The sequence below is a fragment of the Eubalaena glacialis genome, unplaced genomic scaffold, assembly GCF_028564815.1.
Source record: "Eubalaena glacialis isolate mEubGla1 unplaced genomic scaffold, mEubGla1.1.hap2.+ XY H_2, whole genome shotgun sequence".
Taxonomy (NCBI): domain Eukaryota; kingdom Metazoa; phylum Chordata; class Mammalia; order Artiodactyla; family Balaenidae; genus Eubalaena; species Eubalaena glacialis.
Window position 1 is genome coordinate 891,189 of NW_026871156.1, and position 72,089 is coordinate 963,277.

Here is a 72,089-nt window from a genome sequence, read left to right on the forward strand (position 1 = left end):
TGCTGCAAAGTCACGACGGGCTATACCGCTACAGGTTGGCCCCACATCAGTACCCCTCCCTCCCCCGGCCTGAGTGGGACAGAGCCCCCTAATGAGCTTCTCCTTTAACCCTGTCCTGTCTGAAGAAAGAACAGAGGCCCTCAGGCGACCTACACGAAGAGGCGGATCCAAGTCCAAAGCTGAAGCCCGGGAGCTGTGGGAACAAAGAAGAGAAAGGGAAAAGTCTCTCAGCAGCCTCAGGAAGAGCGGATTAAAACTCCACATTCAACGTGAAGTACCCTGCATCTGTGGAACACCTGTATACAAAATGAATCATGCTAATATTGAGGAGGTGGACTTTGGGAGCAAAGACATATTATTTTTTCCACTTTTTCTCTTTTTTGGAGTGTCTATGTGTATGTTTCTCTTTGCGATTTTGTCCGTATAGCTTAGCTTTAACCTATTGTATCAGAGTTTTGTTCATCTATTTTGTTATTTTTACGTTTAAAATTTTTTCTTAATAATTATTTTTTATTTTAATAACTTTATTTTATTTTACATTATTTTGTTTTATTATATCCTCTTTCTTTGTTTCTTTCTCTTTTTTCTCCCTCTTATTCTGAACCATGTAGATGAAAGACTCTTGGTGCTCCAGCCAGGAGTCAGTGCTGTGCCTCTGAGGTGGGAGTGCCAACTTCAGGACACTGGTACACAGGAGACCTTACAGCTCCATGTAATATCAAACGGAGAAAATCTCCCAGGGATTTCCATTTCAATGCCAAGACCCACCTTCCCTCAATGACCAGCAAGCTACAGTGCTGGAAAACGTATGCCAAACAACGAGTAACACAGGAACACAGCACCATCCATTATCAGAGAGGATGCCTAAAATCATAATAAGGCCACAGACACCCAACAACAGACGACCAGACGTGGGACTGCCCAGCAGAAAGGCAAGACCCAGCCTCATCCACCAGAACACATGCACAACTCCCCTCCACCAGGAAGCCTACACAACCCACTGAACAAACCTAGCCACCCGGGACAGACACCAAAAACAATGATAACTATGAACCTGCAGCCTGTGAAAAGGAGACCCCAAGCCGTGAATTAAGCAAAAAGAGGAGACAGAAAAACACACAGCAGATGAAGGAGCAAGTTAAACCCGTCCAGACCGAACAAATGAAGAGGAAATAGGCAGTCTACCTGAAAATGTATTCAGAATAATGATAGTAAAGATGATCCAAAATGTTGGAAATAGGATAGAGAAAATATAAGAAACGATTCACAAGGACCTAGAAGAACTAAAGAGAAAACAAACAATGATGAAGAAAACAGTAAATGAAATAAAAAATTCTCTAGAAGGGATCACTAGCAGAAAAGCTGAGGCAGAAGAACAGATAAGTGACCTAGAAGATTACATAGTTCAAATAACTACTGCAGAGCAGTATGAAGAAATAAGAATGAAAAGAATGAAGACAGTCTCAGAGACCTATGGGACAACATTGAATACACCAACATTCGAATCATACAGGTCCCAGAAGAAGAAGAGAAAAAGAAAGGGACTGAGAAAATATTCAAAAAGATTATAGTTGAAAACTTCTCTAACATGGGAAAGGAAATAGTTAATCAAGTCCAGGAAGCACAGAGAGTCCCATACAGGATAAATCCAAGGAGAAACACGCCAAGACACATATTAATCAAACTATCAAAAAGTCAATATAAAGAAAAGGTATTAAAAGCAGCAAGGGAAAAGCAACAAATACCATACAAGGGAAGCCCCATAAAGTGAACAGCCGATCTTTCAGCAGAAATTCTGCAAGACAGTAGGGAGTGGCAGGACATATTTCAAGTGATTAAAGGAAAAAACCTACCACCAATGAGACTGTACTCAGCAAGAATCTCATTGAGATTGGACGGAGAAACTAAAAACTTTACAGACAAACCAAAGGTAAGAGAATTCAGCACCACGAAACCATCTTTATAACAAATGCTAAAGGAACTTCTCTACGCAGGAAAAACAAAGAAATAAAAGACCTCCGATAACAAACCAAAAAAAATTAGGAAAGTGGTAACAGGAACATACATATTGATAATTCCCTTAAATGTAAATGGATTCAATGCTCCAACCAACACACATAGACTGGCTGAAGGGATACAAAAACAAGACCATTACATATGATGTCTAGGAGAGACCCTCTTTAGACCTAGGGACACATACAAACTGAAAGTGTGGGGATAGAGAAAGACATTCCAAGCAAATGGAAATCAAAGGAAACCTGGAGTACCAATTCTCATATCAGAAGAAATAGACTTTAAGATAAAGACTATTGCAAGAAACAAAGAAGAAAACCACAGACTGATGAAGGGATCTAACAAAGAAGATGATATAGCAAAAGCAAATCGTTATGAAGCCAACGTAGGGGCACTTCAATACATAAAGTATACCCTAACAGCCATAAAGGGGAAAGCGACAGTAACACAATAATAGTAGGGGACATTAACACCCCGCTTTCACCAATGGACGGATCATCCAAAATGAAAATAAATAAGGAAACATGAGCTTTAAATGACACATTGAACAAGAGAGACTTAATTGATATGTATATGACTTTCCATTGCAAAACAACAGAAGACAGTTTCTTCTCAAGTGCTCATGGAACGTTCTCCAGGATATATCATATATTGGGTCACACATAAAGCCTTCGTAAATTTAAGAAAACTGAAATAGTATCAAGTATATTTTCCGACCACAGTGCCATGAAACTAGATATCAATGGAAGGAAAAAAGAACTGTAAAAAATAGAAACACATGGAAGCTAAACAAAACGCTGTTAAATAATCAAGGAACCACTGAAGAAAACAAAGATGAAATTAAAAAATACCTGGAAAAAAATGACCATGAAAATACGACCACCCCAACCTATGGGATGCAGCAAAAGCAGTTCTAACGGGGAAGCTTATAGCAATAAAATCCTACATCAAGAAACAAGAAATCCCCCAAATAAACAACCTAGCCTTACACCTAAAGCCATTAGAGAAAAAAGGACAGACACCAAACAAACAAAAAAAGATTAGCAGGAGGAAAGAAATAATAAAGTTCAGATCAGAAATAAATGAAAAAGAATGCAGAAAACAAGAGCAAAGATCGGTAAACCTAAAAGCTAGATATTTAAGAGGATGAATATAATTGATCAACCATTAGCCAGATTTATTGAGAAAAAAAATGGAGAAGATCCAAACCAACAAAATTAAAAATGAAAAAGGAGAAGTAACAACTGACACTGCAGAAACACAAAGGATCATGAGAGATTACTACAAACATCTTTTGCCAATTAAATGGACAACCTGGAAGAAACGGACAAATTCTTCGAAAAGCACAACCTGCCGAGACTGAACCAGGATAAAACAGAAGCTATAAAGAGACTAATCGTAAGCACTGAAATTGAAATTGTGATTAAAATTTTCCAACAAACAAAAGCCCAAGACCAGATGGCTTCACAGGCGATTTCTATCAAACCTTTGGACAAGAGCTAACACCTATCCTTCTCAGACTCTTCCAAAATATAACAGAGTGAGGAACACTCCCAAAATCATTAAACGAGGCCACAATCACTCTGATACCAAAAGCAGACAAAGAGTCAAAGAAAAGAAAACTACAGGCCAATATCACTGATGAACTTAAATGTCAAAGTCTCAAACAAAATACTAGAAAATAGAATCCAACAGCACATTAAAGGGATAATACAGCATGATCAAGTGGGCTTTATCCCAGGAAGACAGGATTTTTCGATATATGCAAATCAATCCAGATGATAAACCATACTAACAATTTGAAGGAGAAAAATCATATAATTATCTCAATAAATGCAGAAAAATCTTTAGGAAACATTCCAGAATCCTTTAGGTTAACACTGTCCAGAAAATAGGCATGGAGTGAATGTACCTCAACATAATAAAGGCCATATATGACAGACCCACAGCCAACTTTGTTCTCAAAGGTGAAATACTGAAACCATTTCCTTTAAGATCAGGGAAAAGACAAGTTTGCGCACTGTTACCAATATTATTTAACGAGGTTTTGGAAGTTTTAGCCACAGCAATCAGAGAAGAAAAAGAAATTAAAGGCATCCAAATTGGAAAAGAAGAAGTAAATCTGTCACTGTTTACAGATGACATGACAGTATACATAGAGAATCCTAAAGATGCTACCAGAAATCTACCAGAACTAATCAATGAATCTGGTACAGTGACAGGATACAAAGTTAATGCACAAAAATCTCTTGCATTACTATGCACTAAAGATGAAAAATCCGAAAGAGAAATTAAGGAAACACTCTCATTTACCATTGCTACAAAAAGAATAACATACTTGGGAGTAAACTTACCAAAGAGACAAAATACATGTGTGAAGAAAACCATGACACACTGACGAAAGAAATTAAAGGTGATACAAAGAGATGGAGAGATATACCACGTTTTTGGACTGGAAGAAACAACATTGCAAAAATGACTATGCTACACAAAGCAATCTACAGTTAATTGCAATCCCTATCAAACTACCAATGGCATTTTTCACAGAACTAGAACAAAATATTTCACCATTTCTATGGAAACACAAAAGAACCTGAAGAGCCAAAGCAATCTTGAGAAAGAAAAACAGAGCTGGAGGAATCAGGTTCCCTAACTGCAGACTAATAAAAATCTATAGTAATAAAGATGGTATGGTACTTGCACACAAACAGAAGTGTAGATCAATGAAACAAGACAGTAAGCCAGAGATAAACCCACACTACTTTATATTTGATAAAGGAAGCAAGAGTATACAATGGAGACAAGATAGTCTCCTCAATAAGTGGTTCTGGGAAAACGGCACAGCTACATGTAAAAGAATGAAATTACAACACTTCTTAACTCCATACACAAAAATAAACTCCAAATCAATTAAGAACCTAAATGTAAGGCCTGACACGTTAAAACTCTTAGAAGAAAACAAAGGCAGAACGCTCTGTGACGTAATTCACACAAAGATCCTTTTGGACCCACCTCCTAGAGAACTGGAAATAAAAATAAACAAACGGGATATAGTGAAACTTAGAAGTTTTGCGCAACAAAGGAAACGAAAATCAGGATGAAAAGACAACCCTCAGAATGGGAGAAAATATTTGCAAATGAAGCAACTGACAAAGGATTAATCTCCATTGAGTTCATGCAACTCAATATCAGAAACACACAAAAAAAAACCAAGCCAAAAATGGACAGAAGACCGAAAAAGACATTTCTCCAAAGCAGATATACAGTTTTCCAACAAACACATGAAACAATGCTCAACATCACTGATCATTAGAGAAATGTAAGTCAAAACTACAATGAGTGAGGAGATTCAAGATGATGGAAGAGTAAGATGCAGAGATCACCTTCCTCCCAAAGATACATCAGAAATAAATTTGCAAGAGGAACCGCTCCTATAGAACACCCACTGAATGCTGGCAGAAGACCTCAGACCTCCCAAAAGGCAAGAAACTCCCCCACGTACCTGGGTAGGGTGAAAGAAAAAAAAAAATAACAGAAACAAAAGAATAGGGACGGGACTTGAAACAGTGGGAAGGAGCTGTGAAGGAAGAAAGGTTTCCAAACACTAGGAAGCCCCTTCGCAGGAGGAGACTGTGTGTAAAGGAGGGGGGAAGCTTCGGAGCCACGGAGGAGAGCCCAGCAACTGGGGTGCGGAGGGCAAAGTGGAGAGATTCCCACACAGAGGAGCGCTGCCGACCAGAGCTCACCAGCCTGAGAAGCTTGTCTGCTCACCCACCGGGGAAGGTGGGGGTTGTAGGCTGAGGCTCTGGGTTCAGTCGGATCCCACAGTGAGGACTGGGGCTGGAAGCATGAAAACAGCCTGAAGGGAGCTAGTGCGCATCAGCTAGCTCACAGGGACTCCTGGAAAAGTCCTGGAATTGTGTAAAGGCAAGAGAATTTTTCTTCCCGATTTGTTTACTGGTGTGTGAGGAGAGGGTATTAAGAGCGCCGCTTAATGGAGCTCCAGAGATGGGCGTGAGGTGCGGCTATCAGCGCGGACCCCAGAGACTGGCATGAGATGCTAAGGCTGCTGCTGCCACCAGAAAGAAGCCTGTGAGCAAAGACAGGCCACTATCCACACTGAGCCTCCCGGGGGCCTCTGCAGCCTGCCACTGATAGGGTCCAGCCATCCAGGGACAAATTCCCTGGGAGGACACACGGTGCGGCTCAGGCTGCTGCAAAGTCACGACGGGCTATACCGCTACAGGTTGGCCCCACATCAGTACCCCTCCCTCCCCCGGCCTGAGTGGGACAGAGCCCCCTAATGAGCTTCTCCTTTAACCCTGTCCTGTCTGAAGAAAGAACAGAGGCCCTCAGGCGACCTACACGAAGAGGCGGATCCAAGTCCAAAGCTGAAGCCCGGGAGCTGTGGGAACAAAGAAGAGAAAGGGAAAAGTCTCTCAGCAGCCTCAGGAAGAGCGGATTAAAACTCCACATTCAACGTGAAGTACCCTGCATCTGTGGAACACCTGTATACAAAATGAATCATGCTAATATTGAGGAGGTGGACTTTGGGAGCAAAGATATATTATTTTTTCCACTTTTTCTCTTTTTTGGAGTGTCTATGTGTATGTTTCTCTTTGCGATTTTGTCCGTATAGCTTAGCTTTAACCTATTGTATCAGAGTTTTGTTCATCTATTTTGTTATTTTTACGTTTAAAATTTTTTCTTAATAATTATTTTTTATTTTAATAACTTTATTTTATTTTACATTATTTTGTTTTATTATATCCTCTTTCTTTGTTTCTTTCTCTTTTTTCTCCCTCTTATTCTGAACCATGTGGATGAAAGACTCTTGGTGCTCCAGCCAGGAGTCAGTGCTGTGCCTCTGAGGTGGGAGTGCCAACTTCAGGACACTGGTACACAGGAGACCTTACAGCTCCATGTAATATCAAACGGAGAAAATCTCCCAGGGATTTCCATTTCAATGCCAAGACCCACCTTCCCTCAATGACCAGCAAGCTACAGTGCTGGAAAACGTATGCCAAACAACGAGTAACACAGGAACACAGCACCATCCATTATCAGAGAGGATGCCTAAAATCATAATAAGGCCACAGACACCCAACAACAGACGACCAGACGTGGGACTGCCCAGCAGAAAGGCAAGACCCAGCCTCATCCACCAGAACACATGCACAACTCCCCTCCACCAGGAAGCCTACACAACCCACTGAACAAACCTAGCCACCCGGGACAGACACCAAAAACAATGATAACTATGAACCTGCAGCCTGTGAAAAGGAGACCCCAAGCCGTGAATTAAGCAAAAAGAGGAGACAGAAAAACACACAGCAGATGAAGGAGCAAGTTAAACCCGTCCAGACCGAACAAATGAAGAGGAAATAGGCAGTCTACCTGAAAATGTATTCAGAATAATGATAGTAAAGATGATCCAAAATGTTGGAAATAGGATAGAGAAAATATAAGAAACGATTCACAAGGACCTAGAAGAACTAAAGAGAAAACAAACAATGATGAAGAAAACAGTAAATGAAATAAAAAATTCTCTAGAAGGGATCACTAGCAGAAAAGCTGAGGCAGAAGAACAGATAAGTGACCTAGAAGATTACATAGTTCAAATAACTACTGCAGAGCAGTATGAAGAAATAAGAATGAAAAGAATGAAGACAGTCTCAGAGACCTATGGGACAACATTGAATACACCAACATTCGAATCATACAGGTCCCAGAAGAAGAAGAGAAAAAGAAAGGGACTGAGAAAATATTCAAAAAGATTATAGTTGAAAACTTCTCTAACATGGGAAAGGAAATAGTTAATCAAGTCCAGGAAGCACAGAGAGTCCCATACAGGATAAATCCAAGGAGAAACACGCCAAGACACATATTAATCAAACTATCAAAAAGTCAATATAAAGAAAAGGTATTAAAAGCAGCAAGGGAAAAGCAACAAATACCATACAAGGGAAGCCCCATAAAGTGAACAGCCGATCTTTCAGCAGAAATTCTGCAAGACAGTAGGGAGTGGCAGGACATATTTCAAGTGATTAAAGGAAAAAACCTACCACCAATGAGACTGTACTCAGCAAGAATCTCATTGAGATTGGACGGAGAAACTAAAAACTTTACAGACAAACCAAAGGTAAGAGAATTCAGCACCACGAAACCATCTTTATAACAAATGCTAAAGGAACTTCTCTACGCAGGAAAAACAAAGAAATAAAAGACCTCCGATAACAAACCAAAAAAAATTAGGAAAATGGTAACAGGAACATACATATTGATAATTCCCTTAAATGTAAATGGATTCAATGCTCCAACCAACACACATAGACTGGCTGAAGGGATACAAAAACAAGACCATTACATATGATGTCTAGGAGAGACCCTCTTTAGACCTAGGGACACATACAAACTGAAAGTGTGGGGATAGAGAAAGACATTCCAAGCAAATGGAAATCAAAGGAAACCTGGAGTACCAATTCTCATATCAGAAGAAATAGACTTTAAGATAAAGACTATTGCAAGAAACAAAGAAGAAAACCACAGACTGATGAAGGGATCTAACAAAGAAGATGATATAGCAAAAGCAAATCGTTATGAAGCCAACGTAGGGGCACTTCAATACATAAAGTATACCCTAACAGCCATAAAGGGGAAAGCGACAGTAACACAATAATAGTAGGGGACATTAACACCCCGCTTTCACCAATGGACGGATCATCCAAAATGAAAATAAATAAGGAAACATGAGCTTTAAATGACACATTGAACAAGAGAGACTTAATTGATATGTATATGACTTTCCATTGCAAAACAACAGAAGACAGTTTCTTCTCAAGTGCTCATGGAACGTTCTCCAGGATATATCATATATTGGGTCACACATAAAGCCTTCGTAAATTTAAGAAAACTGAAATAGTATCAAGTATATTTTCCGACCACAGTGCCATGAAACTAGATATCAATGAAAGGAAAAAAGAACTGTAAAAAATAGAAACACATGGAAGCTAAACAAAACGCTGTTAAATAATCAAGGAACCACTGAAGAAAACAAAGATGAAATTAAAAAATACCTGGAAAAAAATGACCATGAAAATACGACCACCCCAACCTATGGGATGCAGCAAAAGCAGTTCTAACGGGGAAGCTTATAGCAATAAAATCCTACATCAAGAAACAAGAAATCCCCCAAATAAACAACCTAGCCTTACACCTAAAGCCATTAGAGAAAAAAGGACAGACACCAAACAAACAAAAAAAGATTAGCAGGAGGAAAGAAATAATAAAGTTCAGATCAGAAATAAATGAAAAAGAATGCAGAAAACAAGAGCAAAGATCGGTAAACCTAAAAGCTAGATATTTAAGAGGATGAATATAATTGATCAACCCTTAGCCAGATTTATTGAGAAAAAAAATGGAGAAGATCCAAACCAACAAAATTAAAAATGAAAAAGGAGAAGTAACAACTGACACTGCAGAAACACAAAGGATCATGAGAGATTACTACAAACATCTTTTGCCAATTAAATGGACAACCTGGAAGAAACGGACAAATTCTTCGAAAAGCACAACCTTCCGAGACTGAACCAGGATAAAACAGAAGCTATAAAGAGACTAATCGTAAGCACTGAAATTGAAATTGTGATTAAAATTTTCCAACAAACAAAAGCCCAAGACCAGATGGCTTCACAGGCGATTTCTATCAAACCTTTGGACAAGAGCTAACACCTATCCTTCTCAGACTCTTCCAAAATATAACAGAGTGAGGAACACTCCCAAAATCATTAAACGAGGCCACAATCACTCTGATACCAAAAGCAGACAAAGAGTCAAAGAAAAGAAAACTACAGGCCAATATCACTGATGAACTTAAATGTCAAAGTCTCAAACAAAATACTAGAAAATAGAATCCAACAGCACATTAAAGGGATAATACAGCATGATCAAGTGGGCTTTATCCCAGGAAGACAGGATTTTTCGATATATGCAAATCAATCCAGATGATAAACCATACTAACAATTTGAAGGAGAAAAATCATATAATTATCTCAATAAATGCAGAAAAATCTTTAGGAAACATTCCAGAATCCTTTAGGTTAACACTGTCCAGAAAATAGGCATGGAGTGAATGTACCTCAACATAATAAAGGCCATATATGACAGACCCACAGCCAACTTTGTTCTCAAAGGTGAAATACTGAAACCATTTCCTTTAAGATCAGGGAAAAGACAAGTTTGCGCACTGTTACCAATATTATTTAACGAGGTTTTGGAAGTTTTAGCCACAGCAATCAGAGAAGAAAAAGAAATTAAAGGCATCCAAATTGGAAAAGAAGAAGTAAATCTGTCACTGTTTACAGATGACATGACAGTATACATAGAGAATCCTAAAGATGCTACCAGAAATCTACCAGAACTAATCAATGAATCTGGTACAGTGACAGGATACAAAGTTAATGCACAAAAATCTCTTGCATTACTATGCACTAAAGATGAAAAATCCGAAAGAGAAATTAAGGAAACACTCTCATTTACCATTGCTACAAAAAGAATAACATACTTGGGAGTAAACTTACCAAAGAGACAAAATACATGTGTGAAGAAAACCATGACACACTGACGAAAGAAATTAAAGGTGATACAAAGAGATGGAGAGATATACCACGTTTTTGGACTGGAAGAAACAACATTGCAAAAATGACTATGCTACACAAAGCAATCTACAGTTAATTGCAATCCCTATCAAACTACCAATGGCATTTTTCACAGAACTAGAACAAAATATTTCACCATTTCTATGGAAACACAAAAGAACCTGAAGAGCCAAAGCAATCTTGAGAAAGAAAAACAGAGCTGGAGGAATCAGGTTCCCTAACTGCAGACTAATAAAAATCTATAGTAATAAAGATGGTATGGTACTTGCACACAAACAGAAGTGTAGATCAATGAAACAAGACAGTAAGCCAGAGATAAACCCACACTACTTTATATTTGATAAAGGAAGCAAGAGTATACAATGGAGACAAGATAGTCTCCTCAATAAGTGGTTCTGGGAAAACGGCACAGCTACATGTAAAAGAATGAAATTACAACACTTCTTAACTCCATACACAAAAATAAACTCCAAATCAATTAAGAACCTAAATGTAAGGCCTGACACGTTAAAACTCTTAGAAGAAAACAAAGGCAGAACGCTCTGTGACGTAATTCACACAAAGATCCTTTTGGACCCACCTCCTAGAGAACTGGAAATAAAAATAAACAAACGGGATATAGTGAAACTTAGAAGTTTTGCGCAACAAAGGAAACGAAAATCAGGATGAAAAGACAACCCTCAGAATGGGAGAAAATATTTGCAAATGAAGCAACTGACAAAGGATTAATCTCCATTGAGTTCATGCAACTCAATATCAGAAACACACAAAAAAAAACCAAGCCAAAAATGGACAGAAGACCGAAAAAGACATTTCTCCAAAGCAGATATACAGTTTTCCAACAAACACATGAAACAATGCTCAACATCACTGATCATTAGAGAAATGTAAGTCAAAACTACAATGAGTGAGGAGATTCAAGATGATGGAAGAGTAAGATGCAGAGATCACCTTCCTCCCAAAGATACATCAGAAATAAATTTGCAAGAGGAACCGCTCCTATAGAACACCCACTGAATGCTGGCAGAAGACCTCAGACCTCCCAAAAGGCAAGAAACTCCCCCACGTACCTGGGTAGGGTGAAAGAAAAAAAAAAAATAACAGAAACAAAAGAATAGGGACGGGACTTGAAACAGTGGGAAGGAGCTGTGAAGGAAGAAAGGTTTCCAAACACTAGGAAGCCCCTTCGCAGGAGGAGACTGTGTGTAAAGGAGGGGGGAAGCTTCGGAGCCACGGAGGAGAGCCCAGCAACTGGGGTGCGGAGGGCAAAGTGGAGAGATTCCCACACAGAGGAGCGCTGCCGACCAGAGCTCACCAGCCTGAGAAGCTTGTCTGCTCACCCACCGGGGAAGGTGGGGGTTGTAGGCTGAGGCTCTGGGTTCAGTCGGATCCCACAGTGAGGACTGGGGCTGGAAGCATGAAAACAGCCTGAAGGGAGCTAGTGCGCATCAGCTAGCTCACAGGGACTCCTGGAAAAGTCCTGGAATTGTGTAAAGGCAAGAGAATTTTTCTTCCCGATTTGTTTACTGGTGTGTGAGGAGAGGGTATTAAGAGCGCCGCTTAATGGAGCTCCAGAGATGGGCGTGAGGTGCGGCTATCAGCGCGGACCCCAGAGACTGGCATGAGATGCTAAGGCTGCTGCTGCCACCAGAAAGAAGCCTGTGAGCAAAGACAGGCCACTATCCACACTGAGCCTCCCGGGGGCCTCTGCAGCCTGCCACTGATAGGGTCCAGCCATCCAGGGACAAATTCCCTGGGAGGACACACAGTGCGGCTCAGGCTGCTGCAAAGTCACGACGGGCTATACCGCTACAGGTTGGCCCCACATCAGTACCCCTCCCTCCCCCGGCCTGAGTGGGACAGAGCCCCCTAATGAGCTTCTCCTTTAACCCTGTCCTGTCTGAAGAAAGAACAGAGGCCCTCAGGCGACCTACACGAAGAGGCGGATCCAAGTCCAAAGCTGAAGCCCGGGAGCTGTGGGAACAAAGAAGAGAAAGGGAAAAGTCTCTCAGCAGCCTCAGGAAGAGCGGATTAAATCTCCACATTCAACGTGAAGTACCCTGCATCTGTGGAACACCTGTATACAAAATGAATCATGCTAATATTGAGGAGGTGGACTTTGGGAGCAAAGATATATTATTTTTTCCACTTTTTCTCTTTTTTGGAGTGTCTATGTGTATGTTTCTCTTTGCGATTTTGTCCGTATAGCTTAGCTTTAACCTATTGTATCAGAGTTTTGTTCATCTATTTTGTTATTTTTACGTTTAAAATTTTTTCTTAATAATTATTTTTTATTTTAATAACTTTATTTTATTTTACATTATTTTGTTTTATTATATCCTCTTTCTTTGTTTCTTTCTCTTTTTTCTCCCTCTTATTCTGAACCATGTGGATGAAAGACTCTTGGTGCTCCAGCCAGGAGTCAGTGCTGTGCCTCTGAGGTGGGAGTGCCAACTTCAGGACACTGGTACACAGGAGACCTTACAGCTCCATGTAATATCAAACGGAGAAAATCTCCCAGGGATTTCCATTTCAATGCCAAGACCCACCTTCCCTCAATGACCAGCAAACTACAGTGCTGGAAAACGTATGCCAAACAACGAGTAACACAGGAACACAGCACCATCCATTATCAGAGAGGATGCCTAAAATCATAATAAGGCCACAGACACCCAACAACAGACGACCAGACGTGGGACTGCCCAGCAGAAAGGCAAGACCCAGCCTCATCCACCAGAACACATGCACAACTCCCCTCCACCAGGAAGCCTACACAACCCACTGAACAAACCTAGCCACCCGGGACAGACACCAAAAACAATGATAACTATGAACCTGCAGCCTGTGAAAAGGAGACCCCAAGCCGTGAATTAAGCAAAAAGAGGAGACAGAAAAACACACAGCAGATGAAGGAGCAAGTTAAACCCGTCCAGACCGAACAAATGAAGAGGAAATAGGCAGTCTACCTGAAAATGTATTCAGAATAATGATAGTAAAGATGATCCAAAATGTTGGAAATAGGATAGAGAAAATATAAGAAACGATTCACAAGGACCTAGAAGAACTAAAGAGAAAACAAACAATGATGAAGAAAACAGTAAATGAAATAAAAAATTCTCTAGAAGGGATCACTAGCAGAAAAGCTGAGGCAGAAGAACAGATAAGTGACCTAGAAGATTACATAGTTCAAATAACTACTGCAGAGCAGTATGAAGAAATAAGAATGAAAAGAATGAAGACAGTCTCAGAGACCTATGGGACAACATTAAATACACCAACATTCGAATCATACAGGTCCCAGAAGAAGAAGAGAAAAAGAAAGGGACTGAGAAAATATTCAAAAAGATTATAGTTGAAAACTTCTCTAACATGGGAAAGGAAATAGTTAATCAAGTCCAGGAAGCACAGAGAGTCCCATACAGGATAAATCCAAGGAGAAACACGCCAAGACACATATTAATCAAACTATCAAAAAGTCAATATAAAGAAAAGGTATTAAAAGCAGCAAGGGAAAAGCAACAAATACCATACAAGGGAAGCCCCATAAAGTGAACAGCCGATCTTTCAGCAGAAATTCTGCAAGACAGTAGGGAGTGGCAGGACATATTTCAAGTGATTAAAGGAAAAAACCTACCACCAATGAGACTGTACTCAGCAAGAATCTCATTGAGATTGGACGGAGAAACTAAAAACTTTACAGACAAACCAAAGGTAAGAGAATTCAGCACCACGAAACCATCTTTATAACAAATGCTAAAGGAACTTCTCTACGCAGGAAAAACAAAGAAATAAAAGACCTCCGATAACAAACCAAAAAAAATTAGGAAAGTGGTAACAGGAACATACATATTGATAATTCCCTTAAATGTAAATGGATTCAATGCTCCAACCAACACACATAGACTGGCTGAAGGGATACAAAAACAAGACCATTACATATGATGTCTAGGAGAGACCCTCTTTAGACCTAGGGACACATACAAACTGAAAGTGTGGGGATAGAGAAAGACATTCCAAGCAAATGGAAATCAAAGGAAACCTGGAGTACCAATTCTCATATCAGAAGAAATAGACTTTAAGATAAAGACTATTGCAAGAAACAAAGAAGAAAACCACAGACTGATGAAGGGATCTAACAAAGAAGATGATATAGCAAAAGCAAATCGTTATGAAGCCAACGTAGGGGCACTTCAATACGTAAAGTATACCCTAACAGCCATAAAGGGGAAAGCGACAGTAACACAATAATAGTAGGGGACATTAACACCCCGCTTTCACCAATGGACGGATCATCCAAAATGAAAATAAATAAGGAAACATGAGCTTTAAATGACACATTGAACAAGAGAGACTTAATTGATATGTATATGACTTTCCATTGCAAAACAACAGAAGACAGTTTCTTCTCAAGTGCTCATGGAACGTTCTCCAGGATATATCATATATTGGGTCACACATAAAGCCTTCGTAAATTTAAGAAAACTGAAATAGTATCAAGTATATTTTCCGACCACAGTGCCATGAAACTAGATATCAATGAAAGGAAAAAAGAACTGTAAAAAATAGAAACACATGGAAGCTAAACAAAACGCTGTTAAATAATCAAGGAACCACTGAAGAAAACAAAGATGAAATTAAAAAATACCTGGAAAAAAATGACCATGAAAATACGACCACCCCAACCTATGGGATGCAGCAAAAGCAGTTCTAACGGGGAAGCTTATAGCAATAAAATCCTACATCAAGAAACAAGAAATCCCCCAAATAAACAACCTAGCCTTACACCTAAAGCCATTAGAGAAAAAAGGACAGACACCAAACAAACAAAAAAAGATTAGCAGGAGGAAAGAAATAATAAAGTTCAGATCAGAAATAAATGAAAAAGAATGCAGAAAACAAGAGCAAAGATCGGTAAACCTAAAAGCTAGATATTTAAGAGGATGAATATAATTGATCAACCATTAGCCAGATTTATTGAGAAAAAAAATGGAGAAGATCCAAACCAACAAAATTAAAAATGAAAAAGGAGAAGTAACAACTGACACTGCAGAAACACAAAGGATCATGAGAGATTACTACAAACATCTTTTGCCAATTAAATGGACAACCTGGAAGAAACGGACAAATTCTTCGAAAAGCACAACCTTCCGAGACTGAACCAGGATAAAACAGAAGCTATAAAGAGACTAATCGTAAGCACTGAAATTGAAATTGTGATTAAAATTTTCCAACAAACAAAAGCCCAAGACCAGATGGCTTCACAGGCGATTTCTATCAAACCTTTGGACAAGAGCTAACACCTATCCTTCTCAGACTCTTCCAAAATATAACAGAGTGAGGAACACTCCCAAAATCATTAAACGAGGCCACAATCACTCTGATACCAAAAGCAGACAAAGAGTCAAAGAAAAGAAAACTACAGGCCAATATCACTGATGAACTTAAATGTCAAAGTCTCAAACAAAATACTAGAAAATAGAATCCAACAGCACATTAAAGGGATAATACAGCATGATCAAGTGGGCTTTATCCCAGGAAGACAGGATTTTTCGATATATGCAAATCAATCCAGATGATAAACCATACTAACAATTTGAAGGAGAAAAATCATATAATTATCTCAATAAATGCAGAAAAATCTTTAGGAAACATTCCAGAATCCTTTAGGTTAACACTGTCCAGAAAATAGGCATGAAGTGAATGTACCTCAACATAATAAAGGCCATATATGACAGACCCACAGCCAACTTTGTTCTCAAAGGTGAAATACTGAAACCATTTCCTTTAAGATCAGGGAAAAGACAAGTTTGCACACTGTTACCAATATTATTTAACGAGGTTTTGGAAGTTTTAGCCACAGCAATCAGAGAAGAAAAAGAAATTAAAGGCATCCAAATTGGAAAAGAAGAAGTAAATCTGTCACTGTTTACAGATGACATGACAGTATACATAGAGAATCCTAAAGATGCTACCAGAAATCTACCAGAACTAATCAATGAATCTGGTACAGTGACAGGATACAAAGTTAATGCACAAAAATCTCTTGCATTACTATGCACTAAAGATGAAAAATCCGAAAGAGAAATTAAGGAAACACTCTCATTTACCATTGCTACAAAAAGAATAACATACTTGGGAGTAAACTTACCAAAGAGACAAAATACATGTGTGAAGAAAACCATGACACACTGACGAAAGAAATTAAAGGTGATACAAAGAGATGGAGAGATATACCACGTTTTTGGACTGGAAGAAACAACATTGCAAAAATGACTATGCTACACAAAGCAATCTACAGTTAATTGCAATCCCTATCAAACTACCAATGGCATTTTTCACAGAACTAGAACAAAATATTTCACCATTTCTATGGAAACACAAAAGAACCTGAAGAGCCAAAGCAATCTTGAGAAAGAAAAACAGAGCTGGAGGAATCAGGTTCCCTAACTGCAGACTAATAAAAATCTATAGTAATAAAGATGGTATGGTACTTGCACACAAACAGAAGTGTAGATCAATGAAACAAGACAGTAAGCCAGAGATAAACCCACACTACTTTATATTTGATAAAGGAAGCAAGAGTATACAATGGAGACAAGATAGTCTCCTCAATAAGTGGTTCTGGGAAAACGGCACAGCTACATGTAAAAGAATGAAATTACAACACTTCTTAACTCCATACACAAAAATAAACTCCAAATCAATTAAGAACCTAAATGTAAGGCCTGACACGTTAAAACTCTTAGAAGAAAACAAAGGCAGAACGCTCTGTGACGTAATTCACACAAAGATCCTTTTGGACCCACCTCCTAGAGAACTGGAAATAAAAATAAACAAACGGGATATAGTGAAACTTAGAAGTTTTGCACAACAAAGGAAACGAAAATCAGGATGAAAAGACAACCCTCAGAATGGGAGAAAATATTTGCAAATGAAGCAACTGACAAAGGATTAATCTCCATTGAGTTCATGCAACTCAATATCAGAAACACACAAAAAAAAAACAAGCCAAAAATGGACAGAAGACCGAAAAAGACATTTCTCCAAAGCAGATATACAGTTTTCCAACAAACACATGAAACAATGCTCAACATCACTGATCATTAGAGAAATGCAAATCAAAACTACAATGAGTGAGGAGATTCAAGATGATGGAAGAGTAAGATGCAGAGATCACCTTCCTCCCTAAAGATACATCAGAAATAAATTTGCAGGAGGAACCGCTCCTATAGAACAACCAATGAATGCTGGCAGAAGACCTCAGACCTCCCAAAAGGCAAGAAACTCCCCCACGTACCTGGGTAGGGTGAAAGAAAAAAAAAAATAACAGAAACAAAAGAATAGGGATGGGACTTGAAACAGTGGGAAGGAGCTGTGAAGGAAGAAAGGTTTCCAAACACTAGGAAGCCCCTTCGCAGGAGGAGACTGTGTGTAAAGGAGGGGGGAAGCTTCGGAGCCACGGAGGAGAGCCCAGCAACTGGGGTGCGGAGGGCAAAGTGGAGAGATTCCCACACAGAGGAGCGCTGCCGACCAGAGCTCACCAGCCTGAGAAGCTTGTCTGCTCACCCACCGGGGAAGGTGGGGGTTGTAGGCTGAGGCTCTGGGTTCAGTCGGATCCCACAGTGAGGACTGGGGCTGGAAGCATGAAAACAGCCTGAAGGGAGCTAGTGCGCATCAGCTAGCTCACAGGGACTCCTGGAAAAGTCCTGGAATTGTGTAAAGGCAAGAGAATTTTTCTTCCCGATTTGTTTACTGGTGTGTGAGGAGAGGGTATTAAGAGCGCCGCTTAATGGAGCTCCAGAGATGGGCGTGAGGTGCGGCTATCAGCGCGGACCCCAGAGACTGGCATGAGATGCTAAGGCTGCTGCTGCCACCAGAAAGAAGCCTGTGAGCAAAGACAGGCCACTATCCACACTGAGCCTCCCGGGGGCCTCTGCAGCCTGCCACTGATAGGGTCCAGCCATCCAGGGACAAATTCCCTGGGAGGACACACGGTGCGGCTCAGGCTGCTGCAAAGTCACGACGGGCTATACCGCTACAGGTTGGCCCCACATCAGTACCCCTCCCTCCCCCGGCCTGAGTGGGACAGAGCCCCCTAATGAGCTTCTCCTTTAACCCTGTCCTGTCTGAAGAAAGAACAGAGGCCCTCAGGCGACCTACACGAAGAGGCGGATCCAAGTCCAAAGCTGAAGCCCGGGAGCTGTGGGAACAAAGAAGAGAAAGGGAAAAGTCTCTCAGCAGCCTCAGGAAGAGCGGATTAAATCTCCACATTCAACGTGAAGTACCCTGCATCTGTGGAACACCTGTATACAAAATGAATCATGCTAATATTGAGGAGGTGGACTTTGGGAGCAAAGATATATTATTTTTTCCACTTTTTCTCTTTTTTGGAGTGTCTATGTGTATGTTTCTCTTTGCGATTTTGTCCGTATAGCTTAGCTTTAACCTATTGTATCAGAGTTTTGTTCATCTATTTTGTTATTTTTACGTTTAAAATTTTTTCTTAATAATTATTTTTTATTTTAATAACTTTATTTTATTTTACATTATTTTGTTTTATTATATCCTCTTTCTTTGTTTCTTTCTCTTTTTTCTCCCTCTTATTCTGAACCATGTGGATGAAAGACTCTTGGTGCTCCAGCCAGGAGTCAGTGCTGTGCCTCTGAGGTGGGAGTGCCAACTTCAGGACACTGGTACACAGGAGACCTTACAGCTCCATGTAATATCAAACGGAGAAAATCTCCCAGGGATTTCCATTTCAATGCCAAGACCCACCTTCCCTCAATGACCAGCAAACTACAGTGCTGGAAAACGTATGCCAAACAACGAGTAACACAGGAACACAGCACCATCCATTATCAGAGAGGATGCCTAAAATCATAATAAGGCCACAGACACCCAACAACAGACGACCAGACGTGGGACTGCCCAGCAGAAAGGCAAGACCCAGCCTCATCCACCAGAACACATGCACAACTCCCCTCCACCAGGAAGCCTACACAACCCACTGAACAAACCTAGCCACCCGGGACAGACACCAAAAACAATGATAACTATGAACCTGCAGCCTGTGAAAAGGAGACCCCAAGCCGTGAATTAAGCAAAAAGAGGAGACAGAAAAACACACAGCAGATGAAGGAGCAAGTTAAACCCGTCCAGACCGAACAAATGAAGAGGAAATAGGCAGTCTACCTGAAAATGTATTCAGAATAATGATAGTAAAGATGATCCAAAATGTTGGAAATAGGATAGAGAAAATATAAGAAACGATTCACAAGGACCTAGAAGAACTAAAGAGAAAACAAACAATGATGAAGAAAACAGTAAATGAAATAAAAAATTCTCTAGAAGGGATCACTAGCAGAAAAGCTGAGGCAGAAGAACAGATAAGTGACCTAGAAGATTACATAGTTCAAATAACTACTGCAGAGCAGTATGAAGAAATAAGAATGAAAAGAATGAAGACAGTCTCAGAGACCTATGGGACAACATTGAATACACCAACATTCGAATCATACAGGTCCCAGAAGAAGAAGAGAAAAAGAAAGGGACTGAGAAAATATTCAAAAAGATTATAGTTGAAAACTTCTCTAACATGGGAAAGGAAATAGTTAATCAAGTCCAGGAAGCACAGAGAGTCCCATACAGGATAAATCCAAGGAGAAACACGCCAAGACACATATTAATCAAACTATCAAAAAGTCAATATAAAGAAAAGGTATTAAAAGCAGCAAGGGAAAAGCAACAAATACCATACAAGGGAATCCCCATAAAGTGAACAGCCGATCTTTCAGCAGAAATTCTGCAAGACAGTAGGGAGTGGCAGGACATATTTCAAGTGATTAAAGGAAAAAACCTACCACCAATGAGACTGTACTCAGCAAGAATCTCATTGAGATTGGACGGAGAAACTAAAAACTTTACAGACAAACCAAAGGTAAGAGAATTCAGCACCACGAAACCATCTTTATAACAAATGCTAAAGGAACTTCTCTACGCAGGAAAAACAAAGAAATAAAAGACCTCCGATAACAAACCAAAAAAAATTAGGAAAATGGTAACAGGAACATACATATTGATAATTCCCTTAAATGTAAATGGATTCAATGCTCCAACCAACACACATAGACTGGCTGAAGGGATACAAAAACAAGACCATTACATATGATGTCTAGGAGAGACCCTCTTTAGACCTAGGGACACATACAAACTGAAAGTGTGGGGATAGAGAAAGACATTCCAAGCAAATGGAAATCAAAGGAAACCTGGAGTACCAATTCTCATATCAGAAGAAATAGACTTTAAGATAAAGACTATTGCAAGAAACAAAGAAGAAAACCACAGACTGATGAAGGGATCTAACAAAGAAGATGATATAGCAAAAGCAAATCGTTATGAAGCCAACGTAGGGGCACTTCAATACATAAAGTATACCCTAACAGCCATAAAGGGGAAAGCGACAGTAACACAATAATAGTAGGGGACATTAACACCCCGCTTTCACCAATGGACGGATCATCCAAAATGAAAATAAATAAGGAAACATGAGCTTTAAATGACACATTGAACAAGAGAGACTTAATTGATATGTATATGACTTTCCATTGCAAAACAACAGAAGACAGTTTCTTCTCAAGTGCTCATGGAACGTTCTCCAGGATATATCATATATTGGGTCACACATAAAGCCTTCGTAAATTTAAGAAAACTGAAATAGTATCAAGTATATTTTCCGACCACAGTGCCATGAAACTAGATATCAATGAAAGGAAAAAAGAACTGTAAAAAATAGAAACACATGGAAGCTAAACAAAACGCTGTTAAATAATCAAGGAACCACTGAAGAAAACAAAGATGAAATTAAAAAATACCTGGAAAAAAATGACCATGAAAATACGACCACCCCAACCTATGGGATGCAGCAAAAGCAGTTCTAACGGGGAAGCTTATAGCAATAAAATCCTACATCAAGAAACAAGAAATCCCCCAAATAAACAACCTAGCCTTACACCTAAAGCCATTAGAGAAAAAAGGACAGACACCAAACAAACAAAAAAAGATTAGCAGGAGGAAAGAAATAATAAAGTTCAGATCAGAAATAAATGAAAAAGAATGCAGAAAACAAGAGCAAAGATCGGTAAACCTAAAAGCTAGATATTTAAGAGGATGAATATAATTGATCAACCATTAGCCAGATTTATTGAGAAAAAAAATGGAGAAGATCCAAACCAACAAAATTAAAAATGAAAAAGGAGAAGTAACAACTGACACTGCAGAAACACAAAGGATCATGAGAGATTACTACAAACATCTTTTGCCAATTAAATGGACAACCTGGAAGAAACGGACAAATTCTTCGAAAAGCACAACCTGCCGAGACTGAACCAGGATAAAACAGAAGCTATAAAGAGACTAATCGTAAGCACTGAAATTGAAATTGTGATTAAAATTTTCCAACAAACAAAAGCCCAAGACCAGATGGCTTCACAGGCGATTTCTATCAAACCTTTGGACAAGAGCTAACACCTATCCTTCTCAGACTCTTCCAAAATATAACAGAGTGAGGAACACTCCCAAAATCATTAAACGAGGCCACAATCACTCTGATACCAAAAGCAGACAAAGAGTCAAAGAAAAGAAAACTACAGGCCAATATCACTGATGAACTTAAATGTCAAAGTCTCAAACAAAATACTAGAAAATAGAATCCAACAGCACATTAAAGGGATAATACAGCATGATCAAGTGGGCTTTATCCCAGGAAGACAGGATTTTTCGATATATGCAAATCAATCCAGATGATAAACCATACTAACAATTTGAAGGAGAAAAATCATATAATTATCTCAATAAATGCAGAAAAATCTTTAGGAAACATTCCAGAATCCTTTAGGTTAACACTGTCCAGAAAATAGGCATGGAGTGAATGTACCTCAACATAATAAAGGCCATATATGACAGACCCACAGCCAACTTTGTTCTCAAAGGTGAAATACTGAAACCATTTCCTTTAAGATCAGGGAAAAGACAAGTTTGCGCACTGTTACCAATATTATTTAACGAGGTTTTGGAAGTTTTAGCCACAGCAATCAGAGAAGAAAAAGAAATTAAAGGCATCCAAATTGGAAAAGAAGAAGTAAATCTGTCACTGTTTACAGATGACATGACAGTATACATAGAGAATCCTAAAGATGCTACCAGAAATCTACCAGAACTAATCAATGAATCTGGTACAGTGACAGGATACAAAGTTAATGCACAAAAATCTCTTGCATTACTATGCACTAAAGATGAAAAATCCGAAAGAGAAATTAAGGAAACACTCTCATTTACCATTGCTACAAAAAGAATAACATACTTGGGAGTAAACTTACCAAAGAGACAAAATACATGTGTGAAGAAAACCATGACACACTGACGAAAGAAATTAAAGGTGATACAAAGAGATGGAGAGATATACCACGTTTTTGGACTGGAAGAAACAACATTGCAAAAATGACTATGCTACACAAAGCAATCTACAGTTAATTGCAATCCCTATCAAACTACCAATGGCATTTTTCACAGAACTAGAACAAAATATTTCACCATTTGTATGGAAACACAAAAGAACCTGAAGAGCCAAAGGAATCTTGAGAAAGAAAAACAGAGCTGGAGGAATCAGGTTCCCTAACTGCAGACTAATAAAAATCTATAGTAATAAAGATGGTATGGTACTTGCACACAAACAGAAGTGTAGATCAATGAAACAAGACAGTAAGCCAGAGATAAATCCACACTACTTTATATTTGATAAAGAGAGCAAGAGTATACAATGGAGACAAGATAGTCTCCTCAATAAGTGGTTCTGGGAAAACGGCACGGCTACATGTAAAAGAATGAAATTACAACACTTCTTAACTCCATACACAAAAATAAACTCCAAATCAATTAAGAACCTAAATGTAAGGCCTGACACGTTAAAACTCTTAGAAGAAAACAAAGGCAGAACGCTCTGTGACGTAATTCACACAAAGATCCTTTTGGACCCACCTCCTAGAGAACTGGAAATAAAAATAAACAAACGGGATATAGTGAAACTTAGAAGTTTTGCGCAACAAAGGAAACGAAAATCAGGATGAAAAGACAACCCTCAGAATGGGAGAAAATATTTGCAAATGAAGCAACTGACAAAGGATTAATCTCCATTGAGTTCATGCAACTCAATATCAGAAACACACAAAAAAAAACCAAGCCAAAAATGGACAGAAGACCGAAAAAGACATTTCTCCAAAGCAGATATACAGTTTTCCAACAAACACATGAAACAATGCTCAACATCACTGATCATTAGAGAAATGCAAATCAAAACTACAATGAGTGAGGAGATTCAAGATGATGGAAGAGTAAGATGCAGAGATCACCTTCCTCCCAAAGATACATCAGAAATAAATTTGCAAGAGGAACCGCTCCTATAGAACACCCACTGAATGCTGGCAGAAGACCTCAGACCTCCCAAAAGGCAAGAAACTCCCCCATGTACATGGGTAGGGTGAAAGAAAAAAAAATAACAGAAACAAAAGAATAGGGACGGGACTTGAAACAGTGGGAAGGAGCTGTGAAGGAAGAAAGGTTTCCAAACACTAGGAAGCCCCTTCGCAGGAGGAGACTGTGTGTAAAGGAGGGGGGAAGCTTCGGAGCCACGGAGGAGAGCCCAGCAACTGGGGTGCGGAGGGCAAAGTGGAGAGATTCCCACACAGAGGAGCGCTGCCGACCAGAACTCACCAGCCTGAGAAGCTTGTCTGCTCACCCACCAGGGAAGGTGGGGTTTGTAGGCTGAGGCTCTGGGTTCAGTCGGATCCCACAGTGAGGACTGGGGCTGGAAGCATGAAAACAGCCTGAAGGGAGCTAGTGCGCATCAGCTAGCTCACAGGGACTCCTGGAAAAGTCCTGGAATTGTGTAAAGGCAAGAGAATTTTTCTTCCCGATTTGTTTACTGGTGTGTGAGGAGAGGGTATTAAGAGCGCCGCTTAATGGAGCTCCAGAGATGGGCGTGAGGTGCGGCTATCAGCGCGGACCCCAGAGACTGGCATGAGATGCTAAGGCTGCTGCTGCCACCAGAAAGAAGCCTGTGAGCAAAGACAGGCCACTATCCACACTGAGCCTCCCGGGGGCCTCTGCAGCCTGCCACTGATAGGGTCCAGCCATCCAGGGACAAATTCCCTGGGAGGACACACGGTGCGGCTCAGGCTGCTGCAAAGTCACGACGGGCTATACCGCTACAGGTTGGCCCCACATCAGTACCCCTCCCTCCCCCGGCCTGAGTGGGACAGAGCCCCCTAATGAGCTTCTCCTTTAACCCTGTCCTGTCTGAAGAAAGAACAGAGGCCCTCAGGCGACCTACACGAAGAGGCGGATCCAAGTCCAAAGCTGAAGCCCGGGAGCTGTGGGAACAAAGAAGAGAAAGGGAAAAGTCTCTCAGCAGCCTCAGGAAGAGCGGATTAAAACTCCACATTCAACGTGAAGTACCCTGCATCTGTGGAACACCTGTATACAAAATGAATCATGCTAATATTGAGGAGGTGGACTTTGGGAGCAAAGATATATTATTTTTTCCACTTTTTCTCTTTTTTGGAGTGTCTATGTGTATGTTTCTCTTTGCGATTTTGTCCGTATAGCTTAGCTTTAACCTATTGTATCAGAGTTTTGTTCATCTATTTTGTTATTTTTACGTTTAAAATTTTTTCTTAATAATTATTTTTTATTTTAATAACTTTATTTTATTTTACATTATTTTGTTTTATTATATCCTCTTTCTTTGTTTCTTTCTCTTTTTTCTCCCTCTTATTCTGAACCATGTGGATGAAAGACTCTTGGTGCTCCAGCCAGGAGTCAGTGCTGTGCCTCTGAGGTGGGAGTGCCAACTTCAGGACACTGGTACACAGGAGACCTTACAGCTCCATGTAATATCAAACGGAGAAAATCTCCCAGGGATTTCCATTTCAATGCCAAGACCCACCTTCCCTCAATGACCAGCAAGCTACAGTGCTGGAAAACGTATGCCAAACAACGAGTAACACAGGAACACAGCACCATCCATTATCAGAGAGGATGCCTAAAATCATAATAAGGCCACAGACACCCAACAACAGACGACCAGACGTGGGACTGCCCAGCAGAAAGGCAAGACCCAGCCTCATCCACCAGAACACATGCACAACTCCCCTCCACCAGGAAGCCTACACAACCCACTGAACAAACCTAGCCACCCGGGACAGACACCAAAAACAATGATAACTATGAACCTGCAGCCTGTGAAAAGGAGACCCCAAGCCGTGAATTAAGCAAAAAGAGGAGACAGAAAAACACACAGCAGATGAAGGAGCAAGTTAAACCCGTCCAGACCGAACAAATGAAGAGGAAATAGGCAGTCTACCTGAAAATGTATTCAGAATAATGATAGTAAAGATGATCCAAAATGTTGGAAATAGGATAGAGAAAATATAAGAAACGATTCACAAGGACCTAGAAGAACTAAAGAGAAAACAAACAATGATGAAGAAAACAGTAAATGAAATAAAAAATTCTCTAGAAGGGATCACTAGCAGAAAAGCTGAGGCAGAAGAACAGATAAGTGACCTAGAAGATTACATAGTTCAAATAACTACTGCAGAGCAGTATGAAGAAATAAGAATGAAAAGAATGAAGACAGTCTCAGAGACCTATGGGACAACATTGAATACACCAACATTCGAATCATACAGGTCCCAGAAGAAGAAGAGAAAAAGAAAGGGACTGAGAAAATATTCAAAAAGATTATAGTTGAAAACTTCTCTAACATGGGAAAGGAAATAGTTAATCAAGTCCAGGAAGCACAGAGAGTCCCATACAGGATAAATCCAAGGAGAAACACGCCAAGACACATATTAATCAAACTATCAAAAAGTCAATATAAAGAAAAGGTATTAAAAGCAGCAAGGGAAAAGCAACAAATACCATACAAGGGAAGCCCCATAAAGTGAACAGCCGATCTTTCAGCAGAAATTCTGCAAGACAGTAGGGAGTGGCAGGACATATTTCAAGTGATTAAAGGAAAAAACCTACCACCAATGAGACTGTACTCAGCAAGAATCTCATTGAGATTGGACGGAGAAACTAAAAACTTTACAGACAAACCAAAGGTAAGAGAATTCAGCACCACGAAACCATCTTTATAACAAATGCTAAAGGAACTTCTCTACGCAGGAAAAACAAAGAAATAAAAGACCTCCGATAACAAACCAAAAAAAATTAGGAAAATGGTAACAGGAACATACATATTGATAATTCCCTTAAATGTAAATGGATTCAATGCTCCAACCAACACACATAGACTGGCTGAAGGGATACAAAAACAAGACCATTACATATGATGTCTAGGAGAGACCCTCTTTAGACCTAGGGACACATACAAACTGAAAGTGTGGGGATAGAGAAAGACATTCCAAGCAAATGGAAATCAAAGGAAACCTGGAGTACCAATTCTCATATCAGAAGAAATAGACTTTAAGATAAAGACTATTGCAAGAAACAAAGAAGAAAACCACAGACTGATGAAGGGATCTAACAAAGAAGATGATATAGCAAAAGCAAATCGTTATGAAGCCAACGTAGGGGCACTTCAATACATAAAGTATACCCTAACAGCCATAAAGGGGAAAGCGACAGTAACACAATAATAGTAGGGGACATTAACACCCCGCTTTCACCAATGGACGGATCATCCAAAATGAAAATAAATAAGGAAACATGAGCTTTAAATGACACATTGAACAAGAGAGACTTAATTGATATGTATATGACTTTCCATTGCAAAACAACAGAAGACAGTTTCTTCTCAAGTGCTCATGGAACGTTCTCCAGGATATATCATATATTGGGTCACACATAAAGCCTTCGTAAATTTAAGAAAACTGAAATAGTATCAAGTATATTTTCCGACCACAGTGCCATGAAACTAGATATCAATGAAAGGAAAAAAGAACTGTAAAAAATAGAAACACATGGAAGCTAAACAAAACGCTGTTAAATAATCAAGGAACCACTGAAGAAAACAAAGATGAAATTAAAAAATACCTGGAAAAAAATGACCATGAAAATACGACCACCCCAACCTATGGGATGCAGCAAAAGCAATTCTAACGGGGAAGCTTATAGCAATAAAATCCTACATCAAGAAACAAGAAATCCCCCAAATAAACAACCTAGCCTTACACCTAAAGCCATTAGAGAAAAAAGGACAGACACCAAACAAACAAAAAAAGATTAGCAGGAGGAAAGAAATAATAAAGTTCAGATCAGAAATAAATGAAAAAGAATGCAGAAAACAAGAGCAAAGATCGGTAAACCTAAAAGCTAGATATTTAAGAGGATGAATATAATTGATCAACCATTAGCCAGATTTATTGAGAAAAAAAATGGAGAAGATCCAAACCAACAAAATTAAAAATGAAAAAGGAGAAGTAACAACTGACACTGCAGAAACACAAAGGATCATGAGAGATTACTACAAACATCTTTTGCCAATTAAATGGACAACCTGGAAGAAACGGACAAATTCTTCGAAAAGCACAACCTGCCGAGACTGAACCAGGATAAAACAGAAGCTATAAAGAGACTAATCGTAAGCACTGAAATTGAAATTGTGATTAAAATTTTCCAACAAACAAAAGCCCAAGACCAGATGGCTTCACAGGCGATTTCTATCAAACCTTTGGACAAGAGCTAACACCTATCCTTCTCAGACTCTTCCAAAATATAACAGAGTGAGGAACACTCCCAAAATCATTAAACGAGGCCACAATCACTCTGATACCAAAAGCAGACAAAGAGTCAAAGAAAAGAAAACTACAGGCCAATATCACTGATGAACTTAAATGTCAAAGTCTCAAACAAAATACTAGAAAATAGAATCCAACAGCACATTAAAGGGATAATACAGCATGATCAAGTGGGCTTTATCCCAGGAAGACAGGATTTTTCGATATATGCAAATCAATCCAGATGATAAACCATACTAACAATTTGAAGGAGAAAAATCATATAATTATCTCAATAAATGCAGAAAAATCTTTAGGAAACATTCCAGAATCCTTTAGGTTAACACTGTCCAGAAAATAGGCATGGAGTGAATGTACCTCAACATAATAAAGGCCATATATGACAGACCCACAGCCAACTTTGTTCTCAAAGGTGAAATACTGAAACCATTTCCTTTAAGATCAGGGAAAAGACAAGTTTGCGCACTGTTACCAATATTATTTAACGAGGTTTTGGAAGTTTTAGCCACAGCAATCAGAGAAGAAAAAGAAATTAAAGGCATCCAAATTGGAAAAGAAGAAGTAAATCTGTCACTGTTTACAGATGACATGACAGTATACATAGAGAATCCTAAAGATGCTACCAGAAATCTACCAGAACTAATCAATGAATCTGGTACAGTGACAGGATACAAAGTTAATGCACAAAAATCTCTTGCATTACTATGCACTAAAGATGAAAAATCCGAAAGAGAAATTAAGGAAACACTCTCATTTACCATTGCTACAAAAAGAATAACATACTTGGGAGTAAACTTACCAAAGAGACAAAATACATGTGTGAAGAAAACCATGACACACTGACGAAAGAAATTAAAGGTGATACAAAGAGATGGAGAGATATACCACGTTTTTGGACTGGAAGAAACAACATTGCAAAAATGACTATGCTACACAAAGCAATCTACAGTTAATTGCAATCCCTATCAAACTACCAATGGCATTTTTCACAGAACTAGAACAAAATATTTCACCATTTGTATGGAAACACAAAAGAACCTGAAGAGCCAAAGGAATCTTGAGAAAGAAAAACAGAGCTGGAGGAATCAGGTTCCCTAACTGCAGACTAATAAAAATCTATAGTAATAAAGATGGTATGGTACTTGCACACAAACAGAAGTGTAGATCAATGAAACAAGACAGTAAGCCAGAGATAAATCCACACTACTTTATATTTGATAAAGAGAGCAAGAGTATACAATGGAGACAAGATAGTCTCCTCAATAAGTGGTTCTGGGAAAACGGCACGGCTACATGTAAAAGAATGAAATTACAACACTTCTTAACTCCATACACAAAAATAAACTCCAAATCAATTAAGAACCTAAATGTAAGGCCTGACACGTTAAAACTCTTAGAAGAAAACAAAGGCAGAACGCTCTGTGACGTAATTCACACAAAGATCCTTTTGGACCCACCTCCTAGAGAACTGGAAATAAAAATAAACAAACGGGATATAGTGAAACTTAGAAGTTTTGCGCAACAAAGGAAACGAAAATCAGGATGAAAAGACAACCCTCAGAATGGGAGAAAATATTTGCAAATGAAGCAACTGACAAAGGATTAATCTCCATTGAGTTCATGCAACTCAATATCAGAAACACACAAAAAAAAACCAAGCCAAAAATGGACAGAAGACCGAAAAAGACATTTCTCCAAAGCAGATATACAGTTTTCCAACAAACACATGAAACAATGCTCAACATCACTGATCATTAGAGAAATGCAAATCAAAACTACAATGAGTGAGGAGATTCAAGATGATGGAAGAGTAAGATGCAGAGATCACCTTCCTCCCAAAGATACATCAGAAATAAATTTGCAAGAGGAACCGCTCCTATAGAACACCCACTGAATGCTGGCAGAAGACCTCAGACCTCCCAAAAGGCAAGAAACTCCCCCATGTACATGGGTAGGGTGAAAGAAAAAAAAATAACAGAAACAAAAGAATAGGGACGGGACTTGAAACAGTGGGAAGGAGCTGTGAAGGAAGAAAGGTTTCCAAACACTAGGAAGCCCCTTCGCAGGAGGAGACTGTGTGTAAAGGAGGGGGGAAGCTTCGGAGCCACGGAGGAGAGCCCAGCAACTGGGGTGCGGAGGGCAAAGTGGAGAGATTCCCACACAGAGGAGCGCTGCCGACCAGAACTCACCAGCCTGAGAAGCTTGTCTGCTCACCCACCAGGGAAGGTGGGGTTTGTAGGCTGAGGCTCTGGGTTCAGTCGGATCCCACAGTGAGGACTGGGGCTGGAAGCATGAAAACAGCCTGAAGGGAGCTAGTGCGCATCAGCTAGCTCACAGGGACTCCTGGAAAAGTCCTGGAATTGTGTAAAGGCAAGAGAATTTTTCTTCCCGATTTGTTTACTGGTGTGTGAGGAGAGGGTATTAAGAGCGCCACTTAATGGAGCTCCAGAGATGGGCGTGAGGTGCGGCTATCAGTGCGGACCCCAGAGACTGGCATGAGATGCTAAGGCTGCTGCTGCCACCAGAAAGAAGCCTGTGAGCAAAGACAGGCCACTATCCACACTGAGCCTCCCGGGGGCCTCTGCAGCCTGCCACTGATAGGGTCCAGCGATCCAGGGACAAATTCCCTGGGAGGACACACGGTGCGGCTCAGGCTGCTGCAAAGTCACGACGGGCTATACCGCTACAGGTTGGCCCCACATCAGTACCCCTCCCTCCCCCGGCCTGAGTGGGACAGAGCCCCCTAATGAGCTTCTCCTTTAACCCTGTCCTGTCTGAAGAAAGAACAGAGGCCCTCAGGCGACCTACACGAAGAGGCGGATCCAAGTCCAAAGCTGAAGCCCGGGAGCTGTGGGAACAAAGAAGAGAAAGGGAAAAGTCTCTCAGCAGCCTCAGGAAGAGCGGATTAAAACTCCACATTCAACGTGAAGTACCCTGCATCTGTGGAACACCTGTATACAAAATGAATCATGCTAATATTGAGGAGGTGGACTTTGGGAGCAAAGATATATTATTTTTTCCACTTTTTCTCTTTTTTGGAGTGTCTATGTGTATGTTTCTCTTTGCGATTTTGTCCGTATAGCTTAGCTTTAACCTATTGTATTAGAGTTTTGTCCATCTATTTTGTTATTTTTACGTTTAAAATTTTTTCTTAATAATTATTTTTTATTTTAATAACTTTATTTTATTTTACATTATTTTGTTTTATTATATCCTCTTTCTTTGTTTCTTTCTCTTTTTTCTCCCTCTTATTCTGAACCATGTGGATGAAAGACTCTTGGTGCTCCAGCCACGAGTCAGTGCTGTGCCTCTGAGGTGGGAGTGCCAACTTCAGGTCACTGGTACACAGGAGACCTTACAGCTCCATGTAATATCAAACGGAGAAAATCTCCCAGGGATTTCCATTTCAATGCCAAGACCCACCTTCCCTCAATGACCAGCAAGCTACAGTGCTGGAAAACGTATGCCAAACAACGAGTAACACAGGAACACAGCACCATCCATTATCAGAGAGGATGCCTAAAATCATAATAAGGCCACAGACACCCAACAACAGACGACCAGACGTGGGACTGCCCAGCAGAAAGGCAAGACCCAGCCTCATCCACCAGAACACATGCACAACTCCCCTCCACCAGGAAGCCTACACAACCCACTGAACAAAATTAGCCACCCGGGACAGACACCAAAAACAATGATAACTATGAACCTGCAGCCTGTGAAAAGGAGACCCCAAGCCGTGAATTAAGCAAAAAGAGGAGACAGAAAAACACACAGCAGATGAAGGAGCAAGTTAAACCCGTCCAGACCGAACAAATGAAGAGGAAATAGGCAGTCTACCTGAAAATGTATTCAGAATAATGATAGTAAAGATGATCCAAAATGTTGGAAATAGGATAGAGAAAATATAAGAAACGATTCACAAGGACCTAGAAGAACTAAAGAGAAAACAAACAATGATGAAGAAAACAGTAAATGAAATAAAAAATTCTCTAGAAGGGATCATTAGCAGAAAAGCTGAGGCAGAAGAACAGATAAGTGACCTAGAAGATTACATAGTTCAAATAACTACTGCAGAGCAGTATGAAGAAATAAGAATGAAGACAGTCTCAGAGACCTATGGGACAACATTAAATACACCAACATTCGAATCATACAGGTCCCAGAAGAAGAAGAGAAAAAGAAAGGGACTGAGAAAATATTCAAAAAGATTATAGTTGAAAACTTCTCTAACATGGGAAAGGAAATAGTTAATCAAGTCCAGGAAGCACAGAGAGTCCCATACAGGATAAATCCAAGGAGAAACACGCCAAGACACATATTAATCAAACTATCAAAAAGTCAATATAAAGAAAAGGTATTAAAAGCAGCAAGGGAAAAGCAACAAATACCATACAAGGGAAGCCCCATAAAGTGAACAGCTGATCTTTCAGCAGAAATTCTGCAAGACAGTAGGGAGTGGCAGGACATATTTCAAGTGATTAAAGGAAAAAACCTACCACCAATGAGACTGTACTCAGCAAGAATCTCATTGAGATTGGACGGAGAAACTAAAAACTTTACAGACAAACCAAAGGTAAGAGAATTCAGCACCACGAAACCATCTTTATAACAAATGCTAAAGGAACTTCTCTACGCAGGAAAAACAAAGAAATAAAAGACCTCCGATAACAAACCAAAAAAAATTAGGAAAGTGGTAACAGGAACATACATATTGATAATTCCCTTAAATGTAAATGGATTCAATGCTCCAACCAACACACATAGACTGGCTGAAGGGATACAAAAACAAGACCATTACATATGATGTCTAGGAGAGACCCTCTTTAGACCTAGGGACACATACAAACTGAAAGTGTGGGGATAGAGAAAGACATTCCAAGCAAATGGAAATCAAAGGAAACCTGGAGTACCAATTCTCATATCAGAAGAAATAGACTTTAAGATAAAGACTATTGCAAGAAACAAAGAAGAAAACCACAGACTGATGAAGGGATCTAACAAAGAAGATGATATAGCAAAAGCAAATCGTTATGAAGCCAACGTAGGGGCACTTCAATACATAAAGTATACCCTAACAGCCATAAAGGGGAAAGCGACAGTAACACAATAATAGTAGGGGACATTAACACCCCGCTTTCACCAATGGACGGATCATCCAAAATGAAAATAAATAAGGAAACATGAGCTTTAAATGACACATTGAACAAGAGAGACTTAATTGATATGTATATGACTTTCCATTGCAAAACAACAGAAGACAGTTTCTTCTCAAGTGCTCATGGAACGTTCTCCAGGATATATCATATATTGGGTCACACATAAAGCCTTCGTAAATTTAAGAAAACTGAAATAGTATCAAGTATATTTTCCGACCACAGTGCCATGAAACTAGATATCAATGAAAGGAAAAAAGAACTGTAAAAAATAGAAACACATGGAAGCTAAACAAAACGCTGTTAAATAATCAAGGAACCACTGAAGAAAACAAAGATGAAATTAAAAAATACCTGGAAAAAAATGACCATGAAAATACGACCACCCCAACCTATGGGATGCAGCAAAAGCAATTCTAACGGGGAAGCTTATAGCAATAAAATCCTACATCAAGAAACAAGAAATCCCCCAAATAAACAACCTAGCCTTACACCTAAAGCCATTAGAGAAAAAAGGACAGACACCAAACAAACAAAAAAAGATTAGCAGGAGGAAAGAAATAATAAAGTTCAGATCAGAAATAAATGAAAAAGAATGCAGAAAACAAGAGCAAAGATCGGTAAACCTAAAAGCTAGATATTTAAGAGGATGAATATAATTGATCAACCATTAGCCAGATTTATTGAGAAAAAAAATGGAGAAGATCCAAACCAACAAAATTAAAAATGAAAAAGGAGAAGTAACAACTGACACTGCAGAAACACAAAGGATCATGAGAGATTACTACAAACATCTTTTGCCAATTAAATGGACAACCTGGAAGAAACGGACAAATTCTTCGAAAAGCACAACCTTCCGAGACTGAACCAGGATAAAACAGAAGCTATAAAGAGACTAATCGTAAGCACTGAAATTGAAATTGTGATTAAAATTTTCCAACAAACAAAAGCCCAAGACCAGATGGCTTCACAGGCGATTTCTATCAAACCTTTGGACAAGAGCTAACACCTATCCTTCTCAGACTCTTCCAAAATATAACAGAGTGAGGAACACTCCCAAAATCATTAAACGAGGCCACAATCACTCTGATACCAAAAGCAGACAAAGAGTCAAAGAAAAGAAAACTACAGGCCAATATCACTGATGAACTTAAATGTCAAAGTCTCAAACAAAATACTAGAAAATAGAATCCAACAGCACATTAAAGGGATAATACAGCATGATCAAGTGGGCTTTATCCCAGGAAGACAGGATTTTTCGATATATGCAAATCAATCCAGCTGATAAACCATACTAACAATTTGAAGGAGAAAAATCATATAATTATCTCAATAAATGCAGAAAAATCTTTAGGAAACATTCCAGAATCCTTTAGGTTAACACTGTCCAGAAAATAGGCATGGAGTGAATGTACCTCAACATAATAAAGGCCATATATGACAGACCCACAGCCAACTTTGTTCTCAAAGGTGAAATACTGAAACCATTTCCTTTAAGATCAGGGAAAAGACAAGTTTGCGCACTGTTACCAATATTATTTAACGAGGTTTTGGAAGTTTTAGCCACAGCAATCAGAGAAGAAAAAGAAATTAAAGGCATCCAAATTGGAAAAGAAGAAGTAAATCTGTCACTGTTTACAGATGACATGACAGTATACATAGAGAATCCTAAAGATGCTACCAGAAATCTACCAGAACTAATCAATGAATCTGGTACAGTGACAGGATACAAAGTTAATGCACAAAAATCTCTTGCATTACTATGCACTAAAGATGAAAAATCCGAAAGAGAAATTAAGGAAACACTCTCATTTACCATTGCTACAAAAAGAATAACATACTTGGGAGTAAACTTACCAAAGAGACAAAATACATGTGTGAAGAAAACCATGACACACTGACGAAAGAAATTAAAGGTGATACAAAGAGATGGAGAGATATACCACGTTTTTGGACTGGAAGAAACAACATTGCAAAAATGACTATGCTACACAAAGCAATCTACAGTTAATTGCAATCCCTATCAAACTACCAATGGCATTTTTCACAGAACTAGAACAAAATATTTCACCATTTCTATGGAAACACAAAAGAACCTGAAGAGCCAAAGGAATCTTGAGAAAGAAAAACAGAGCTGGAGGAATCAGGTTCCCTGACTTCAGACTATAAACAAAACAATACTAATAAAGATGGTATGGTACCTGCACACAAACAGAAGTGTAGATCAATGAAACAGGACAGTAAGCCACGGATAAACCCACACTCTTTTATATCTGATAAAGGAGGCAAGAGTATACAATGGAGAAAAGATAGCCTCTTCAATAATGGTTCCGGGAAAACTGCACAGCTACATGTAAAAGAATGAAATTACAACACTTCTTAACTCCATACACAAAAATAAACTGCCAGTCGATTAAAGACCTAAATGTAAGGCCAGACACGTTAAAACTCTTAGAAGAAAACAAAGGCAGAACACTCTGTGACATAAATCACACAAAGACACTTTGGGACCCACCTCCTAGAGAACTGGAAATAAAAACAGAAAGAAACAAATGGGACCTAGTGAAACTGAAAAGCTTTTGCACACCAAAGGAAATGAAAATCAGGATGAAAAGACAACCCTCAGAATGGGAGAAAATATTTGTAAACGAAGCAACTGACAAAGGATTAGTTTCCATTGAGCTCATGCAACTCAATATCAGAAAAACAAACAACCCAATCCAATAATGGACAGAAGACCGAAAAAGACATTTCTCCAAAGCAGATATACAGTTTTCCAACAAACACATGAAACAATGCTCAACATCACTAATCATTAGAGCAATGCAAATCAAAACTACAATGAGGGAGGAACTTCAAGAGACGGAAGAGTAAGATTCGGAGATCACCTTCCTCCCACAGATACATCAGAAATAAATCTGCAGGAAGAACCGCTCCTATAGAACACCCACTGAATGCTGGCAGAATACCTCCGATCTCCCAAAAGGCAAGAAACTCCCCACGTACCTGGGTAGGGTAAAAGAAAAATGAAATAACAGAGATAGAAGAATAGGGATGGGACTTGCAACAGTGGGAAGGAGCTGTGAAGGACGAAAGGTTTCCACACACTAGGAAGCCCCTTTGCAGGCGGAGACTGTGTGTAACGGAGGAGGGAAGCCTCAGAGCCACAGAAGAGAGCCCAGCAACTGGGGTGCGGAGGGCAAAGTGGAGAGATTCCCACACAGAGGAGCGCTGCCGACCAGAACTCACCAGCCTGAGAGGCTTGTCTGCTTACCCGACGGGGAAGGCGGGGGTAGGAGGCTGAGGCTGCGGGTTCAGTTGGATCCCACAGTGAGCAATGGGGCTGGCGGCATGAACACAGCCTGAAGGGTGCTAGTGTGCCATGGCTAGCTCAGAGGGAGTCCTGGAAAAGTCCTGGAACTGCGTAAGAGCCAGGAGAATTTTTCTTCCAAATTTGTTTACTGGTGCGTGAGGAGAGGGTATTAAGAGCGCTGCTTAATGGAGCTCCAGAGACGGGCGTGAGGTGCGGCTATCAGCGCGGACCCCAGAGACTGGCGTGAGACGCTAAGGCTGCTGCTGCCGCCACCAAGAAGCCTGTGAGCAAAGACAGGCCACTATCCACACTGCCCCTCCCGGGGGCCTCTGCAGCCCGCCACTGATAGGGTCCCGCAATCCAGGGTCAACTTCCGTGGGAAGACGCATGGTGTGCCTCAGGCTGCTTTAAACTCAGGACAGGCTATACCGCTACAGGCTGGCCCCACATCCATACCCCTCCCTCCCCCGGCTTGAGTGAGACAGAGCCCCCTAATGAGCTTCTCCTTTAACCCTGTCCTGTCTGCGGAAAGTTCAGAGGCCCTCAGACGACCTACACGAAGAGGCGGATCCAAATCCAAAGCTGAAGCCCGGGAGCTGTGGGAACAAAGAAGAGAAAGGGAAATGTCTCTCAGCAGCCTCAGGAATAGCAGATTAAATCTCCACATTCAATGTGAATTACCCTGCATCTGTGGATTACCTGAGTACAAAATGAATCATCCGAAAATTGAGGTGGTGGCCATTGGGAGCAAAGATATATATTTTTTTCCACTTTTTCTCTTTTTCTGAGTGTCTATGTGTATGCTTCTGTTGTGATTTTGCCTGTATAGCTTAGCTTTAACCATTTGTGCTAGGGTTCTGTCCATCTGTTTTGTTATTTTTACGTTTAAAATTATTTCTTAATAATTATTTTTTATTTTAATAACTTTATTTTATTTTACATTATTGTGTTTTAGTTTATCCCCTGTCTTTGTTTCTTTCTCTTTTTTCTCCCTTTTATTCTGAACCATGTGGATGAAAGTCTCTTGGTGCTCCAGCCAGGAGTCAGTGCTGTGCCTCTGAGGTGGGAGTGCCAACTTCAGGACACTGGTCCACAGGAGACCTTACAGCTCCATGTAATATCAAACGGAGAAAATCTCCCAGGGATTTCCATCTCAACGCCAAGACCCACCTTCACTCAATGACCAGCAAGCTACAGTGCTGGAAAACGTATGCCAAACAACGAGTAACAGAGGAACACAGCACCATCCATCATCAGAGAGGATGCCTAAAATCATAGTAAGGCCACAGACACCCAACCACACACCACCAGACGTGGAACTGCCCAGCAGAAAGACAAGATCCAGCCTCATCCACCAGAACACATGCACAACTCCCCTCCACCAAGAAGCCTACACAACCCACTGAACAAACTTAGCCACCTGGGACAGACACCTAAAACAACGATAACTATGAACCTGCAGCCTGTGAAAAGGAGACCCCAAGCAGTGAATTAAGCAAAAAGAGCAGACGGAAAAACACACAGCAGATGAAGGAGCAACTTAAACCCCACCAGACCTAACAAATGAAGAGGAAATAGGCAGTCTACCTGAAATGATAACAAATATATGTATATATATATATATATATATAACAAATGATAAAGGAACTTCTCTAGGCAGGAAACACAAAGGAAGGAAAAGACCTTCAATAACAAACCAAAAGCAATTAACAAAATGGTAACAGGAAAATACATATTGATACTTACCTTACATGTAAATGGATTAAATGCTCCATCCAACACATATAGGCTGGCTGAAGGGATACAAAAACAAGACAGTTATTTATGCTGTCTAGAAGAGACCCATTTTAGACCTAGGGACACATACAAACTGAAAGTCAGGGAATGGAAAAAGACTTTCCATGCAAATGGAAATCAAAGCAAACCTGGAGTTGCAATTCTCATATCAGACGATATAGACTTTAAGATAAAGACTATTACAAGAAACAAAGAAGGACACTACCTACTGATCAAGGGATCAAACCAAAAAGATGATATAGCAAATGCAAATACTTATGAACCCAACATAGGAGCACTTCAATACATAAGGTGTATCCTAACAGCCATAAAAGGGGAAATTGACAGTAACACAATAATAGTAGGGGACATTAACACCCCAGTTTCACCTATAGACTGATCATCAAAAATGAAAATAAATAAGGAAACATAAGCTTTAACTGACACATTGAAAAAGAGGGACTTAATTGATATTTATATGACATTCCTTTGAGAAACAACAGAAAACACTTTCTTCTCAAGTGCTCATGGAACATTCTCCAGGATAGATCGTATCTTGGGTCACAAATCCAGCTTCAGTAAATTTAAGAAAATTAAAATCATATCAAGCATCTTTTCTGACCACAACGTTATGAGATTAGAAATGAATTACAGGGAAGAAAACGTGAAAAGCACAAACACATGGAGGCTAAACTATACGTTACTAAATAACCAAGAGATCACTGAAGAAATCAAAGAGGAAAGCAAAATATACCTAGACAAATGACAATGACAATGAAAACACAATGATCTCAAACCTATGGGATGCAGCAAAAGCAGTTCTAAGAGGGAATTTTATAGCTATACAAGCCTACCTAAAGACACAAGAAAAATCTCAAGTAAACCATCTAACCTTACTCCTAAAGGAACTAGAGAAAGAAGAACAAACAAAACCCAAAGTTAGCAGAAGGAAAGAAATCATAAAGATCAGAGCAGAAATAAAATAAATGAAATAGAAATAAAGAAGACAGTAGCAAAGATCAATAAAACAAAAAGCTGGTTCTTTGAGAAGATAAACAGAATTGATAAGCCATTGGCCAGTCTCATCAAGAAAAGGAGGGAGAGGACTCAAATCAATCAAATTAGAAATGAAATGAAAAAGGAGAAGTCACAGCAGATACCTCAGAAATACAAAGCATCCTAAGAGACTACTACAAGCAACTCTATGCCAATAAAATGGATAACCTGGAAGAAATGGGCAAACTCTTAGAAAGGTATAACCTGCTAAGACTGAACCAGGAAGAAACAGAAAATATGAGCAGACCAATCACAAGTAATGAAATTGAAACTGTGATTAAAAATCTTCCAACAAACAAAATTCCAGGACCAGATGGCTTCACGGGTGAATTCTATCAAACATTTAGAGAAGAGCTAACACCCATCCTTCTCAAACTCTTCCAAAAAATTGCAGAAGAAGGAACATTCCCAAACTCATTCTATGAGGCCACCATCACCCTGATACCAAACCCAGACAAAGATACTACAAAAAAAGAAACTTACAGACCAATATCACTGATGAATATAGATGCAAATTCCTAAACAAAATACTAGCAAACAGAATGCAACAACACATTAAAAAGATCATACATCACGATCAAGTGGGATTTATCCCTGGGATGCAAGGATTCTTCAATATACGCAAATCAATCAATGTAATACACCATATTAACAAATTGAAGAATAAAAACCATATGATCATCTCATTAGATGCAGAAAAAGCTTTTGACAATATTCAACACCCATTTATGATAAAAACTCTCCAGAAAGTGGGCATAGAGGGAAACTACCTCAACATAATAAAGGCCATATACAACAAACCCACAGCAAACATCATTCTCAAAGGCAAAAAACTGAAAACATTTCCTCTAAGATCAGGAACGAGTTAAGGATGTCCACTCTCACACTATTATTCAACATAGTTTTGGAAGTCCTAGCCATGGCAATCAGAGAAGAAAAAGAAATAAAAGAAATACAAATTGGAAAAGAAGAAGTAAAACTGTCACTGTTTGCAGATGATATGATACTATACATAGAGAATCCTAAAAATGCCCACAGAAAACTACTAGAGCTAATCAATGAATTTGGTAAAGTTTCAGGATACAAAATTAATGCACAGAAATCTCTTGCATTCCTATACACTAATGATGAAAAATCTGAAAGAGAAATTATGGAAAAACTCCCATTTACCATTGCAAGAAAAAGAATAAAATAGCTAGGGATAAACCTACCTAGGGAGACAAAACACCTGTATGCAGAAAACTATAAGACACTGATGAAAGAAATTAAAGATGTTACTAACAGATGGAGAGATATACCATGTTCTTGGATTGGAAGAATCAATATTGTGAAAATGACTATTCTACCCAAAGCAATCTACAGATTCAATGCAATCACTAGCAAATTACCAATGGCATTTTTTACGGAACTAGAATAAATCATCTTAAAATTTGTGTGGAGACACAAGAGACCCTGAATAGCCAAAGCAGTCTTGAGGGAAAAAAATGGAGCTGGAGGAATCAGACTCCCTGGCTTCAGACTATACTTCAATGCTGCAGTAATCAAGACAATATGGTACTGGCACAAAAAGAGAAACATAGATCAATGGAACAAGATAGAAAACCCAGAGATAAACCCACGCACCTATGGTCAACTAATCTATGAAAAAGGAGGCAAAGATATACAATGGAGAAAAGACAGTCTCTTCAATAACAGGTGCTGGGAAAACTGGACAGCTACATGTAAAAGAATGAAATTAGAACACTCTCTAACACCATACACAAAAATAAACTCAAAATGGATTAGAGACCTAAATGTAATACTGGGTACTATAAAACTCTTAGAGGAAAACATAGGAAGAACACTCTTTGACATAAATTACAGCAAGATCTCTTTTGATCCACCTCCTAGAGTAATGGAAATAAAAACAAAAATAAACAAATGGGACCTAATGAAACTTCAAAGCTTTTGCACAGCAAAGGAAACCATAAACAAGATGAAAAGACAACCCTCAGAATGGAAGAAAATATTTACAAATGAATCAATGGACAAAAGATTAATCTCCAAAATATATAAACAGCCCATTCAGCTCAATATTAAAGAAACAAACAACCCAATCCAAAAATGGGCAGAAGACCTAAATAGACATTTCTCCAAAGAAGACATACAGACGGCCATGAAGCACATGAAAAGATGCTCAACATCACTAATTATTAGAGAAATGCAAATCAAAACTACAATGAGGTATCACCTCACACCAGTTAGAATGGGCATCATCAGAAAATCTACTAACAACAAATGCTGGAGAGGGTGTGGAGAAAAGGAAACCCTCTTGCACTGTTGGTGGGAATGTAAATTGATACAGCCACTATGGAGAACAATATGGAGGTTCCTTAGAAAACTAAAAATAGAATTACCATATGACCCAGTAATCCCACTACTGGGCATATACCCAGAGAAACCCGTATTCAAAAAGACACATGCACCCCAATGTTCATTGCAGCACTATTTACAATAGCCACGTCATGGAAGCAATCTAAATGCCCATCGACAGATGAATGGATAAAGAAGTTGTGGTACATATATACAATGGAATATTACTCAGCCATAAAAAGGAACGAAATTGAATCATTTGTTGAGATGTGGATGGATCTAGAGACTGTCATACAGAGTGAAGTGAGTCAGAAAGTGAAAAACAAATATCGTATATTAATGCACGTATGTGGAACCTAGAAAAATGGTACAGATGAACCACTTTTCAGGGCAGAAGTTGAGACACAGATGTAGAGAACAAAAGTATGGACACCAAGTGGGGAAAACCAAGGAGGGTTGGGGATGGTGGTGTGCTGAAGTGGGCGATTGGGATTGACATATATACACTGATGTGTATAAAATTGATGACTGATTTTAAAAAAATCTAGAAAAAACAATGGTGGAGAGATTGTGGAGAAAAGGGAACCCTCTTGCACTGTTAGTGGGAATGTAAATTGATACAGCCACTATGGAGTATATTATGGAGGTTCCTGTAAAAACTATAAATAGAACTACCATATCACCCAGCAATCCCACTACTTGGCATATACCCTGAGAAAACCATAATTCAAAAAGAGTCATGTACCAAAATCTTCATTGCAGCTCAATTTACAATAGCCAGGACATGGAAACAACCTAAGTGTCCATCGACAGATGGATGGATAAAGAAGATGTGGCACATATATACATTGGAATATTACTCAGCCATAAAAAGAAATGAAATTGAGTTATTTGTAGTGAGATGGATTGACCTAGAATCTGTCATACAGAGTGAAGTAAATCAGAAAGAGAAATACAAATACAGTATGCTAACACATATATATTGAATATAAGAAAAAAAAAAAGGTCATGAAGAACCTAGGGACAAGACGGGAATAAAGACACTGACCTAGTAGAGAATGGACTTGAGAATATGGAGAGGAGGAAAGGTAAGCTATGACAAATTGAGAGAGTAGCATTGACATATATACACTACCAAACAAAATAGGTAGCTGGTGGGAAACAGCCGCATAGCACAGAGAGATCAGCTTGGTGCTTTGTGACCACCTAGATGTGTGGGATAGGGAGGGTGGGAGGGAGGGAGACGCAAGAGGGAAGAGTTATGGGAACATATGTATATGTGTAACTGATTCACTTTGTTGTGGAGCAGACACTAACACTCCATTGTAAAGCAATTATATTAGAATAAAGATGTTAACGAAAAAAAAAGAAATTGTAGCAAAATTGCTAGATACAGGTTAACATACAAAGGTCATTTTATGTAATTTTGTATATAGAAAATCCCAGCTCATTGAAAAAGTTGTTAGAACTAATCAATGATTTCAGTAAAGTTATAAGGTATAAAAACCAATGCATAGAAATCAGTTGCATCTCTATAATCTGACACATCTGAAAAAGAAATAACACAATCTATTCTATTCACAATAACAACAAAAGCAGTAAAATATTTAGGACTAACATTAATGAAGGAAGGAAAAGATCTGTACATTGAAAACTACAAGACTTTGCAGGAGAAATTTTTTAAAGACACCAAAAAATGAAAAATAACTCATCTATATGTGGATTGGAAGAATTAACGTTGTTAAAATACCCACACTGCCCAAAGCCCTCTGTAAATTCAACTCAATTCCCTTCAAAATACCAACCACATTCTTTAAAAAAACAGAAAAACAACCCTACAATTTGTATGGAACCGCAAAATACACTCAATAGCCAGAGAAATTCTGAGGGAAATAAACAAAGCCAGAGGTAACACAATTCCTGATTTCAAATTATATTATAAAGATGTAGTGATAAAAACAGTATGGAAGTGGCAAAAAAATCAACACATCAATCAATGAAACAAAATAGAGAGTGCAGAATTAAATCTCCACATATACAGTCAATTAATATTTGACAAGAGAGATAGGAACATTCAATGGGAAAATGATTTAGCAAATAGTGTTGGGAAAACTATATGAGTTTATACAGAACAATGAAATTGTACCCCTAGCTAACACTGCTCACAAGAATTAACTCAAAATGGATCAAAGACTTAATCATAAGACACAGTACTGTAAAACTCCTGAAAGAAAACAGAGAAGTTCCTTGGCATTGGTCTTGGCAATGATTTTCTGGATAATGACATCAAAAGCACAAAACAACAATAGCAAAAATCAACAAGTGGTTCTACATCAAATTTGAAAGATTCTGCACAGCAATAATGATAATAATAATAAAATGAAAAGGCAACCTACTGAGTGGGAGCAAATTTTTGCAAATATAATGGATAAGGGATTAATATCCAAAATATATAAAGAGTTCATACAACTCAATAGCAAAAAAATGATTTAAAAATTGGCAGAGAAACTAAATAGACATTTTTCTAAAGAGGACATCCAAATGACTACATAAAAATGTACATAAAAAGATGTCCAACATTACTAATCATCAGGGAAATGAAAATCAAAACCACAATTAGACATTACCTCACACATGTTAGAATGACTATCATCAAGAAAACAAGAGAAAAATGTTGGCAAAGATGTGAAGGAAAGGAAACCCTCCTACACTGGTGGTGGGAATGTAAGTTGGTACAGCCACAATGGAAACCAGTAGGGAGGTTCCTCAAAAAATAAAAACATAGGTTTACTATATGATCCATTTCTGGGTATATACTGAAAGGAAATGAAAACAAGATCTCAAAGAGATATATGCACTCCTTTGTTTACTGCAGTACGATTTACAACTGCCAAGATATGGAAACAACCTAAGTGTCTTTCAATGGATTAATGGATAAGGAAGTTATGGTATGTAAATATGCAATGAAATATTATTCAGCCATGAAAAAGGACATCTTGCCATATGAGACAACATGGATGGACCTTGAGTATTACATTATATGAGATAAATCAGTCAGTGAAAGACAAGTACTGTATGGTATTACTTACCTGTGGAATCTGAAAACACCAAACTTGTAAAAACAGCAGGTAAGATACTGGTTACCAGGGATATAGAAGGAGGTGAATTAGAACAGATATTGTTGAAAGGCACAAACCTGCAACGAGTAGTAAATAAGCCCTAAAGATCTAACGCACAGTATAGTGAATATAGACAATACTGTATTATTACCATCAGACTTGCTATGTAATGAGTCCAACAGCTAAAAAGAACAGATAATTATGTAATGTGATAGAGTTGCTAATTGTTGCTACTATGGCAATCACATTACTATATAAATGTATCAAATTAACATGCTGTACACCTTAAATTTACATACTGTTATATGGCAATACAAAAGTCAATCATTGTCCTATATACCAGCAATGGAAGAGTGGAATCTGAAATTTAAGACAAAATGCAATTTACATTTAGCATCCCCAAAATGAAATACTAAGGTTTAGTCTAACAAAATATGTATAAAATGTATATAAAAACTACACATTCTCATGAAATAAATCAATGAAGAACTAAATACGTGGAAAGATATTACACATTCACGGATAGGAGGACTAAATTGGTCAAGATATCAGTTCTTCTCAGTTTGATCTATAGAGTCAAAGCAATGCCAAACAATACCCAAGCAAGTTACTTTGTGGGTATTAACAATTCAAGTTTTTAAAAATATATATATTTATTTATTTATTTATTTGTTTGTTATTTATTTATTTTTGGCTGCATTGGGTCTTCATTGCTGTGTGCAGGCTTTTCTCTAGTTGCTGTGAGCGGGGACTACTCTTCGTTGTGGTGCGTGGGCTTCTCATTGCGATGGCTTCTCTTGTTGAGGAGCATAGGCTCTAGAAGCGCAGGCTTCAGTAGTTGTGGCTCGTGGGCTCTAGAGTGCATGCTCAGTAGCTGTGGTGCATGGACTTAGTGGCTCCATGGCACGTGGAATCTTCCCAGGCAAGGGCTCGAACCCGTGTCCCCTGCATTGGCAGGCGGATTCTTAACCACTGCACCACCAGGGAAGTCCTGACAAAGTGTTTTAAAGTTTATATGGAGAGCCACAAGATACAGAATAGTCAACACAATAATAAAGGAGAATGAAGTTGCAGAACTAACACTGTCTGATTCAATGTTACAGTAATCAAGATAGTGTGGTACTGGTGAAAAATAGACAAATAATATAAGATAGCCCAGAAATAGACCCACATAAATACAGACAACTGATCTCTGACAAAGGAGAAAAGGCAATACAATGGAGCAACCATATGAAGAAATGGTGCTAGAACAACTGGACATCCACGTGCAAGAAAAAAAAAAGAATCCTTACAACTTACACAAAATTTAACTCATAATGGATCACAGACTTAAATAACAAATGCAAGATAACATAAGAAAAAACTAGATGATACTGGATTCAGTGATTTTTAACAAAATATAACACTGATGGCATAAGCCATGAAAGAAATATTGATGAGTTGGTGTTCATTAAATTTTTTTTAAATGCTCTGTGAAAGACACTTTAAAATGAGAAGACTAACCATGGACTAGGATAAAATATTTTCTAAACATTGATAAAGGACTGCCATCCAAAACATAGAAAGAACTCTTGAAACTCAACTGTAAGAAAACAACCTGAGTAAAAAGTGGGGAACAGAACTGATAGTTCATATAAGATATTCAGGTTGAAATAACATAAGAAAAGATGTTCAACATCATGTCACAGGTGATTGCACATTAAAACAATGAGATACCACTATACATACATTAGAAAACCAAAACCAAAATACTGAAAACACCTAATGCTGACAAAAATGTAGAGCAACAGGAACTCTCATTCATTGCTAGTAGTAATGAAAAATTGTACAACTACTTGGAAGATGGTCTGACAGTTTCTTACAAAACTAAACATATATTTTCCATACAATTCAGCAGTTATTCCCATGGTTTTTACCCAAATAATCTAAAAACTTATGTCCATACAAAAACCTGAACAGGGATATTTATAGCACGTTTATTCATAATTACCAAAACTAGGAAGCAACCAAGATTTCCTTCAGTAGGCAAAATGATAAATAAACTGTGCTACATCCAGACAACAGAATATTATTCAGGGTTAAAAAGAGATGAGTTATCAAACCTTACAGAGACATGAGAAAACCTAAATGCATATTACTAAGTAAAAGAAGCCAACCTGAAAATGCTACATGATGTATGATTCCAACTATATGACCTTCTGGAAAAGGCAAAAAACTATACAGACATAAAAGGACTGTCAAGTGGTTAAGGGTGAGAGTGAGATAAATTGGTAGAGCAAAGAGGATTTTTGGACAAAGTACTCTGTATGATATTCTAATAAAGGATACATGTCATTACACATTTGTAAAAACCCATATTATGTACAACAACATGAGTGGACTATAATGTAAACAATGGACTCTGGGTAATTATTATGTACCAATATAGATTCCTCAATTGTAACAAATGTACCAGTCTGGAAGATGATAGTGAGAGAAGCTGTGCTGACGGGAAGCAGGAATTACAGGAGAAATCTGTATGTTTTCTATTTTGTATAAGCCTAAAACTTCTCTATAAAATACGGTCAATTTTTAAAAATCTAACTAGTTAGGAAAGAAGGAAGGGAAAGAGGAGAAAAGAAAGGAGAAAAAGTTTTGAAAGAAGGAAGGGAAGATTAAAAATGGAAGAATGGAAAGAAAAATACCCACAGAAGAAAAAATAATCCACAAATTATGTATTCATCCCTAGTATTCAAAATGTATAAAGAGTTCTGATAACTCAGCAACAAAATGAATAACCCAATTAAAAAAGCAGAAAATGATTTCAATAGATATTTACCAAAGAAGATACACAAATAGCCAGTAGTCACATGAGAAGACGGTCAACATCATTAGTCATTAGGGAAAGGCAAGTGAACACCACAATTAGCTACTAATTCACACTAAATATGGTGGCTAAAAGAAAAAAAAACAGAAAAACAGAAAGTAACAAATGTTGGCCAAAAATGGGGATATTAGAACCCTCATATTTTTTGGTGGTAATGCCAAATCCTGTGCAAAATAGAATGGTGGTTCCTCTAAACTTTAAACATAGAGTTACCATATGACTCAGCAATTCCACTATTAGGTATATACTCAGTAGAATTGAAAACATATATCTACACAAAACTTTTTACACAAATAGTTCATAGATGCACTATTCACAATAGTCAAAATGTGGAAACAACCCAAAAGTTGGTATGAGCCACGCAAAGACTATATTAGGCTATAAAACAAACTGTGCTGATTTTGCTAAATGTAGATAAACTTTAAATTCATGCTACTTGAAAGAAGTCAGACACAAAAGGTAACATATTATATGACTTTATTTATATGAAATATCCAGGATATGAAAATCCATATAGAAGAAAACAAACCAGTGGTGTCAGGAGAGAGGACAAGGGGCATAACAGAAATGACTACTTAATGGGCACAGCATTTCTTTTAGAGGTGATAAAAGTGTTTTGAGTCTAGCCAGATATAGTAGTTATACAACACTATGAATATTCTAAGCCACATTAAGTTGTATACTTTGAAAACGTTATAACGGTGAATTTTTATGTGATGTTTTCCTCAATAAAAATTGTTTTTATTCAGTTTTCATGAAAAAAAGATTTTTTGTAAAAATGTGATAAAGACACAGCTCTCTTACAGACAAAACTTATGAAACTCTGTTTCCAAAGTTGTATTAGAATGGGCCATAGACAAGAGAATAGAGAAAAAAATCAATAAAACATAAAGAAGAATAGAAAAGAGGGCGAAAAAACAGAAATGGAGCAAAGAATAGGTAAATGTTAACTGCAACAAGGGAATCAGGCCTCAGAAAAAGTCAGGAAATAGGATGACAGATTACAGTCAATGGATAGGGGTTAGGAAGTAGGTGTTGGGAGCTGGAAACTGAGATATAAAACAGGGAGAGAAATAAAGAACAAAGCTTTCTTTTTTTTTTAAAGATAAACAACATTGACAAATATTTAGCTACATTAACTAAGACAGAAGACTAAAATTAATAAAATCAGAAAAGAAAATGAATACACTACTACTGAAATAAAATGGTTTATAACAGAGCAATGAACAACTGTATATTAACATATTGGTTAACTTAGATGAAATAAACATATTCCTTGAAACACACAACCAAACTTGAATCATGAAGAATAGAAAATCTGACCAGACATATAACTATTAAAAGGATTGAATCAGTAAATCAAAAATCTCCCAACAAAGAAAAGCCTAGGACCTGATAGCTTTACCTACAAAAAATGCCAACGTTTGAAGAATAAGCACCAACTATTCTCAAACTCCTCTAAAAACTGAAGAGGAAGGAATGCTTCCTAACTCAATCTGAGACCAGCCTTTATTACTAGAATATCAAAACCAGAGAGAAATTACAAGAAAACTATAGACAATAGGCCATATGAATACCGATGCAAAAAAATCTTCAATAAAATACTAGCAAACCAAATTAAATAGCATATAAAAATACTTATATACTATCACTAAGTGGGACTTATTCCTGGAATACTAGGACAGGTTAAAAGAAAATCATTTGATGTAATGTCAACAGAAACTAGACAGAAAAAGAGATAATCTCAATTGATGTAGAAAAAACACTGGACAAAATTGTACATCATTTCATGATAAAAACACTCAAAAAGCAAGAAAAATGAAACTACCTCAACACAATAAACACTATATAAGACAAACAGCTAACATCATATTCAATGATAAAAAACTAGAAAGTGCAGCCTTTTCAACACATGGCTCTGGGAAAACCAGATAACAATATGTAAAAGAGTTAAGATTAACTCTTACTTAATACCATATAAAATTATCTCAAAATGGATTATAGACCTAAATATAACAAGTGAAAACTATAAAACCCTTAAAGAAACCATAAAGAAAAAATTTGATAGCACTAGATTAGGCAATGATTTCTTGGACATGACATAAAAGGCAGAGGTAAAAAAGAAAAAAAATGACAGACTGGATTTGATCAAAATTTTACACTTCTGTATTGCAAAAAAGACTATCAACTGAGCAAAAAGATAATTAAAAGAAAATATTTTCAAATCACATATCTGATAAGAGATTAATATCCAAAATGTATGGAGAACTACAACTCAACAAAACAAAGCAAACAACAAGGGACTTGAATACACTTTTATCCAACAAAAGATAAATAAATGCCAGTAAGTAGATGGAAAGATGCACACAACACACATTAAGTGATTCACACCCAATAGGATTGTTAATATAAAAACCAGAAAATAAGTATTGGTAAGATGTGGAGAAATTGGAACCCATATGTATTGTTGGTGAGAGTGTAAAATGATGCAAACATATGGAAAACAGTACAACAAGTTCATTCAAAAACAAAAGATAGAATTACCATATGATCGACTTCTAAGTACATAACCAAACAATTGAACTCATAGGCTTGAAAAAGTATTTGTATATCTATGTTGCTGCCAGCATTATTGCTAGCCAAAGGATGGAAATAGCCCTAATATCCATTCATGGGTGAATATATAAAGTAAATATTATATACAGTTAAAGTGGAATATTATTCCCTTAGGAAAGTATGAAATTTTGATATATGCTACAGCATGAATGAACTTTGAAGACTTGTTAATTGAAATAAACCATTCACAAAAAGACAAATATTGTATAATTCCACTTATAAACTGTATATAACATAAAAAAATGTATAGAGACACAAAGCAGAATAGTGGTTATTAGGGACTGGGACAAGGTGAAAATAAGGATACAGAGTGAATGGGTACAGAGTGAATAGTGGTGAACGTTTCACAACGTTTAATGGATACAAAGTGAATAGTGATGAATGTTTCACAACAATGTGACAGTGTATGATATATTCACTGTCACTGAACTTTACACCTAAAAAATGGTTAATGATAAATTCTACTATATTTTACCACAATTTATAAAAGGAATAATTCGCACAATTTTAAAAAATTTAAACCACAATAAAACCTGCATGACCCTTTCTAAATGAAATCGTTGCCAACCACAAAATTGAGATGTATGAACAATTAGAGACTTTAAAGTAGTTATCATAGATATGTCCTACCAGGTTAAGGAAAACAACAGAGTAAATGTAGGAAACACCAATTTAAACAACTTCAAATGTTTCATCAAAAACCCGTGGAGTGAGAAGACAGTGAAATAACTCTTTAGAGTGTGGGAGAAAAGTAGTAAATGTAGTTTTCTTATACTAGAAATAATTCTGAGATCAAGATAAATGAAGACAATTCATTAGTACACTCTTTCTATAGAAATGAAGGTCAGGAAACAGAAAATAGTTAAAAGTAAAAGAAAAGATTGATTTTTCCTCTTAAGTCCCTTAAAATACAAATAGGTGCTTAAAGAAAAACTATAATATTTTCTTCCTGGTTCTCAATATATGCAGATGTAATACATATGAAAGCTATAACAGAAAGGTTAGTAATAGTAAATTAATAGGAGAGTAAAGTTTTTCTTTTTTATGATGTAGTGGTGCAAAATGAACTCTAACTTGCAAATGAAAGGTTAAGTTTGTATACTGTAATCCCCAGAGCAACCCAAGGTAGGGGGAGAAAAAGAGAGACAGGCAGGCAGAGAGAGAAAAGAAGAGAGAAAGGACAGAAACAGAAAGCAGTTGGAGGTAGGAGCAGAGATGAATGGAGAGAGGGTGTGAAAAGGGAAATAGGATTAATTGAGAAAGATACTATAGGCAAGTTAAAAAGGAATGTTAAAAAATTCAGATAATTCGAGGATAGTCTACAATGAGAAATAGTGGAATATAAAAAGGCAACTAACAGAAAACAATAATAAAATGGTAAACAAACCATTATCAATAATAATAAGTACTAATAATCTTTTTTTCCATAAATGTTAATTTTTATTGTACTCACAATCTTCTTCATTCTCTCTCTCTCTCTCTCATGTTTGCATATGCATGCATCCCAGCATGCTTGCACATACCCACCCACACCCCCAGTACACAGACCTCTGAATCCTTTAAGAGTAAGTTGCAGATACAATACTTCTTTCCTGCTATGTACTTCAGTGTGTATTTCCTAAAACCAAGAACATCTTATATAGCCACAGTACAATTTTCAAAATTAAGAAATTAATACTGATATAACACTATTATTTACTACACAGCCCTTATGCAGATTTCACTAATTGTCCAGTAATGTCAATTATAGCGAAAGAAATTTAAGATCAAACATCATATTCTGTTGTCGTATCTCTTTACTTTCCTTCAACATGGAAGTCCTGAGACATTCTTTGTATTTTACAAAGCAGATGTTTTTGAAAGGTACAGGACAAGGATTTTGTAAAGGGTCCTTCAAATTAGAGTTTGTCAGATGTTTTCTCATGATTAGATTCAAGTTATGCACTTTGGTAGGAATATCACAGAAATAAGGCTGTGTTCCTCTCAGTGCACCACTTTAGAAGGAATATGCTGTTTATGTGTCCCATTATTGTTGAAGCTAAACTTGATTATTTGGCAAAGGTGATATCTGTCATGTTTCTCCACTGTAGCATTATTATATTATCTCACTGTAGCGTTATTATATTAATTATTAATATACTACATTATATTATAACATGATAATTATTAGCATTATTTAATACATGATTTATGGAAACAAACTTTGAGATTATGTAACCATCTTAAAACTCCTTCAAAATTTAACACCAGTTTTAGCATTTATTGATGACTACTGATTGAATTAATTAGAATACATATCTTTTCATTAAACATGTTTCTTTTTGTTTCTTTTTTTTAAACATCTTTATTGGAGTACAATTTCTTTAAAACGTTGTGTTAGTTTCTGCTGTATAAGCATGTGAATCAGCTATACGTATACATATATCCCCATATCCACTCCTTCTGGTATCTCCCTCCCACACTTCTTATGCTACCCCTCTAGGTGATCACAAAGCACCGAGCTGATCTCCCTGTGCTATGCTACTGCTTCCCACTAGCTATCCATTTTACATCTGGTAGTGTATATATGCCAATGCCACTCTCTCACTTCATCCCAACTTAAACTTACCCCTCCCCGTGTCCTCAAGTCCATTCTCTACATCTGCGTCTTTATTCTTGTCCTGCCCTTACATTTTTCATAATCTTTGTTCCTTTTTTTAGATTCCATATATATGCATTAACATATGGTATTTGTTTTTCTCTTTCTGGCTTACTTCACTATGTATGACAGATTCTAGGTCTATCCACTTCACTACAAATAACTCAATTTCATTTCTTTTTATGGCTGAGTAATATTCCATTATATATATGTGCCACATCTTCTTTTTCCTTTCATCTGTTGATGGACACTTACATTGCTTCCATGTCCTGGTTATTGTAAATACAGCTGCAGTGAACATTTTGGTACATGACTCTTTTTGAATTATGGTTTTCTCGGGGTATATGCCCAGTACTAGGATCCTGGGTTGTATGATAGTTCTATTTTTACTTTTCTGAGGAAACTCCATACCGTTCTCCATAGTGGCTGTATCAGTTTACATTCTCACCAACAGTGCAAGAGGGTTCCCTATTCTCCACACCTTCTCCAGCATTTAAAGTTTGTTGAATTTTTGAAGATAGCCATTCTGACCAGTGTGAGGTGACTCCTCATTGTAAGTAGTAGTTTTGATTTATATTTCCCTAAAGATTATTAATGTTGAGCATGCTTTCATGTGTTTGTTGGCAATCCTTATATCTTCTTTGGAGAAATGTCTATTTAGGTCTCCTGCCCATTTTTGGATTGGGTTATTTGATTTTTGGTATTGAGCTGCATGAGATGCTTATATATTTTGGAGATTAATCCTTTGTCAGTTGCTTCATTTGTAAATATTTTCTGTCATTCTGAGGGTTGTCTTTTCGTCTTGTTTATGGTTTCCTTTGTTGTGCAAAAGCTTTGAAGTTTCATTAGGTCCCATTTGTTTATTTTTGTTTTCATTGCCATCTCTCTATGACGGGGGTCAAAAAGGGACTTGTTGTGATTTATGTCATAGAGTGTTCTGCCTATATTTTTCTCTAAGAGTTTAATGGTCTCTGGCTTTCTATTTAGGTCTTTAATCCATTTTGAGTTTATTTTTGTGTATGGTGTTTGGGAGTGTTCTAATTTCGTTCTTTTAAAAGTAGCTGTCTAGTTTTCCCAGCACCATTTATTGAAGAGGCTGTCTTTTCTCCATTGTATAATCTTGCATCCTTTATCAAAGATACGGTGACTTTATGTACGTGGGTTTATCTCTGGGCTCTCTATCCTGTTCCATTGATCTATATTTCAATTTTTGTGCCAGGACCATACTGTCTTGATTACTGTAGCTTTGGAGTATAGTCTGAAGCCAGGGAGGCTGATTCCTCCAGCTCCGCTTTTCTTTCTCAAGTATGCTTTAGCTATTCAGTGTCTTTCGTGCTTCTATACAAATTGTGAAATTTTTTGTTTTAGTTCCATGAAATGTTCCATTGGTAGTTTAAAAGGGATTTCATTGAATCTGTAGATTGCTTTGGGTAGTATAATCATTTTCACAATGTTGATCTTCCAATCCAAGGACATGGTATATCTCTCCATCTGTTTGTATCCTCCTTAATTTCTTATATCAGTGTCTTATAGTTTTCAGCATGTAAATCTTTTGTCTTCTTAGGTAGGTTTATTCCTACATATTTTATTCTTTATGTTTCAATGGTAAGTGGAAGTGTTTCCTTAATTTCTCTTTCAGATTTTTCATCATTAGTGTAGAGGAATGCAAGAGACTCCTGTGCATTAATTTTGTTTCCTGCTACTTTACCAAATTCATTGATTAGCTCTAGTAGTTTTTTGGTAGAAGCTTTAGGATTCTCTATGTATAGTATCATGTCATCTGCAAAGAGTGACAGCTTTACTTTTTCTTTTCCGATTTGGATTCCTTTTATTTCTTTTTCTTCTCTGCTGTGGCTAAAACTTCCAAAACTATGTTAAATAATAATGACGAGAGTGAGCAACATTGTCTTGTTCCTGATCTTACTGGAAATGCTTTCAGTTTTTCACCATTGAGAACGATGTTGGCTGTGGGTTTGTCATATATGGACTTTATTATGTAGAGGTAGGTTCTCTCTATGCCTACTTTCTGGAGGGTTGTTATCATAAATGGGTATTGAAAGTTGTTGAACGATTTTTCTGCATCTTTTGAGATTATTATATGGTTTTTCTCCTTCAATTTGTTAATATGGTGTATCATATTGATTGATTTGCGTATATTGAAGAATCCTTGCATTACTGGGATAAACCCCAGTTGATCATGGTGTATGATCCTTTTAATGTGAAGTTAAATTATGTTTGCTAGAATTTGTTGAGGATTTTTGCCTTTATGCTCATCAATGTTATTGACCTGTAGTTTTCTTTTTTTGTGACATCCTTGTGTGGTTTTGATATCAAGGTGATGGTGGCCTTGTAGAATGAGTTTGGGAGTGTTCCTACCTCTGCTATATTTTGGAAGAGTTTGAGAAGCATAGGTGTTAGCTCTTCTCTAAATGTTTGATAGAATTCGCCTGTGAAGCCATCTGGTCCTGAGCTTTTGTTATTTGGAAGATTTTTTATCACACTCTCAATTTCAGGGCTTGTGAATGGTCTGTTTATATTTTCCATTTCTTCCTGGTTCAGTCTCAGAAGGTTGTGTTTTTCTAAGAATTTGTCCATTTCTTCCAGGTTCTCCAGTTTCTTGGCACATAGTTGCTTGTAGTAATCTCTCATGATCCTTTGTATTTCTGCAGTGTCAGTCATTACTTCTCCTTTTTCATTTCTAATTCTGTTGATTTGAATCTTGTCCCTTTTTTTCTTGATCAGTCTGGCTACTGGTTTATAAATTTTGCCTATCTTCTCTAAAAACCAGCTTTTAGTTTTATTGATGTTAGCTATTGTTTCCTTCATTTCTTTTTCATTTATTTCTGATGTGATTCTTATGACTTCTTTCCGTCTGCTAACATTGGGGATTTTTTGGTTCTTCTTTCTCTAATTGCTCTAGGTGTAAGGTTAGTGTTTTTATTTGAGATTTTTCTTGTTTCTTTAAGTAGGATTGTATTGCTATAATCTTTCCTTTTAGAAATGATTTTGCTGCATCCCATAGGTTTTGGGTCGTCATATTTTCACTGTCATTTGTTCTTTGTATGTTTTGATTTCTTCTTTGATTTATTCCGTGATCTCTTGGTTATTAAGTAGTGTATTGTTTAGCCTCCATTTGTTTCTATTGTTTACAGATTTTTTCGTGTAATTGATATCCAGTCTCATAGTGTTGTGGTCAGAAAATATACTTTATAAGATTTCAATTTTCTTAAATTTATCAAGGCTTGATTTGTGACCCAAGATATGATTTATCCTGGAGAATGTTTCATAAGCATTAGAGAAGAAAGTGTATCCTGTTCTTTTTGGATGGAATGGCCTATAAAGATCAATTAAGTCCATCTTTTTAATGTGTCATTGAAAACTTGTGTTTCCTTATTTATTTTTATTTTGGATGATCTGTCCATTGGTGAAAGTGAGGTGTTAAAGTCCTCTACCATTATTGTGTTACTGTCAATTTCCCCTTTTATGGCTGTTAGCATTTGCCTTACGTATTGAGTTGCTCCTATGTTGGGTGCATAAATATTTACAATTGTAATACCTTCTTCTTGGATTGCTCCCTTGATCATTATGAAATGTCCGTCTTTGTGTCCTATAATAGTCTTTATTTTAAAGTCTACTTTGTCTGATATGAGAACTGCTACTCCAGCTTTCTTTTGATTTCCGTTTGTATAGAATATCTTTTTTCATCTCCTCACCTTCAGTCTGTATGTGTCCCTAGGTCTGAAGTTGGTATCTTGTAGATACCATATACATGGATCTTGTTTTTGTATCCATTCAGCCAGTCTATGTCTTTTGGTTGGAGCATTTAATCCATTTATATTTAATGGAATTATCAATATGTATGTTCCTATTGCCACTTTCTTAATTGTTTTGGGTTTGTTATTGTAGGTCTTTTCCTTCTCTTGTGTTTCCTGTCTGGAGAACTTCCTGTAGCATTTGTTGTAAAGCAGGTTTTGTGGTGCTGAATTCTCTTAGCTTTTGTTTCTCTGTAAAGGTTTTAATTTCTCCATCAAAGCTGAATGAGATCCTTGCTGGGCAGAGTCATCTTGCTTGTAGTTTTTCCCCTTTCATCACTTTAAATATGTCTTCCCACTCCCTTCTGGCTTTCCAAGTTTCTGCTTAAAGGTTTGCTCTTAATCTTATGGGGATTCTCTTGTATGTTATTTTTTGCTTTCCCTGCTGCTTTTATTTTTTCTTTGTGTTTAATTTTTGACAGTTTGATTAATATGTGTCTTGGCCTGTTTCTCCTTGGATTTATCCTATATGGGACTCTCTGCACATCCAGGAGTTGATTGATTATTTCCTTTCCCATGTTAAGGAAGTTTTCAACTATAATCTCTTCAAATATTTTCTCAGACACTTTCCTTTTCTCTTCTTCTTCTTGGATTCCTATAATTTGAATGTTGGTGCATTTAATGTTGTCCCAGATGTCTCTGAGACTGTCCTCAATTCTTTTCATTCCTTTTCCTTTATTCTGTTCTGTGGTAGTTATTTCTACTATTTTTTCTTCCAGGTAACTTATCTGTTCTTCTGCCTCTGTTATTCTGCTATTGAGTCTTTCTACAGAATTTTAAATTTCATTTATTTTGTTGTTCATCACTGTTTGTTTGCTCTTTACTTCTACTACGTCCTTATTAACTGTTTCTTGTATTTTCTCCACTCTATTTCAAAGATTTTGGATCCATTTTATGGTCATTCCTCTGAATTATTTTTCATGTAGACTGTCTATTTCCTCTTCATTTTTTTGCTCTGGTAGGTTTTTACCTTGTTCCATCATCTGCTGTGTATTTCTCTGTCTTCTCATTTTGCTTAACTTACTGTGTTTGGAGGCTCCTTTTTGCAGGCTGCAGGTTCATAGTTCCAGCTGTTTTTGGTGTCTGCTCCAGTGGGTAAAGTTGGTTCAGTGGGTTGTGTAGGCTTCCTGGTGGAGGGGACTGGTGCCTGGGTTCTGGTGAAGGAGTCTGAATCTTGTCTTTCTGGTGGGAAGGACCACATCCGATGGTGTGTTTTGGGGTGTTTTTGAACTTAGTATGATTTTATGCAGCCTCTCTGCTAATGCGTGAGGTTGTGTTCCTGTCTTGCTAGTTGTTTGGCATGGGGTGTCCAGCACTGGAGCTTGTTGGTCATTGAGGGGATCAGGGTCTTAGCATTAAGAAGGAGATCTCTGGGAGACCCCTCGCCAACTGATATTATGTGGGCCCGGGACGTCTCTGGTGTTCCAATGTCCTGGACTCAGCTCTCCCACCTCAGTCTCTGGCCTAGTACCCTGCTGGAGCATTAAGACCCTTTGGGACATCTGAGGTTTTCTGCCAGCATTCAGCCTGTGTTGTGTAGGAGTTTTCCACTTGTAGATGTATTTTTGATGTATTTTTGGGAGGTAGGTGATCTCCACGTCTTATGCCTCTTCTGTCTTGAAGGTCCAGTACTAATAATCTTAACACAAAATTTTAAAGTCAGAAAATGACAGAGCAGATTTAAAAACAAGACCCTAATTTAATCTACCTCATAAGAGATGTAATTGAAATATAAAGATACAGATAGGTTGAAAGTAAACAATTGGGAAAATACTACATAAAACCAAATATTAAAAGACTGAGGTGGCTATTAAAAATAAATAGATATTCACATATAATAGACTTCAAGACACACAAAAATTGGGGAGGATCTTCAAGATGGCAGAAGAGTAAGACACGGAGATCACCTTCCTCTCCACAAATACATCAGAAATACATCTACATGTGGAACAGCTTCTACAGAACACCTACTGACCATTGGAAGAACACCTTAACCTCCCAAAAAGCAAGAAACTCCCCACGTACCTAGGTAAAGCAAAAGAAAAAAGAAAAATCAGAGACAAAAGAATAGGAACAGGACCCTCAACAGTGGGAGGGAGCTGTGAAGGAGGAAAGGTTTCTACACACTAGGAAGCCCCTTGGTGGGTGGAGACTGCAGGTGGTGGAGTGGGGAAACTTCAGAGCCACAGAGGAGAGTGCAGCAACAGGGTTGAAGAGGGCAAAGTGGAGAGATTCCTGCACAGAGGATCGGTGCCGACCAGCACTCACCAGCCCAAGAGGCTTGTCAGCTACCCTGCTGGGGTGGGCGGGGGTTGAGAGCTGAGGCTCCAGCTTCAGTTGGATCCCACGGAGAAGACTGGGATGTGCTGTGTGAACGCATCCTTAAGGGGCTTAGTGCACCACCAGTAGCTGGGAGGCAGTCGAGGTAAAAGTCTGGAGCTGCCAAAGAGGCAAGAGACTTTTTCTTGCCTCTTTGTATCCTGGTACACAAGGAGGGGGGATTAAGAGTGTCACTTAAAGATGCTCCAGAGGCAGACGTGAGCCATGGCTCTCAGCATAGACCCCACAGACAGTCATGGGACATTAAGGCTGCTGCTGCCACCACCAAGAAGCCTGTGTGCAAACACCCATCATTATCCACACCTCCCCTCCCAGGAGCCTGTGAAGCCAGCCACTGCCATCATCCCGTGATCCAGGGACAACCTCCCGGGAAGAAGGAACGGCACACCTCAAGCTGGTGAAACGTCACACTGGCCTCTGCTGCCACGGGCTCACCCCGCATCCGTACCACTCCCAACCCCCGGCCTGAGTGAGCCAGAGCCACCAAATCAGCTGCTTCTTTAACCCCATCCTGTCTGAGGGAAGAACAGACGCCCTCAGGTGACCTACACACAGAGCCTGGTCCAAATCCAAAGTTGAACCCTGAGAGCTGTGTGAACAAAGGAGAGAAAAGGAAAATTCTCCCAGCAGCCTCAGGAGCAGAGGATTAAATCTCCACAATCAACCTGATGTACCCTGCATCTGTGGAATACCTGAATAGACAATGAGTCATCCCAAATTGAGGAGGTGGATTTTGGGAGAAAAAAAAAAAATATATATATATATATATATATGTTTTAACCTTTTTGTGAGTGTGTATGTGTATGCGTCTGTGTGTAATTTTGTCTGTATAGCTTTGCCTTCACCATTTGTCCTAGGGTTTTGTCTGTCCATTTTTTGTTTGTTTGTTTTTTACTTTTTAAATTTTTTGCTTCATAATTATTTTTATTCTTTATTTTAATAACTTTTCTTTTATTTAACTTTATTTTATTTTATCTTCTTTCTTTCTTTTTCTCCCTTTATTCTGAGCCATGTGGATGAAAGGCTATTTGTGGTCCAGCCAGGTGTCAGCATTGTGCCTCTGAGGTGGGAGAGCCAACTTCAGGACACTGGTACTCAAAGGACTTCCAAGCTCCCGTAATATCAAATGGCAAAAATCTCACAGAGATCTCCATCTCAATGCCAAGACGTAGCTTCAATCAACGACCAGCAAGCTACAGTGCTGGACATCCTATGCCAAATAAGTAGCAAGACAGGAACACAACCCCACCCACTAGCAGAGAGGTCACCAAAATCATAATAAGACCACAGACACCCCAAAGCACACCACCAGACATGGACCTGCCAAATAGAAAGACAAGATCCAGTCTCATCCACCAGAACACAGGCACTAGTCCCCTCCACCAGGAAGCCTACACAACCCACGGAACCAACCTTAGGTACTGGGGATAGACATCAAATACAATGGGAACTACGAACCTGCAGCCTGCAAAAAGGAGACCCCAAACACAGAAAGTCAAGCAAAATGTGAAGACACAAAAACACAGAGCAGATGAGGAGCAAGGCAGAAACTCACCAGATTTAACCAATGAAGAGGATATAGGCAGTCTACCTGAAAAAGTATTCAGAATAATGATAGTAAAGATGATGTAAAATCCTGAAAATAGTATAGAAAAAATACTAGAAACGTTTAACAAGGACCTAGAAGAACTAAAAAGCAAACAAACAGTGATGAACAACAAAAAAATGAAATTAAAAATTCTTTACTAGGGATCAATATCAGAATAACAGAGGCAGAAGAACGGATAAGTTACCTGGAAGATAATATAGTGGAAATAACTACTGCAGAGCAGAATAAAGAAAAAAAAATGAAAAGAACTGAGGACAGCCTCAGAGACCTCTGGGACAACATTAAATGCACCAATATTCGAATTATAGGGGTCCCAGAAGAAAAAGAGAAAAAGAAGAGGACTGAGAGAATATTTCAAGAGATTATAGTTGAGAATTACCCTAATTTGGGAAAGGAAATAATTAATCGAGTCCAGGAAGCACAGAGAGTCCCATACAAGATAAATCCAAGGAGAAACATGCCAAGACACATATTAATCAAACTACCAAAAATTAAATACAAAGAAAATATATTAAAAGCAGCAAGGGAAAAACAACAAATAACACTCAAGGGATTCCCCATAAGGATAACAGCTGATCTTTAAGCAGAAGCTCTGCAAACCATACTAGAGTGGCAGGACATATTTAAAATCATGAAGGAGAAAAACCTACAACCAAGATTAATCTACCCAGCAAGGATCTCATTCAGATTTGATGGAGAAATTAAAACTTTTACAGAAAAGTAAAAGCTAAGAGAATTCAGCATCACCAAACCAGCTTTACAACAAATGCTAAAGCAACTTCTCTAGGCAGGAATCACAAGAGAAGGAGAAAACCTACAATAACAAACCCAAAACAATTAAGAAAATGGGAATAGGAACATACATATCGATAATTAACTTAACTGTAAATGGATTAAATGCTCCAACCAAATGCTGCCTGAATGGATACAAAAACAAGACCCGTATATATGATGTCTACAACAGACCCACTTCAGACCTAGGGACACATACAGAATGAAAGTGAGGGGATGGAAAAAGATATTCCATGGAAATGGAAATCAAATGAAAGATAGAGTAGCAAATCTCATATCAGACAAAAAAGACTTTAAAACAAACACTATTACAAGAGACAAAGAAAGACAGTACATAATGATCAAGGGATCAATCCAAGAAGAAGATATAACAATTGTAAATATTTATTCACCCAACATAGGAGCCCCTCAATACATAAGGCAAATACTAACAGCCATAAAAGGGGAAAACGACAGTAACACAATCATAGTAGGGGACTTTAACAACCCACTTTCACCAATGGACAGATCATCCAAAATAAAAATAATTAAGGAAACACAATCTTTAAATGATACATTAAATAAGATGGACTTAATTGATATTTATAGGACATTCCATCCAAAAACAACAGAATACACTTTCTTCTCAAGTGCTCATAGAACATTCTCCAGGATAGATCATACCTTGGGTCACAAATCAAGCCTTCGTAAATTAATGAAAGTTGAAATCATATCAAGTAACTTTTCTGACCACAGTGCTATGAGACTAGATATCCATTAAAGGAAAAATCTGTAAAATATACAAACACATGGAAGCTAAACAATACACTACTTAATAACCAAGAGATCACTGAAGAAATCAAAGAGGAAATCAAAAATACCTAGAAACAAATGATAATGAAAACACCCCGACCCAAAACCTATGGGATGGAGCAGAAACAGTTCTAAGAGGGAAGTTTATAGCCATACAATCCTACGTTAAGAAACAAGAAACATCTCAAATAAACAAACTAACCTTACACCAAAAGCTTTCAGAGGAAGAAGAACAAAAAATCCCCAAACTTAGCAGAAGGAAAGAAATCATAAAGATCAGATCAGAAATAAATGAAAAAGAAATGAAGGAAACGATAGCAAACATCTATAAAACTAAAAGCTGGTTCTTTGAGAAGATAAACAAAATTGATAAACCATTAACCACACCCATCAAGAAAAAAAGGGAGAAGACCCCAGTCAATAGAATTAGAAATGAAAAGGGACAAGTAACAACTGACACTGCAGAAATACAAACGATCATGGGAGATTACTACAAGAAACTCTATGCCAGTTAAAATGGACAACTGGGAAGAAATGAACAAATTCTTACAAATGCAGACTCTTCCGAGACTGACCCAGGAGAAACAGTAAATATGAACAGTCCAATCACAAGCATTGAAACTGAAACTGTTAATAAAATCTTCCAACAAATAAAAGCCCAAGACCAGATGGATTCACAGGCGAATTCTATCAAACATTTAGAGAAGAGCTAACACCTATCCTTCTCAAACTCTTCCAAAATATTGCAGAGGGGGGAACACTCCCTAAGTCATTCTACGAGGCCACCATCACCCTGATACCAAAAACAGACAAAGATGTCACAAAGAAAGAAAACTACAGGCCAATATCACTGATGAACATAGATGGAAAAATCCTCAACAAAATACTAGCAAACAGAATCCAACAGCACATTAAAAGGATCATACATCGTGATCAAGTGGGGTTTATCCCAGGAAGGCAAGGATTCTTTGATATACACAAATGAATCAAAGTGATATACCATATTAATAAATTGAAGGACATAAACCATATGATCATCCTTACAGATGCAGAGAAAACTTTCTACAAATTCAACACCCATTTATGATAAAAACCTACCAGAAAGCAGGCATAGAGGGAACTTTTCTAAACATAATATAGGCCATATATGACAAACACACAGCCAACATTGTCCTCAATGGTGAAAAACTGAAACCATTTCCACTAAGATCAGGAACAAGACGTGGCTGCCCACTCTCACCCCTATTATTAAACAAAGTTTTGGAAGTTTTAGCCACAGCAATCAGAAAACAAAAAGAAATAAAAGTAATCCAAATTGGAAAAGAAGAAGTAAAACTGTTTCTCTTTTCAGATGACAAGATACTATATACAGAGAATCCTAAAGATGCTACCAGAAAACGACTAGAGTTAATCAATGAATTTGGTAAAGTAGCAAGATACAAAATTAATGCACAGAAATCTCTAACATTCCTATACACTAAAGATGAAAAATGAGAAAATGAAATTAAGGAAATACTCCCATTTGCCACTGCAACAAAAAGAATAAAACATCTAGGAATAAACCTACCTAAGGAGACAAAAGACCTGTATGCAGAAAATTATAAGACACTGATGAAAGAAATTAAAGATGAGACAAACAGATGGAGAGATAGACCATGTTCTTGGGTTGGAAGAATCAACATTGTGAAAATGACTCTACTACCCAAAGCAATCTACATATTCAATCAAATCCCTTTTAAACTACCACTGGTGTTTTTCACAGAAGTAGAATAAAAAATTTCACAGTTTGTATGGAAACACAAAAGACCCCCAATAGCCAAAGCAATCTTGAGAAAGAAAAACGGAGCTAGAGGAATCAGGCTCCCTGACTTCAGCCTATACTCCAAAGTTACAGTAATCAACACAGTATGGTACTGACACAAAATCAGAAATATAGATCAATGGAACAGGATAGAAAGCCCAGAGGTAAACCCACGCAAATATGGTCACCTTATCTTTGATAAAGTGGCAGGAATATACAGTGGAGAAAAGACAGCCTCTTCAATAAGTGGTGCTGGGAAAACGGAACAGGTACATGTAAAAGTATGAAGTTAGAACACTCCCTAACACCATACACAAAAATAAACTCAAAATGGATTAAAGACCTAAATGTAAGACCAGACACTATCAAACTCTTAGAGGAAAACATAGGCAGAACACTCTATGACATAAATCACAGCAATATCCTTTTTGACCCACCTCCTAGAGAAATGAAAATAAAAACAAAAATAAACAAATGGGACCTAATGAAACTTAAAAGCTTTTGCACAGCAAAGGAAACCATAAACAACACGAAAAGACAACCTTCACAATGGGAGAAAATATTTGCTAATGAAACAACTGACAAAGGATTAATCTCCAAAATTTACAAACAACACATGCAGCTCAATATCAAAAAAACAAACAACCCAATCCAAAAATGGGCAGAAGACCTAAATAGACATTTCTCCAAAGAAGATATACAGATTGCCAACAAACACATGAAAGAATGCTCAATATCATTAATCATTAGAGAAATGCAAATCAAAACTACAATGAGATATCATCTCTCACCAGTCACAATGGCCATCATCAAAAAATGTACAAGCAAGAAATTCTGGAGAGGGTGTGGAGAAAAAGGAACCCTCTTGCACTGTTTGTGGGAATGTAAATTGATACAGCCACTATAGAGAACATTATTGAGGTTCCTTAAAAAACTAAAAATAGAACTACCACACGACCCAGGAATCCCACTACTGGGCATATACCTTGAGAAAACCATAATTCAAAAACTGTCATGTACCAAAATGTTCATTGCAGCTCTATTTACAGTAGCCAGGACATGGAAGCAATCTAAGTGTCTATCAACAGATGAATGGATAAAGAAGATGTGGCACATATTTACAATGGAATATTACTCTGCCATATAAAGAAACGAAACTGAGTTATTTGTAGTGAGATGAATGGACCTAGAATGTGTCATACAGAGTAAAGTAAGTCAGAAAGAGAAAAACAAATACCATATGCTAACACATATATATGGAATCTAAGGGGGGGGGGAAATGGTCATGAAGAACCTAGGGGCAAGATGGGAATAAAGACACGGACCTACTAGAGAATGGAGTTGAGGAGATGGGGAGGGGGAAGGGTGAGCTGTGACAACGTGAGAGAGTGGCATGGACAAATATACACTACAAAACGTAAAATAGATAGCTAGTGGGATGCAGCCGCATAGCACAGGAAGATCAGCTCTGTGCTTTGTGACCACCTAGAGGAGTGGCATAGGGAGGGTGGGAGGAAGGGAGATGCAAGAGGGAAGAGATATGGGAACACAGGTAAATGTATAACTGATTAACTTTGTTATAAAGCAGAAAGTAGCACATCATTGTAAAGCAATTATATCCAAATAAAGATGTTAAAAAAAAAGACACAAAAAATTATTACCAAGATCAAAATCAAGAAGCTTTCCCCTTTATTTTCTGCTAGGATTTTTATAGTCTTAGTGTATGTTTTAAACTATTTTAATTGATTTTTTTGTGTGGTATAAATAAGGGTCCAATTTTTTTCACTTTTTTCCCTTGTTGAAGGTTTATTTCTAGGCTTTCTATTCTATTCCATTGGTCCATTTGTCTGTCTTTGTAGCATTACCTTTCACTTCAATGCCTATAGTTTTGTAATATATTCTTTTTTTTTTTGAATTGTAGAATTTTATTTATTTTTTTATACAGCAGGTTCTTATTAGTTATCCATTTTATACATTTTAGTATTTATATGTCATTCCCAATCTCCCCAATATATTCTGAAATAAGAAAATGTTACACTTCCAGCTTTGTTCTTATTTCTCAGTATTGCTATGGTTATTTGGGGTCTTTTGTGATTCCAAATGAATTTTAGAAATATGTTTTCTCTTTTTGGCAAAAAATGCCTTTGGGTTTTATAGGGATCAAACAGAATTTATACATCACTGTGCATAGTATGGATACTTTTAAACAGTATTACTCTTCCAATACATGAACACAGATGTCTTTATATTTATGGGCAACTTCCTTAATTTCTTTTGTGAATATTTTTAGTGTAGGATTCTTTCAATATATTACTTAATTTTATCCTGGAGTATTTTATTATTTTTAATCTCTTGTAAATGGATACTACTTTCTAAATTTACTGTTTGGATAATTCATTGTTATTGTATACAAACATGACTAAATTTTGTATGTTGGCTTTGTATCCTAAAATTTTACTGAATATGTTTATTGGTTCTAAGAGATTTTTGTCAGAGTCTTTAGGATTTTCTACATTTTAGATCAAATAATCTAAAACAGAGAAAATTTCTTCTCAGATTTGGAGGGCTTTCATCTTTTTCTTTCCTAATTGCTCTTGCAAAGACTTATATTACTGTACTGAATAGAAATGGCAAGTGTGGCCACCCCTGTCATTCCTGATATTAGAGGAGAGGCTGTCACTTTTCATCACTGAGTATGATGTTAACTGTGGCATTTATGATACTGAGAAACATTTCTTCTATACATAGTTTGTTGTGAGTTTTTACCAGGAAAGCATGTTGAATTCTGCCAAGTGCTCTCATCTGTTATGTTATTTTTAGCTGTCATTCCGTTATTGTGTTGTATCACATTAATTGACAGGTATGTTGAATCCCACACATAAATCTCATAGTGTATAAGACTTAACTGCTATTGAATTTGATTTGCTAGTGTTTTATTAAGGAATTTTGCATCTGTGTTCATCAGGGTCCATGGACTATAGTTTTCTTTACTGAAAAGAGAAATGGTCATCCACATTCATCAAGCCCAATGGATAAAAACAGAAGAATCAAAAGAAGTCTACAATGAGACACATTATACTCAAACTGTCAAAGACAAAGAGAATTTTGAAAGGAGCAAGAGAAAAGTGATTCATCTTGTACAAAGCAGTTCCCATAATACTATCAGCACACTGTTCAGCAAAAACCTTACAGGCTAGAGGAGAGGGGATGACATATTCAGAGTGCTAGATAAACTACCATAAGTATACTATTCTCAGTAAACTGTCCTTTAAAAACAAAAGAAAGATAGACTTTCCAAAACAAACATAACCTGATAGAATTCATCACATTAGACCTAGCTTACAAGAAATGCTAAAGAAAGTTTTCAAGTTGAAATAAAAAGATGTTAATAGCAAAAAAAGCATATAAAACCATAATTCATTAAAAGGTAAATATATAGACAGAGAATACTGTAATAACATAATAGTGGTGTGTAAATCACTTTTAATTTCAGTGTAACATTAACAAACAAATGTATTAAAAGCAACTATAACACTAAAAATTGTTAATGATACACAATATAAAAACGTGTAAACTGTGATAGCAATAACACAACAGTAGGATGAGGAAATGTCAAATGTATGGTTTTTTTAAAATTCAATTGAAGTTAAATTGTTATCAGCTTAAAATAGACTATTATAACTACAAGATGTTTTATGTAAGCCTTATGGTAACTATCAATAAGATACCTATGGAAGATACACAAAAGAAAAAGAAAAGGAATCAACCCCCAAAATCAATGAAACAGAAAAGAACACAGAATAAAGGAAAAGAAGGAAAAAGGAACTACACAACAGATCAGTTATCAAACTGGCAATAGTAAGTTGTTACCGATCACTAATTATTTTCTATGTAAATGCCTTGAACTTCCCAATCTAAAGACATAGTGGCTAAGTGGATTAAAAAAACAAGACCAATTACCTGCTGTGTACAAGAGACTGACTTTAAATTTAGCAACACACATAGACTCAAAATAAAAGGATGGGAAAAGCCTTTAATGGATAAAGGAGAACATCACATAGTGACAAAATGATCAATTCATAAGGAATATTTGACAATTATATATATATCTCTAAAAATATAAAGTAAACATTGATAAAACTGAAGGGAGAAATACCAATACAATAATAGTGGGAAACTTTAATACACAACTTTTAACAATGAATAGAATGTCCATACAGAAAATAAGAGGAAACAGCATACTTGAACAACAGTAGATGCCAAATTATATATATATATATACAAGATACAACCCAACAGCAGCAGGAAACACATCCTTCTCAAGCACAAACAGAATATTCTCTCAGATAGATACATATTACTTCACCAAAGAAGTCCTAATATATATGAGACTAAAGTCATAGCAAGTATCTTTTCAAACCACCATGGAAAAATAAACAAGAAATAATAACAGAAGGGAAACTGGAAAATTCAAAAAATATGTGGAAATGAAACACCTCACCTCAAAACTACTAATAGGTCAAAGAAGAGCAAAAGGAAAATCAGATAACATTCTAAGTGAAAATAAAAATACATCAATTGAAGACATCAATTGCTGAAGATGGCAGCATAGGTGGACATGGAGCTCACCTTCTCCCACAAATACATCAAAAGTACATCTACATGTGGAATGATTCTCACAGAATATCTACTGAACACTGTCAAGAGACCTCAGAGTGTTGAAAGGGCAAGAAAATCTTCACATAACTGAGTAGGAGTAAAAGGGGGAAAAAAGAAATTGAGAAAGGAATCAGGAAGAGGCCTGTGTGCCTGGGAAGGATCTGTGAAGGAGGAAAGGTTCCTGCACCCTGAGAAACCTCCTCACTAGTAGGGGGGTCAGCCAGGACAGAAGAGAGCTTCAGAGACTCAGAGGAGAATGTAGCAGCTGCTGTGCAACAGCCAGAATGGAGGGAGAACTGCACGTATGGTCAGTGCTGCCATCCTGTACTCCCCAGTCAGGCACACGTCTGCCAGTGCTGGCAGGGGCTGGGTGCTGGAACATGGGCTTTGGCGATCACAACCAGGGAGAGGACTGGGGTTGGCTGTGTGGAAACAGCTTGGGGGGCTGGAATCCATGCAGCCACTGCTGGGTGTGTATGCAGAGGAAGCCAGGGCCTCCTGGGTGGTGAGTCACCATTGTTTGGGGGTTGCACAAGGGAAGGGGTGGGACCTGGGTTGTGGTCTTCTTCCTTGTTAATGAGCTCACAGAGGGCAGGACACTGCCTGCAAGTATCCAGAGGGCAGTCGCGAGCTGCCATCACTGCCTGCCTGGATGCCAGGAGGGTTTGCAATCCCACACCACCTCCCTCTTGGACCCCAGGAATGTTTGGGAGCTCTCTCCACTCCCATTGCATGCTCCAGGGTTGCGCCTGAGCCTCCACCACCGCCAAGAATCCCAGAACTGGACGTCACCTGCCACATCTTCACACCCCTTATCAAGGGAATAATGACCAGCACACATTGAGGAAAGAAGTGACAGACATCCATACTAAAAACAGACCTCACACCAAATGTATTATACCCACACAAGCTACACAGGGATGGTCCCATATATAAATAACCCTCCAACACCACAGTAGATAATTGTTTCTCCTAAAATCACATAGTAAGAGAAATGTAAGTAAAATGAAGGAGCAGGGGAACTACTCCCAGATAAAGTACCAAGAGAATTTCCCCGAAAGAACAAACAATGCAACAGACCTCTTCAGTCTAATAGACACCAATTTCTTTTCTAGAAGATAATGAAAATACTGAAGGAATTAAGAAAGGCTATTGACCAAAATGCAAAGTACTGTAAAAAGGAACTAGAAACTATAAAGAGGAACCAAGAAAGATTTTAAAACTCATTTGTAGACAAAAGTTGAGTTAAGGAAATGAATAGCAGAATGAATAATGCAGAAGAACAAGTAAGTGATCTGGTAGATAGAGTAACAGAAATCATCCAATCAGGACAGCAGACAGCAAGCCCAAACAACAACAACAACAACAAAATATATATATATATATATGAAAGCAATATAAGAGGCATATGGGATAATATAAAGTGTGCCAAGCTACACATAATAGGGATTCCAGAAAGGGAAGAAAGACAAAAGGGTATCAAAAATGTATTTGAAGAAATTATGGCTGAAAATTCCTCAAACCTAAAGAAGGAAACAGATATTCAGATATTCAGGAATCACAGAGAGTCCCAAACAAGATGAACCCAAACAGACCTACACCAAGACATATTATAATCAAAATGGTGAAACTTAAAGATAAAGAGGATTCTAAAGGCAGCAAGAGAAAAACAAAGAGTTAATAATAAGGAAAACCCCATAAGGCTATCAGCCGATTTCTCTGCAGAAGCACTGCAGGTCAGAGGGAGTGCAAGATATATTCGAAGTCCTTAACGGCAAAAATCCTTTGAATATTCTATTCCACAAGATTATCATTTAGAATAGAAGAAGAGATCAAGAATTTCTCAGATAAGCAAAAACTAAAAGAATACAGCAATACTAATGGAAAATACTATTCTAAAGGAAATATTGAAAGAACTTCTCTAAACAGAAAAGAAGAATCTATAGGAAAGAAAAAAATCACAGTTGGAAAATAAATCGCTTAAATAGCCAGTACACAGATTTTTCAAAATCAAAAAATTGCTGTAGGCTTCCCTGGTGGCGCAGTGGTTGAGAATCTGCCTGCCAATGCAGGAGACACGGGTTCGGGCCCTGGTCTGGGAAGATCCCATATGCCGCGGAGCACCTGGGCCGGTGAGCCATGATTACTGAGCCTGCGCGTCTGGAGCCTGTGCTCTGCAACAAGAGAGGCCGCGATAGTGAGAGGCCCGCGCACCGTGATGAAGAGTGGTCCCCGCTTGCCACAACTAGAGAAAGCCCTCGCACAGAAACGAAGACCCAACACAGGCAAAAAATAAACTAATTAATTTAAAAAAAAAAATTGCTGTAAAAGTGATAATAACCAGAATGAACAGCAAAAGGATGAACAAGAAGATGATAACTTGGGCTTTGTTATTGTTTTTCTAATTCATTTAGATGGAAAATTAGGTTGTTTATTTCAGGGGTTTTTTTGGTTGTTGTTTTTCCTAGATTTAGGAATATACCCACTATTCATTTCCCTCCTAGAACTGTTTTTGATAAATGATAAATTTTGAAAATTTGTTTCCATTTTCATTTTCCTTGAGGTATTTACTAATTTCCCCTTTGATTTAATCACTCACCATTTAATTTTTAAAATTATGTTGTTTAGTCTCCACTTGTTTGTATTTTTCCCATTTTCCTTCCTGTAATTCATTCCTAGTTTCATACCACTGTGGTCAGAAAACATGTTGTATATAATTGCTATTAACTTAAATTTGTTATGGCTTCATTTGTGGCCTAACAAGTTATCAATTCTGGAGAACATTTCATGTGCACTTGAAAATAATGTATTCTTTTGTTTGAAGTTATAATGCTCTTTAGAGAACTAATAAATCCAAATCACCTAAGGGACTTCCCTGATGGACTCTATACTTCCTAAATAGGAGATTTTGTTTTGATCCCTGG